This window comes from Argopecten irradians, chromosome 8 (assembly GCF_041381155.1).
Source record: "Argopecten irradians isolate NY chromosome 8, Ai_NY, whole genome shotgun sequence".
Taxonomy (NCBI): Eukaryota; Metazoa; Mollusca; class Bivalvia; order Pectinida; family Pectinidae; genus Argopecten; species Argopecten irradians.
Genome location: NC_091141.1, coordinates 1,105,573 through 1,177,087, shown reverse-complemented (window position 1 = coordinate 1,177,087; position 71,515 = coordinate 1,105,573). Strand labels below are relative to the sequence as shown.

The 71,515-nt window shown below is 33.2% G+C and overlaps 3 protein-coding genes across 4 annotated transcripts; all 3 read right to left on the bottom strand.

Moving 5' to 3' along the window:
• Positions 1-3,152: 3,152 nt before the first annotated feature.
• On the bottom strand, positions 3,153-4,894 carry LOC138328875 (putative per-hexamer repeat protein 5). The gene is made up of 2 exons (XM_069275594.1): positions 4,890-4,894; positions 3,153-4,080 (listed from the first exon to the last, which is right to left on the bottom strand). Exons 1-2 carry the CDS (start codon positions 4,892-4,894, stop codon positions 3,153-3,155), a joined length of 933 nt encoding a protein of 310 aa, XP_069131695.1.
• Positions 4,895-11,042: 6,148 nt separating this feature from the next.
• Positions 11,043-49,204, bottom strand: LOC138329053 (uncharacterized). 2 transcript variants are annotated; one of them, XM_069275771.1, is made up of 8 exons: positions 48,760-49,204; positions 35,094-35,139; positions 31,170-31,344; positions 22,609-22,650; positions 17,027-17,239; positions 14,901-15,206; positions 14,566-14,764; positions 11,043-13,525 (listed from the first exon to the last, which is right to left on the bottom strand). In XM_069275771.1, exons 1-8 carry the CDS (start codon positions 48,825-48,827, stop codon positions 13,414-13,416), a joined length of 1,161 nt encoding a protein of 386 aa, XP_069131872.1. In that variant the 5' UTR covers positions 48,828-49,204; the 3' UTR covers positions 11,043-13,413. The 2 variants fall into 2 exon arrangements, with proteins under 2 accessions (XP_069131872.1, XP_069131873.1); XM_069275772.1 differs by lacking the exon at positions 22,609-22,650 and having other exon boundaries at positions 48,760-49,202.
• An 8,108-nt stretch (positions 49,205-57,312) lies between these two features.
• LOC138329056 (ETS-related transcription factor Elf-5-like) lies at positions 57,313-63,144 on the bottom strand. Its single transcript, XM_069275778.1, has 10 exons — positions 62,984-63,144; positions 61,962-62,040; positions 61,567-61,741; positions 61,068-61,328; positions 60,690-60,821; positions 60,335-60,475; positions 59,993-60,181; positions 59,675-59,870; positions 59,174-59,297; positions 57,313-58,552 (listed from the first exon to the last, which is right to left on the bottom strand). The coding sequence occupies exons 2-9, from the start codon at positions 61,986-61,988 to the stop codon at positions 59,189-59,191; spliced, it is 1,230 nt and encodes a 409-aa protein (XP_069131879.1). The 5' UTR covers positions 61,989-62,040; positions 62,984-63,144; the 3' UTR covers positions 57,313-58,552; positions 59,174-59,188.
• Positions 63,145-71,515: the final 8,371 nt, after the last annotated feature.

The following is a 71,515-nucleotide window of genomic DNA, read 5'->3' as shown; positions in this document are numbered from 1 at the left end:
TTTGTTTTGTTCACAAAATAGTAACGTTGCAATCGATACCTACTCACAAATGCGGACAAGTATGAGATATGCAAGGACGGAAAATTCAAGACAGGAAATAACAAGTATTTTATGACATGGCATGGATACTTACAACATTCATATACATGTACATAGTACCATCATAGAGCCAATGTATATTTAAATATACAAGGGTGAACAATCATAATTCAGTCTAAATGGAAAATGGAAAAATGGAAACTGTGGCATGTTTACTGGATACGGAAAACTATGGGTAAAAAGGCCAAATGTGAAACTTTGACCAATAATTACAAAATATACCAATACCTCTGTCAAATCGTCGGTCAATCATTGATTACATTAGTCCTATCAGTCCTGTAAAGTTTTTCCTAAAGTATACGAGTACGCATTAGTCCCTCAATAAAAGTTTTCTTTGCGCTAAAAAAAAATAAAAAAAAATGACAAATAAAAACACCGGCATACATAGATTTCAAGGACTTACTGTTTCTATATGAGGAAGATGGCAAACAGTTCCAACATGTTGGAAAAAACATGTGAATTATTAGTTTGTTTTTTTTTTGTTTTTTTTGTTTGTTTTTTTTTGTCGTAAATTCTTTAAACCCTTTTGTCGTAAATATTCAATTCAACAGCGAATAGAGAGAAGGAGCATTTTCTAAAAAAACAAAACAAAAAACAAAAACAAAAACGTCATATAACTTGTTTGTATCACTACTCTGGGTAATTGTTTTCCAATTTGACGGATTCAGTCTCTTATGGGTATTTTAACTGAGGAGGAAGCCGAGCACAGAGGCTGGTATAGATCGGTGGTGATATCAGGCATTCCAGTACTGGTACATACAAATGACTTCTACCGGAAATTACTGATCAGTTCCTGCACTCACCACTGTTCCAATACATACTGTTTTTAACTCTAGCTTCAAAGCGGGGTAACTCGTACTTAAAACAATCAATTATGGTAGCATTTCTTCTGTATGTATTCATTGACGAAATTAAACATTTCGAAACACATAATAGCTTATGTCATAACGTTTCAGATAAAAGGCTCCCTAAAAAAATTGGGATTTTGTAGAATTCATGTTCCAGTTTTGCAGCATCGTGTATATTTGTTTACTTCAGATATTCTATGCGATTGAATTGTAACACTAAACCAGACACTGATTTTTGTATTATATAAACTAAGAAAAATATAAGTTCATCTATTAGGCTATGGAAATACAACAGAAGTACGTGATACAATATGAGCGTTTTGCTTGATAAATCATCTGACACGTGGGTAATGCGTTAGATCTGTACCTACTTTCACAATCGCAAGAAAGTCAAGGCGACTAATATCTCAGGTGGACTTCGTCACCCTTTACACTAGGCCAGCAGTCGGTGTGTTTCGGCCTGGAGACTAAACCCAGTACCTCCGTCAGAGGGATAAAATTTCAACTCAATTCTACAGTAAAATATTTAATCGAAAACATAAACATAATCTGCACACGCCAGCACTTCCTTAAACGGCGCTCTCAGACATTTGTATTGAAATAAACGTTATGTATTCATAACATATAAACCAATTATGGTAAGTAACAAAATAACAGAAACACATTGTAGTACTGAATAGTAACACCAAGAGGGGTGTTCATTGAAAAATGGCAAACCATGTTAAATTTGAGATTATTTGTGAATGAGTTGTTTCGTAGGTTGTTTCATCATTCTTGCTATCCTTGTCAATATACAATTAAGTTCCTTAAGGGATGTATGACTGTTGATCACATAGTTCTAAAAATACATTTCATATTTTTAGTGCAGCAGTTCTTGTACTTGCACGTCGTATATGTTTGTAAATAGACCTTGAAATACACTACACCGGAGAAAATAACAAAATCGAACAATAGGTAAAATCAAATGTTGTTTTACACACTATTTGAAAGTTATATGTGCCATTATTTTTATATTCACGAATCAAAAAGAGGTTTTAATATGTTATAATCCACCAAATAACACCAACATTTTGAAAATTAATAACAATATTTTCAATGTATAGCTTTTATTTTACAAGTATGTACAAATAAGAACTGTACAGCCAAAAATCATAATTAATTCTAAGCTTACTGTACACATGTGAGAACACAAAGTTCGACTCTATATAGAGTGTTTAATTCAGTGATGTATACGTAACACATGTTTACAAGGCATCAAACATGTTAATATGTGCCTTTAAGTGATTTTCAAAGATTAATTCATCAGATCTAATGGTTTTGAATAGTATCTGACGAAAAAATAACGTAATATTTCGCCCACTTATGGCACATATAGCTTTAAGTTATGTTCATTTTATCGTTAAGTTTTCTGACATCATGAATGAATAAGATACATGTTCCTTCTAGAACAGTTTTACCTTTTGATAATTCATTATCATTAATTGGATTATTTGCCTATCATGGAAATATTTAACAAATCAAATTTTGTCCCCTGAAAACCAGGATATTATTTTCTTAACAATGAAATAAAAAAGGTGATTGGTAGTATTGTTATATGCATTTTATACCTCGATCGCCTGGATCTGATCAGTCCTTTTTTATTAACCGAAATCCCTTAGCCTTAGGCTTATAGCTACAAGATATGTATATATGTTCACAACTACATTTGTTAACATATTTACCATGTGCTTTAGACATTGGAGAATGATATCAAATGCAAAATTCAAAATTCACTATACAATGAAATGTGGATATTATTTCAACTTTGACATACATATGATGTATACAGATGTAAGTTTGACAAGATAAAAAACGTTCGATCAACATATCTTTAAAGCTAATAATATTAAAATCAAAGCGTGACAAAAAATGACAAGAAAAAGTTATCGGATATGTTTATGAACATTGATATAAATTTTGTCTCAATCTAAGGAAGAACATGTTTCAGGATTTCTTCTCCTCAGCTTCCTTATGTATCACACATCGGATGCACCCACGTAAACAAACGGAATCAGACAACGAGGATGCGTAGGAAGACTAACGCACTTTTGTTTTTAATAAGTATACAAATCTAACAATTCGTATTTTCGTCTATTCGCCGCAAACGATGGAAATAATAAACGTTAGAGGTTAAAAGATGGAAACACTATATTTTAATTTGCGTGTTCAGGTTATCTTAATATTAAAGTTGTCAATGCAAGATATGTTACATTTTGTATTGATCCGGTATAAGGTTGTGCCATGATTGGTTTCCCTTCCAGTCCCTAGGATCAAGCCCGTGTCACTAGGGAAGCCATGATTGGTTTCCCTTCCAGTCCCTAGGATCAAGCCCGTGTCCCTAGGGAAGCCATGATTGGTTTCCCTTCCAGTCCCTAGGATCAAGCCCGTGTCCCTAGGGAAGCCATGATTGGTTTCCCTTCCAGTCCCTAGGATCAAGCCCGTGTCCCTAGGGAAGCCATGATTGGTTTCCCTTCCAGTCCCTAGGATCAAGCCCGTGTCACTAGGGAAGCCATGATTGGTTTCCCTTCCAGTCCCTAGGATCAAGCCCGTGTCCCTAGGGAAGCCATGATTGGTTTCCCTTCCAGTCCCTAGGATCAAGCCCGTGTCACTAGGGAAGCCATGATTGGTTTCCCTTCCAGTCCCTAGGATCAAGCCCGTGTCCCTAGGGAAGCCATGATTGGTTTCCCTTCCAGTCCCTAGGATCAAGCCCGTGTCCCTAGGGAAGCCATGATTGGTTTCCCTTCCAGTCCCTAGGATCAAGCCCGTGTCACTAGGGAAGCCATGATTGGTTTCCCTTCCAGTCCCTAGGATCAAGCCCGTGTCCCTAGGGAAGCCATGATTGGTTTCCCTTCCAGTCCCTAGGATCAAGCCCGTGTCCCTAGGGAAGCCATGATTGGTTTCCCTTCCAGTCCCTAGGATCAAGCCCGTGTCCCTAGGGAAGCCATGATTGGTTTCCCTTCCAGTCCCTAGGATCAAGCCCGTGTCACTAGGGAAGCCATGATTGGTTTCCCTTCCAGTCCCTAGGATCAAGCCCGTGTCCCTAGGGAAGCCATGATTGGTTTCCCTTCCAGTCCCTAGGATCAAGCCCGCTAACCTTTTGAACAATAGGCGCAGTTGACGTCATCAATACATGCTGCAAAACAAAGATTACATTTTTGATAACTTTATCAATTTTGACGAATAATCTATGAATCTCTCATCCGGTTGCTGTAAAAATGTTTAAAAACGACAAATATTTCATTTTTGAAGTTTGTTGGAAAACGTTATATTGGGTTTGGAAAGAAGTGGAAAGAACCTAAACTCTCATAGTAGTAAGCAGTCAGCAAGCCCAGCAGCAATTTACCGCGCGGATAGAGGTATTCCTATCTATGTAGGGAAATACGAAAAATGCTATGTTTTACGGTGAACATAAAGCCAAATATACTTAAAGGTCCACTACCTTTCCGGAGGAAAACATAAAGGTTTCTTAAAAATATTAATAACATCAGAAAATATATACCAATGGCCTAAGATGAGGTTACAACACCAAACATATGCAAGATTTCCTGCGTAATGTTTGATAACAGTAGAGAGTTATTTCGCTGTTTTGCCGTCTGGCGCAGTGATAGTCAACTACCGCGCGGTATTTAGGACGACGGCGGGAACATAAGACGACCCGCGTTATGAAAATTAACATTTTATTTATTTTAATCAAATTGTTCAGAATGTGATGACACGTGTAGTATTAACGGTAAGTTAATAACTTTAGAGACTATACAAAAATATCGATCTCGTTTTACTTTCCCATTTTAAAAATTAAAAGCCGTTTCGGAAAGGTAGTGGGCCTTTAACTCTTGATATTTTCACTCACTTTTGACTGATCGGAATGCAGTATTGACAGTGAAAATTTTGATTGTTACGTACCTCATCAGTTTGTGTGCGAAAATGACGTCACATTTTTATGACGTCATATTTTCGTGTAGAAATATGAAGTTATGCTCACAAAAAAGGCCTAATAATCAAAAGGGCAAATAACGCTGTAATTTTACAATGACGGAATAACTTTTGGCGGAACTAGTAGTGATGGTCTTATATAAATAGAAGAGAGAAAAGTTTGTTATACATTTCTTGATAAATACCAGTAATATTGTATCTAGTGCGTTGGTAATTTTGATATTTTTTGCACTCGTGAAAAATATCAGTTTCCATCTCACTCGATGTAAGTGATATTCATTAAGAAACACCGAAAATCCTCTATGTATTTCATAGACCCATAAAATATGAAATAGAAGTAGATTTTTCTCAGTTACTTCCCTTTGATCAATTTGGCTTTTGAAGTGGTAGCCGATTTAAAACTCGAAAAGATTTCGTCGTCTTCCGTCTCCAGTGCTAGGTTCCAGACATTACTAATGAGGCTTAGACTAAAATGGCAGCTTTGTGGTGTATTCACAAAACAATAAAGATCAATGTTACTTATTCATTTATGTTTAAATTTGTATTTTTTTTTTTTTAGTTTTTGGCAGATATTTCTCACCATAAGCATTGCTCAAAAGAATAAGTCCTTTTTTCAATCTCACTAAAATACATATCTTCGTCAGTTTATGATACGTATACGTAGTAAATTGAATTAGATCTGACCGGGATGAATAACAGGTCATTTTTACTATTTAGAAGTACTCCTTTCTTCCTTGGTTGATTAATGTGATTTCATTGAAGGTTATATAAATTACGTATTTTTTTGTTATTGTCCATATTAGCATTACAACGTATGTGCAAGTTTAATTTATACGACTATCTAACATTTTGCCGGGGGCGTTTACTAGAACTTAAATTGTTTTACACGGGTGGCTATCGACGATATCTTTATCTATTTGAATCTTTTCAGCTGATCATTTGTGCTTCTCTCTGATAGATACTAAGCAGGTATTTATTCATACAATGCGTGCAGTGTGTTGTTAAAGTTTAGTCACTTCCTGGTAAAATCCAAAAACTTCTGGCTTTATACACATGCTTGTTTGATATTTTAAACCTCTTTTGTCAACAGAATGTGTGTATATGTGTGATTAATGTTACATGTTTATTTAAGTGTGTTTTGTTAAGTGCAGTATCATGCTGTTCTCATCCAATCGAATCACCTGTATTCTTATACATATATAAATGCAAAACTGGAGATACCTATTTACAATATCACCCCTTTAGGCCGGGATCTAGCGGGGGTCTACGTGCACCCCCCCCACAACTTAACGAACCAAGGTTTTTCTGAAGCCTTATGACCCACTGATAACGAAATCGAGAGGTAACATTGTATAAACTGGGATGAACTTCCGGTTATGACGTCATCAAGATGGCCGCCATCTCGTATTTCACTAAAGATTGAAAAATAGTCATAACATTGACATTTTTCAACCGAAGAAGACAAATGAGGCATCAAAATGACCACAATAGAACAACAAATACATATCAGGACCATATATTCCAATATATGTAGTTATTTCTACGCAGGAAATGAAAAAATCGGATTTTAAGCTCAAAAATGGTAATTTTTTAGCAAATTTTTCATATTTGGCTTGACGCAGCAAAAATGTTTGTCAACAGCAAACTATTATTTCTAATCAGTTATTTGACCTCTTATCAATCAGTAAAAACAACACCAACAAAAAAACAATGTTAACATTGTATAAGCTCCGGTTATGACGTCATCAAGATGGCCGCCATCTCGAATTTCACTAACAATTGAAAAATAGTCATAGCATTAACATTTTTCAACCGAAGTAGACAAATGAGGTATCAAAATGATCATGATAGAACATCAAATTCATATCGGGACCATATAATCCAATATATGTAGTGATTTCTACGCAGGAAATGAAAAAATAGGATTTTAAGCTCAAAAATGATAATTTTTTAGCAAATTTTTCATATTTGGCTTTACGCAGCTATAATTGTTTCCCAACAAGAAACTATTATTCGTAAACAGTTATTTGACCTCTAATCACTCAGTAAAACAATAAAATATATAGAGATACAAAAAAGAATTATTGTTATACCATCATTAAGTTTACAAAACATCACCGGGTGCGTATACTGGGTATATGCTATTTTTCTAACTCCAAACCGCTGACACTACAGTTTCCTGGTGTATTACAAGTTCCTTAAATAAGTTTGACTATTGACGATTTATAAGTAGGAAACATGAATGTAAAGTTGACAGAATATCTAGCCTCGGGTAGGACAAGTCACAGTTTCGTTTATTTCCTATGCATATTATTAGCAAAATGTCAGATTGTTACCACAATGTCACATATTTCTTTCACTGGTTCTCAATTATAACCATTATCATTGTGCATGCTTTCCCACCTCACTGCACTATCCTCTGACGTGACTCGGCATGTCTGGTAGCTGGTACATGCAGTCCAAATCAGAGTAATCGAGATATCAGTATCTAATTCGTCGAAAGCCAGAGCGTCGTCTTCGATGTCGATGAGATGATGTGACACTACATTACCAGTGGTGTTCTAGCCTGTCATCTTTCATGGCCCATCCATGGCCAGAGTTTATATCAGGAACAACAGGTTCAGGGATGTGGGATCTCCTTCAGATTCTAACATATCGTATATGCTGTTTCAGACTTCTCAGGAAATTACACCAGATCCAGATTCTTCGAATGGTGGAATGATTCAAGCACCATTCATCAACCTTGTGGACACTCGTGCGACTATAGATGGCACAGTTGATATCCTCGAGGTCTTTAATGAGGTCATTAATGTTAAATGTTTTTCATTGGTCAGACTTCCCCATGTCCCTTGAAGGTATTGGTTGTGTCGCATCTGGTGTATGCGTGGATACACCATTGAAAACTCTCCAGAAAAAGTTTTCTACAGTGCTCTCCAGACTTGGCAAAGAGAGGAACTTCACTGTAGACCTCATTTATGACCTCAAATAATTCACCTGTGTCATCTATGGTCACTGAGGGTTCACAAGAATGAGGAATTGTGCTTCATACGAATTAAGGAGATGCAACTCAACCCTTCGCAGAATGTGGCTCTGGTGTCTTTTCCATCCTACCGGAGAGGTCTGGAACATCATATACGATATGTGAATCACTAGGTTGAAAACAGGATGAGCTCCAACATCCGCGAACCCGATGTTCTTGATGTTACCTCTGGCCATGGACGGTTGAGAAGTTAGAACCACGATGGTAAACCGGTAATGTAATGTCACATCAGCTCATCAGCTCATCGACACTCTGGCGAGAAAGCACGCACAAAGATAATGCTTATCATTAAGAACTATTGAAAGAAATATGTGATACTGCAGTAACCATCTGACATTTCCTTACGTTACACACAGACAAATAAAGTTAACAGTGGATGCGCTATTTCTAAAAGAAACAAATTTCGGAAAGTGTCGTGGTATTAACGGAAACAAATGCTTTCTTCAGTTTTAATTTGATACCCTATTAGTTGGCGTTGTGCAGTAAAAATTCATTTTGAGACGCTACTAGTCTACAAACTTTCGAACACGAAAATGGATTTTGTTAGGAAATTGTCAAGTCCCACTTAGATATTAAGCCACCTTAAAATTCAAATGTGTTAAGATATGGATCGTCAATTGCCAATGTTATCTTCAGGAAGTTCTAAGACATCCGGAAACTGTAGTGTCAGCGGTTTGGAAAAAACAGCAATCATGTACCCTGTATACGCACCCGGTGATGTTTTGTAAACCAAATGATGGTATAACAATCATTCTCTTTTGAATTTCTATATATTTTTGTTGTTGTTGTTTTTACTAATTGATAAGAGGTCAAATAACTGATTACGAATAATAGTTTCTTGTTGGGAAACAATTACAGCTGCGTAAAGCCAAATATGAAAAATTTGCTAAAAAATTATCATTTTTGAGCTTAAAATCCTATTTTTTCATTTCCTGCGTAGAAATCACTACATATATTGGATTATATGGTCCCGATATGAATTTGATGTTCTATTATGATCATTTTGATACCTCATTTGTCTACTTCGGTTGAAAAATGTTAATGTTATGACTATTTTTCAATTGTTAGTGAAATTCGAGATGGCGGCCATCTTGATGACGTCATAACCGGAGCTTATACAATGTTAACATTGTTTTTTTTGTTGGTGTTGTTTTTACTGATTGATAAGAGGTCAAATAACTGATTAGAAATAATAGTTTGCTGTTGACAAACATTTTTGCTGCGTCAAGCCAAATATGAAAAATTTGCTAAAAAATTACCATTTTTGAGCTTAAAATCCGATTTTTTCATTTCCTGCGTAGAAATAACTACATATATTGGAATATATGGTCCTGATATGTATTTGTTGTTCTATTGTGGTCATTTTGATGCCTCATTTGTCTTCTTCGGTTGAAAAATGTCAATGTTATGACTATTTTTCAATCTTTAGTGAAATACGAGATGGCGGCCATCTTGATGACGTCATAACCGGAAGTTCATCCCAGTTTATACAATGTTACCTCTCGATTTCGTTATCAGTGGGTCATAAGGCTTCAGAAAAACCTTGGTTCGTTAAGTTGTGGGGGGGGGTGCACGTAGACCCCCCCTAGATCCCGGCCTACTTGATTGTCTCGGCTAAACAGCTAAACTCATATCCAATCATAAAATAACACACCTATACAGATCACATGTCTTGATTGTATTCCATTATATCTGCCTTTTTCCACCCCTACGCATGCTCAATGCCCTTTCGAACATTGTTTGTATTAATCACGACATTACTTTCTTGTATTTAAGAAAGATCCTTACAATACGGCGTTTCTATTTCCTTGTTGTGTTACATTTAAAGGGAAGTAATTCGTCTATGAATAAATTTTAATTTCGGATGGAATTTTAACGTCAATGATGCTATGAAAAAATCCATACATATGCATGTCTTTTTAACACCCATAAACTTATTTTCGCTCTGGTACTTTTAGTGATTAGTATAGTGACTGTGTGACTGATATTTAGTAAGAACACCCTTCACTGCTTTTATATATATATATATATATATATAAAATTATTTTACTTTTCAATGGTAATTAAAGTGCACACCGTATGTAGCTTTTATTGAGGTAAAAATGTCTGCTTCTTGTTATAATTGACAAAGTTTTTATTTATCGGCGATGTAAGCGTAAAACCCAAAAGAAAACTCCCCTCGCGTTAATGTTCACGTTTACTTTAATATCTTGTAGAAAGACCATGAAATATACAAGGATTAACAAACCATTTTTTTCCAAAGGCTTTTTTTATATGAATTTAAAAAAAAATTCTATGACCTATTTTCCCATAAAAAATAGCCCGTTTTGCTTTTACAAACTAACTCTCTATTTAAACATCGATTTTGACCAACTTTAGTTTCTTTCCTTTCATGTTAATATTATGATTTGGATATATCTAGGTACGCGAAACAGCTACTGCAATTTATCATTGACAAGTGAAAAGGCAAAATAAGAAAGCAGATACGACGTTACACAGCAGAACCCGATTATACTAAAATCCTCCTTTAGGAATTGAGAAATCGTCAATTATACAGGCTCCATGATTATGACTTACTCAATTAAAGTTACATGACATATATACTGTACCGTCATCTTTGATTAGTTAGTCTAAAGATCAGAGTGTAATAGGTTTCAAACTTTTTTATATCCTGGGGCCAAATTTCAATTACGCATTAAAAAACATTATAAATACCTACGGACTGGATTCATCCATCCAAGCGAATACACAGGTAATTTGATTTTTCGATGTACACCAAAGGAACTAAATAACGGTACACTGTGTCGACTGTGTTGGTTTAAAGTTGGGCGTCGCTCTCTCTGTAATCTCTAAAGAAAGTTTCTGCAGGCCTCTGATTGGTCAATTTTTCTCCTGAACTGCCTCCAGTTTTACTATGAGATAGTCCAGGAATGGACATAATATCAGTGATAGTAACCAATAGAGTATCGAGAATGGGATTCATCTTCATATTGCTACAGAGCAGGATTTCAATATACATGTAGCCGTGTTCAAATGAAATGGACTCACGTTATACTATCCAACAGAATGCAACACTGTAGCAGTATTGTTAAAGAATATTTATTATTAAGAGAACGAGCAGCCAATGGAAATTAAAAAAAGACAAATATTTGATTGATTTCAATAAAATTGAAGCTCTTTAATTATTAAAATTCTTAGTTCAAATAATATGTACAGAGCTCATTTCTAACAAATAAAACTGTATTTTTTTCATTAAAATATAAGTCACATTTTTAATACTATGGTATCATAAGAATAATGTAACAAGTAAATTTAAAACTTACAAATATATTATTGGTTTTATTTGAAAATATTTACAACATAGTATATACACATTGTCTATATTGTCCTATTGTTCTTTACATAGAGACTTCCTTTCGTGTTAAGATATTGGAACTCTCCTATCACTGATGCTGGACCGGGTACCACGGCGCCACCTGGACAGGAACGAGAACTCACTATTTTCGACGAGAAGTAACTCTGATAGATCATAATACGGTTTTTGGTATCTACAAATCAATTTTTTAATATTGTAATATTGCCAGACAATATCTACAGGGAAATATGAATTATACTACGTATGTAATAAAGTAATATCTACAGGGAATATGTAAATATTGTTGGACAAAACATACACATAACAGAAATATAACTTTATAGATTACTTTGTATTTAACCATTTCAGCGTTTTGATATCATGGAACATTGGCGTAGTACAAAAATGGCACTTCCACTATTTGAGAAAACATACTCATTTTTAATATTAGATTTCATTTCGTCATTCTAAATAGTTGCAAACGCACTGATACCTATGTCAACATATTAGTCTTACACGGGTGCGACTACAAAAAGGTGTTTTTGGCCCTAGACATATGTGTGCTATTTGCTTTGTTCGTAAGATTTTTGTCATAGAAACCTTTATGAATTTGGATTGAGTTTAATACTAGTTGATACTGGTCATTCCTTTCCTATTGTAATATAGAAATAGGTATTATTGCAACACATGTTACTATATAACAGTTTTACATATCATCATTTTATTGATTATTCCATCATTTTCTGTTTAATTCAAGACAACTTGTTGAAGACGATCCCATACCACAAAAGAAAAACTGTCATAAATATAACAACGTTACACGTGTCAAAAGACTATATAGAAACATCACTGTGAATAAAATATTGTACAACACCAAGTATACTTTTTTTGTTCGTGGTTTGGGTTTTACAGTTACTGTCGTGAGTTGTAATATTCATAATTTGAAGATGGCACAATGATAACAATAACATTTAAAACAAACTACATGTAAGTGTTTTGATATATGAATTCGATAGTGACCACAAAAAACATTAAATGTTTCTACACAAGGGACATTTCATGTTATACAGTATGAGAAAATAATAAATGAAATTCATAAATTCAAGGCCTCTTACAGAAGGGGGGAATGTAACTTCCAATGGCAAGATGTCTTTGATATGAGACATTTTTATGAAAATACAATTGACCTTTATGATACGTAACACAGGATTTAGATTCAAAAATAAATGACATTCAACTACACAACTCAATCAGATTACAAAAAGGCAATCATTCTCTCATTTTGATTTTATTTCAGTAGCACTCGACCATTGACTTACGTATTGCATCACAAATATTGTGTTCTGAACATACTCTCTTACACTCACAAAACATGCTGCCACAGTCATCAATAGTTTGTGGGAATTACCCCTTATTCTCCGACAGATGCATCCATTCTGGAAACTATGGAGTTATTTCGAACTCAAAGTAACGATTATTCCAGCCAATTTCATATCGTTTTACCTTTCACTTCTGGAGAAGGTACGTAACAATCAATCAACAATTGTTTTAAACAAAAATCCTATTTCGCTTCTGGTTTTTCGTCTTACATGTCATATCGGTTTCAAATCAAGATAACGCACTGTATCTGATAACAGATGACGATTAAATGGAAGTTGGATCGATGTGTCTTGTACATATGTTGGAAATGTAACGAAACATGTTACGCCAATGATTGGTGTATTGTTGTCAAGAAAACGGAATTCCATGACATCATTCCTTATACAGATATCAGTACAGCATCTGCATATCATCTGACATGCTATGTATCATAAGGCACGGACACACAAAAAATAATAACGTCAGTACATTAAACTGCATTAGAATGTTGATTCCGATTAACGTATCTGTAGCTGAACTTGACGATTTTCTGGATCAGATATTGGAATGGCACCGCAAGTTTACAGTATTTCCATACGCCCAAATACGTTTTAAACCGCGACATGGAAGACAACGACTATGTAGGGATGGAATATCTCTTCATAAAATTTAACAAAAATTAAACCCCACTTCATATTTCAGTGATAAAGGTTTTTGCGGCAAAATGGAGCTCACACCCTTCACGTGCCGCGCCTCCAACCATGGGACTTTGGACCGAACTTAAAACACAACTTCTTTGGTAGTCCTCTGTCTTTTGGAATGTCGTCAAAATATCCTTCCTTTCGAGAATATCTAAAGCAGAAACAACGATGCAGTTAAAATAATAACTATTCATTCCCAATGTATTGTTGGTGCTTTACATATCAAAATCAAATACATTTTTAAGTTTACATTTCTAGAAAAATGCAATGAATTCGATATTGAATATTGTGTTATATTTTAATCAACCGTGATGCATCTCTGCTGTCACAGATATATTCTATAAAAATATTTCAATCACTCGATGTGTACGACTTTACGTTCAGAAACACTATGCTTAATGATATACCGAAAAAGGAAACTATTATTTAATGAGGATTTTCATATTTTTAATTTCAATTTAATGATATTCGAAGATTTATTTCCTAATTAGTTTTTGAGGAATATTTCTTATGTAACCTATTTTCCCAAACCTTAAAGTCTTTAGCGGGTTTTTATTTTATCATATTTAACAAAACACTGTTAACATTTTAGAAGGTGATCTGTAGAGATTCGATTTCAATATATCTTTATACTTAAATGCATCAAATACAAGGTATAAGATTAACAATATTTCAATTCAATTTCAATATAAACAAATATTATGAGATAATGACAGATTTTGTTTTACTATCATGTTAATTAAATAGTTTGACTACGATAGGCATTAGGTGGTAGTAATACGGTATTTTTATACAATACAATAACGGTATTATATCTAAATCTCAATATAGATATGATAGTGCATTGTTTACTAGAAACATGAATCAAATGTCATTTCAGTGTAATAAATATTAAGATGTTTACGTAGGCAAGTCAACCAGGAAGTAAACCGCGATAACATGTCACATGACATTTACAAAGGTGTACAAACTACATCGTGGACAAGCACACGTGTACACGGAAACCATATACGAGGCCACATGGCATGTGTATACATTACATAATTCAGAAATTGAATACAAAATAAAAGATATCTTGAAGTTTTCGGATAAAACAGTGAACAAAATACAAATAATTTTGCAAAACGTTTAAATACATCATTTTATCAGCAAACCAGTTGAAAAAATAATTTAAGATAATATTTCAATTACCTTAAAGATCTACTGAGCTTTTCATATGTCATTTCTGTCTTATTCTTTTTCATTGAGCCCCATTCTTTGGCCACTTCTGTAGATTTCAGAACACGGAAAATTCCTTCCTCCTCGTCTTCCCATTTTATAATCTTTGGACAGTGTTGAGGGTTCCGTAGGAGGTCCCGAATGAATTCCCATAAATGATAAACACTGGATGCTAAAAAGAAGCAGTTGAAATGATTACAAACAAAGGAAAACAATGCATAGTTATAATCGTTAAATAGTTTTTAAAATAACATAAACAAATATTCTGTGATTTAAAAAAAATATGTTACTGTAGTAAATTAACTTACTCTGTCCTTTCTTCCTTCCTGGTCGCTTTCGCTTTTGTTTATCCACAGATTTATCGGAACTGTCGCTGTTTGAGTCCTCCTCCTCATACGTGTCTGCTAAATCCATCACTTCGCGTTTAATGTCGTTTTCATCATATCCGTTGCTGCAGTAGTAGGGCTTGAACACGGAATCGTCCGGAAGGTTCTGTGGTTCAATTTTCACCTTTGGAGTGGTAGTGTCGGACACATGTGAACAAACGTTCACTTTTTCTAGTTCTATCATTGTCTGCTGTGTGCAAGGTTCAAGTCCGGGTTCCACGCTGCAGTCTGCAAGTATAGTGACTGTGAATGTCTGTGTTTATCTCAATAAAGTGGTGATTTACTCATTTTTACTTCCTGCTTGTGTCACGAAATACGCTCAAGGGTTCATAGACAATTACTCATGTTCACTAGCGGCAAACGTATCGCTGATCACATGTAATTATTACAAAAGAAACTTTTCTTATAAATTGACTGTGCATTTAAGGCAAAATGAATAAAAATATGAGTAATTATATATTTTGTTTGTTATCTCTGCCCCGCTGAGGGCCTCACAATGACGACATATATGTATCGGCCAGTAAAACACCTGGCCTTTTATATATGTTTCCTGGATAACGGTATCAATCGATAGAACAGATGGCGTTAGTTAGGTAGCCGTGGTAACCCTTAGAAACATATTCAGGATATTTCACACTGATATATTCCGTAGATTGTAGATTTTTGGCAATTAAACTAAAATTAATTAGGACTATTCATACATTTTCTTTTTCTTCAATAAACATTTTCCAAGAATGTATGTAAAGTATCAAAATCATGTTTTATATCATGAGATCACAAAAGGTGTACACATATGAAATATTAAGACTTTCAAACTAAAATACCCATGTATATAGACATATCTTTTAAAATTTAAAATGTCTGTTAGTGTTACATAATGAGTTGCACGTTTCTTCACTTTAAAAGAGTGGGTAAGTTGAGATGATATTAGCAATACTATCAAAATGTGATACATTTGATTAAATGTTTGCATATTTCCCTATTCTTGTTTTTTTTTTCTTTTTTTTTTTTCTTCATTTTTGTTGCATTGTATATATGCTGATATTTTTAAACCTAACTACAGGTATTTTATTCTGAGCGGTGACCCGATTTAAAAGCTTTAAACATATTTCACAAATTTTCTTTTTATCGTTGTTATATAATATTTTGAAAAATATAACCAATGAAACTTTAATTCCCGGAAGACAAATACCTTTATACTCAATGTGCAAAAGCGTTTGTTTGTAGTTGCCAATAGTCCTTATCGGAGCGCCCATGGGCATAACCAAGATACGAATCATTGTAGTGCAAATGATTGACAGAGTCTATCGCGGACGTCAGGTATTTTGTCTCATAGTGTGTAGGCATTTAAACTGATAGTTCAAAACAGCTAATGCACATATCTGAACCAATATATTGTTGATAAAAAAGAATAAAACAAAGGAACGGAGGTTCACATTTGGCTTGGCTTTATATGTGTAAAATTAAGTGTTTTAGATATTGTATTATAAAGTTCACTATTCAATTAACATTAAAATAATTTCTTTTCTGATTTTTCTTTTTACTGGAAGATCTTTTCAAAATCAAAAATAAACTTGTGCATGTATTTGGACGATGGCATATTATGTACAAATGATATCCATGTATTTACAGATCATTAGATGTCGTATTTTTAAAACAATAGCGGAAACTCTGCCCTATACATGTATGGAATGAAGTACTAATTGCGCATGTCTAAGAGCAAAATAAAATAAATAATTTACATGTATTTTTGTGTTAATTAGACACCATCAGTTATTTATTGTTCAGTCATAACTGGTGTAAATTATCAATTACTTTGAAAGGGTTATGTTGAATTTGATTACACTTTATACCTACCAGAGAGAAAGAGAGAGAGAGAGAGAGAGGGAGAGAGAGAGAGAAAGATATATATATATATATATAAATTTGTTGACGACTGATCTGGGCTAAAGTATGAGTGTGACAGGTCCCCGACTGACTCCGGGCTGTGGAGATAATATGGAGAGAGATAGGAGGGAGAGAGTTACATATATATGTTGACGACTTACCTGAACTATAATCTGACAGGTCCCCGACTGACCCCGGGCTGTGGGGATAACAGGGAGGTTCCGTATTATCTACTGATGCCATGATCTCGTACTCCACAAGGCCCACTTCACAGGTATCGTCGTACTTGTCCACTTCTTCCCCCTCCGACCACATCGGTAGTGGGATTAACAAATCTCCAGGTGACGACAGTTCCTGGATATCAGTTTCATTTTCTGGTAAGAACAAAGGTAATCTTTAAATAAAAAAAGAAACTTCCGTAAAAACCTTTCTAAAGAAAATAATTTAAAAAGATATATACGATTATGGTCTACTTCCCTCTTTCCCACTTTAGATTTATATCGCAACTTGTTTCCTGTTAGTTTTTTGTTTGTTTTTTTGTGTTTTTTTTTATTTTTTTTTTTATTTTTCAAGCTTTTTATTAAACAACATAAAGTTAGACAATGTAAACATAACTTAAATACAATCTTTTAAAAACGATTACATGTATGTAATTATTATAGGTACATATAAACAGTTCTGTTTGAATATTACATGTATATAAGGATAATAGGTACATATAAACAGTTCTGTTTGAATATTACATATTTGTAAGGATAATAGGTACATATTTGTAAGGATAATAGGTACATATAAACAGTTCTGTTTGAATATTACATGTATGTAAGCATTATAGGTACATATAAACAGTTCTGTTTGAATATTACATGTATATAAGGATAATAGGTACATATAAACAGTTCTGTTTGAATATTACATATTTGTAAGGATAATAGGTACATATTTGTAAGGATAATAGGTACATATAAACAGTTCTGTTTGAATATTACATATTTGTAAGGATAATAGGTACATATAAACAGTTCTGTTTGAATATTACATATTTGTAAGGATAATAGGTACATATAAACAGTTCTGTTTGAATATTACATATTTGTAAGGATAATAGGTACATATAAACAGTTCTGTTTGAATATTACATATTTGTAAGGATAATAGGTACATATAAACGTTTCTGTTTGAATATTACATGTATGTAAGGATAATAGGTACATCTAAACATTTCTGTTTGAATATTACATATTTGTAAGGATAATAGGTACATATAAACAGTTCTGTTTGAATATTACATGTATGTAAGCATTATAGGTACATATAAACAGTTCTGTTTGAATATTACATGTATGTAAGGATAATAGGTACATATAAACAGCTCTGTTTGAATATTACATATTTGTAAGGATAATAGGTACATATTTGTAAGGATAATAGGTACATATAAACAGTTCTGTTTGAATATTACATATTTGTAAGGATAATAGGTACATATAAACAGTTCTGTTTGAATATTACATATTTGTAAGGATAATAGGTACATATAAACAGTTCTGTTTGAATATTACATATTTGTAAGGATAATAGGTACATATAAACAGTTCTGTTTGAATATTACATATTTGTAAGGATAATAGGTACATATAAACAGTTCTATTTGAATATTACATATTTGTAAGGATAATAGGTACATATTTGTAAGGATAATAGGTACATATAAACAGTTCTGTTTGAATATTACATGTATGTAAGCATTATAGGTACATATAAACAGTTCTGTTTGAATATTACATGTTTGTAAGGATAATAGGTACATATAAACAGTTCTGTTTGAATATTACATATTTGTAAGGGTAATAGGTACATCTAAACGTTTCTGTTTGAATATTACATGTATGTAAGGATAATAGGTACATCTAAACGTTTCTGTTTGGATATAACATTAAATTTCTGTTTAGTGACTAGTAAATATAAAACAATTTAACAATATTTGGAATCAATTATAGCTTTCAAATTTCAATTTCTTCTTGTGTTCTTACTCTTATTTCATATTACGAGTAAAAACATCCTACTGTCTAAATGTCAATATTTAGGTTCCAAATGCAGTTATAGGTAATGAAAATATCGACACTCAACATTTCGGAAATTTTGAACACTTTCATAAGAACCACTAAATTTTTCTTCAGATTAAAAAATGAATAATTTTTAAACTGAATTGCTTGACTAGTGTGAGGATTTACAAATTTCAACTTTCCATATCAGGATAGTAACATCCCTATACTCTAAACTTTGGATGTTTATGTTGGTATTTTCAACATAGTCAATAGATAAGAAACTCGTATTTATTCCCTAAGTGAACATCAAGTAAACAAAAAGTTTTATTTTTTTAAATCATAATTTAATGTAATGTAACTACAGTCAAACCTGTCTGTAAAGACCATCCTAAGGACAAAGGGAAAATAGTCTTTACAGCCAGGTGGTCATTATACACAGGTTTAGCTATGTTCAAGAGGTGGTCGCTAAGGCATATTTCCTTGTACTTAACAAATATTGTAATATTAACATATTTTTTAAATAATGTTTAGTCGACAATGTAGTGCAATGCCATGTAAACTAACTGAATACTACATCAATATAGCAATGGTATATTTGGTAGGTTTATCTTTGTATTATATTTAAAAACTACCAAAAAGAAATGATATACATTACAAATTATGTGTCATAAGAAATGAAAGTATACATTACCAATAATGTATCATAAGAAATGGAATTATACATTACCAATTATGTATCATAAGAAATGAAATTATACAATATCAATAATGTATCATATGAAATTAAATTATACAATACATGTACATGTTCCAATAATGTATCATAAGAAATGAAATTATACAATACATGTACATGTACCAATAATGTATCATAAGAAATGAAATTATACAATACATGTACATGTACCAATAATGTATCATAAAGAAATGAAATTATACAATACATGTACATGTTCCAATAATGTATCATAAGAAATGAAATTATACAATACATGTACATGTACCAATAATGTATCATAAGAAATGAAATTATACAATACATGTACATGTACCAATAATGTATCATAAGAAATGAAATTATACAATACATGTACATGTACCAATAATGTATCATAAGAAATGAAATTATACAATACATGTACATGTACCAATAATGTATCATAAGAAATGAAATTATACAATACATGTACATGTACCAATAATGTATCATAAGAAATGAAATTATACAATACATGTACATGTACCAATAATGTATCATAAGAAATGAAATTATACAATACATGTACATGCACCAATAATATATCATAAGAAATGAAGTATGTGATACATGTACCAATAATGTATCATACGAAATGAAATTATACAATACCAATGATGTATCTTAAGAAATTTAATTATACAATACCAATACGCTATCATAACTATAAAATTATACCATACAAATAATGTATCATGAGTATTGAAATTTTACAATACCAATTATGTATCTTAAGAAATGAAATTGAACAATACTAATTATGTATCTTAAGAAATGAAATTATACAATACCAATAATGTATTATAAGAAATAAAATTGAACAATACTAATTATGTATCTTAAGAAATGAAATTATACAATACCAATAATGTATCTTTAGAAATGAAATTATACAATACCAATAATGTATCATAAGAAATTAAATAATTCAATACCAATAATGTATCATAAGAAATTAAATGATACAATACCAATAATGTATCATGAGAATTGAAATTATACAATACCAATGATGTATCATAAGAAATGAAATTATACAAACAAATAATGTATCATAAGAAATGAAATTATACAGTACCAATAATGTATACCAATAATGTATCATAAGAAATTAAATGATACAATACCAATAATGTATCATGAGAATTGAAATTATACAATACCAATGATGTATCATAAGAAATGAAATTATACAATACAAATAATGTATCATAAGAAATGAAATTATACAGTACCAATAATGTATACCAATAATGTATCATAAGAAATGAAATATTAGCCAACACAATAATGATTCAATGTAATGTAATATTATTTCCAGCAATGGAAAACGTCATAAGCAGAAAGCAGGAAACTATATTGGAATCGAGAATATAAGAAAAGGAAAGATCGTATTTACATATCATCATAACCTGATTAATTAACATCAAATACTTTGATACATAAAATGATAGTCACTATGTGTAGTTTTACCTTTACTACAGACCAAGGGGAGCTACTCGGTAGAGAAATCACATTTTACCTCGCTGTATTGATTCGCACTTCCCTGCTGCTACTACATTTTTGACACTGAAACTATCAACCAATTTTATTTAACAAATGTTTAAGTAAACACATGATTCTGTTTTTGAATGCTATATATTAGATATTATTTGAAAAAAAACTTGTAAGGTTGGTGTAAACTTATAAAAATATCTACGTTTGAATTACTGTAAATATTGATTTGAACCAAATATAATGTGAAACATTGAATAAGCGAATCACCATAACTTTATATAACCACATAATTATATACATGTACCTTCGATACAGAACAAACCATGTTAAACATGATACAGATATTTTTATATCTAAAAATATATATTTAACACTTATTCTGACCTATTTGTTAGCATATCAATACAATAAGTTAATTGATAACAAATATCAACAAATTGGTCTATATATATATATATATTTATGCACACTCCACATACAGAAAAAAAGAGTTAAATGAATTGAAAATGGCCACCGTAAGGTGACATATTTATTATAAAAATATTATAAAATTCATATAAAAGAAATATAACAAATACTATGGAAAAAATTGACACATTATTCAGTTTCATAGAATTATGTAAAAAGAATTTGAAATATAACATAATCTAGAACATCGCAATATTGATATTAAGGTGGGGGTTCGATATATCAACATGATTTGTATACAATTATAACTACACACACTTTGTGTTGATTTTATGGAAATAAACAAAGCAAGAAAATAACTATAAAATATTGGAATACTTCGATGTTGGATATGGTTATACAACATTATATATAAAAAAAATACCACGAGGAATTGGTACGACAATAAGCTTTACGAGTGATACTTTGTATTATGTTTTAGCTGTTCTTGTTCTACCTGATATAAGGTTGTCAGTAAAACCAGTACCAACAACGTTCATTGGTTGATATACAACAAATAAGACACATTAGTAATTGTGAAAACTTAAATGTTTTCTTTGTGAAAGTAAGATAATATTACAAATTGCTTATCATTTTTAAAAACTGAATGATCCATTTAAACATTTGTTAAGAAATATATTTCAACTTCATTGATATTTATGTATCAGGGGAGACAATCTGTATTAAATCTCTCGATCAATAAAATAGCCTCAGTTAACTAGGTTTCTGTCTACAGAAATGCAAAACGAACTCAATAACAAAACTCCAATAACATTTTGGATATAATCATATCGATCTATCGTACCTTCCTTTGGCCTAACCGTTTGAAATGGGCGACTACCAAAATCGAAAGTAGAAATCACACGGTATGAAAATACGGTTAGTTAAGTGATGTTCTGTTTGCTATCCTACAGATGATATGATTATGGCGTATACGTTGAGTAAATAAAACAAGAACTATATGTATGAAATCAATTAGCATGTATTAACATACCTGAATATGAAGGAGACATTATGACAGAAAATGTCCTTATTACTGAAAGTAAGCATACAAAATTTGTGTTAAGGTAATAAATGGTAATTGTATGTAAATAAAACAAATCTTTTAGGGTTATATATTGCATATATATGCATTGAATGTTGATCATTTTCAAATAATAAGTTATCGTTTTTCATTTTATCAATAGGGTAAATCCTTGATCGTAGAAATGAACGAGTCCGGGCAGGTTACCCCAATAGATTATTTATCTCCCTCGATTCTCGGAACTAGACAGATAGAGTTCGGAGAAGTCCAGTGTTGTCGTCAGCCTGAATATGTTTGCACAATTCGCTGCACAAACACATAAAGTTAAGCGGGTACCCTCATTGATTCATGGAACTCGATAACTCACAACAGACGATATGCACGCGAGATCCAATTTAATTTCTTAACGGGGTATGAAGTACAACAGTGTCCTAAGCTAAACACATATGTCAAATATAAATGTACAACAATAATCATACCTTATTGTAATACACAACTAGTGCAATGGTACTTAGTCCAAAAACGACAGTAATTCCATAATACATGCATACAAATGACAGTGTATTACTCGAACATTTTAAATAAAATGGTATGCTAACTAATCTATTCAACTCAGATATTTTTATATAGTGATAGTGGTAAGGATATATTCAACGTAGATAAGGGATTCACCATGATTGAGAAGGTTATTATTTTCTGCTGTAGTCTGAAACTGTTATTCTGTGCTCCCAAAATTCATATAAAATTTGATGTTGAATAATTGTGCATTGTTATTAATACAGGTACGATAAAATATACGATATCAACGGGAGTGAACCTTCAGTAATTAATTCATCTAAACAATGAATCCAACTATAGCCTACATTAACGTGCTTAAGTGCACCCTAGGGTAATACGATTTACATCCAGCCAATTGTAAGAGACAAACTGCACAACGACATTACATATACTGTTGTTATATATATCTTAATCCAATTGAAACTGTACACAAACTACTGGCTGTTAATAGGACGTAAAAATAAACAAACCAAAAAAAAAAAAAACCAAGTACACAAACTAGGTCACTCAACAAGGAAGGTCAACAATGAGTTTGGTTGGAAATACTTTTAAGCTATAAACAGAAATCAGTCAGACGGAACGACGCACTCGGTAAACAAATACTTGTTATTTTTATTAACGTCCACTGTATATACTTGTATAAAGCACAACAGCTAAAACTTACTGACATTTATAGCATTGTGATCGATTAAACGATGTTCATTTTATACAATGTATAACAAAGAGTAAAAGGCACAATGAAATAAAATGTAAATTGATTTGATGAGTCTTATTTCATATAGTTATAAATATAATTCTGCATCACAGATATATCGATTATTGATTATTAAAGTTCATCTCATAATAAATCAATCGGTTAATATCACTGTAAATTTCTATTTCCCATGCAGATCACATACGCAATTTAAATGCAATTCTTTCACGTTTTTAGGTTTTTTCGTTTTCCTTGCATTTTTACGATTTTCGTTTAAAATACAAGCAAAGTATCTTCATGACGAGTATTTTGTTTTGATTAAATCCATAACTGTTAACAGTAATGCGTTAAAACGCACTTACAATACTAAAGGAAGCCTTGTTGCAGTGTGACAATGAATGCATTTACTACCTGTAGGTAAACAATGAAAACGTATTGAGTTACCAGGTCCTACAATCTAGTGAATACACACGATTAACATTGTCATGTTAGGTAAACAGAGCACTGAAAGTATCCTTCTGTATATATGTGTATATTATAAACACCTACTGTAAATTTACAACTTAATAAATGCAAGGATTATTATTGTTCACACTTTCTTCAAACGCGCGTATCGTGTAGCACAATTAATGAATAATATGAGAAATCTCATTGACTACATAAAGAAATAGTGAAATTAATCAATCTTCATAATATTCTACTGTTGTCTACTAGCAATGACTGAGGTAGAGATGTGTTTATTGTGACAATTCTTTAGTTTAACGTATGAACAAGGAACACTTGTACAAAACAGCAGCCGGGAGATTGGAAATTATATTTATATATCCTGCAAAACTCATGATGTGTCAATTTTGTAATTTTGATGAAGATGATTGGTATTACAATGACGATGATTGTGATGCCACCATAGTAGTCTTTGTTGATCTAGCCTGGATTTTAATAGTTGTAGGCAACAAGATTACCTACTTTATCTCTTCTTTTTAAAAAAAAAAGATAAATAATGAGAAGATAACTTAAAAATTGATATTGCGTTTTGATACATTCCGTTTATCATTTTACCCTTTTTCTTTATCAAAATGTAAATAAAACTGTTACATAATTAACAACTGCCATCAACGGTATATTGATAACACCAGTGGATAGTTTATAAAATGCAAGCTAGTGTTTTACGATATCTGATCTAGTTGTGATGAGATATGTTCTGAGTTTGCATTATCTATATTACAAACCCTATTTGTTTCTACAAAGAAATAATAAATACAATAAAATTGATTAAACTGGTTAATAAAGGAATGAACTAAATATCATATATCATAAATGACACAAAATTTAGTACTCGATTTATCGGTTATATATTGGCATCTTTATTAGATATAATATAATTGGTATTTCCCATGTAAAAGTAAATGTAATATATAGAGATTGAACAGTGTTTTGATTGCGTTAAAGGTGGTATGAACGCAATGGGATACAGACATATTCAATGTAGTGCGTTAGCGCTACATGTAGAATATGTCTGTATCCCATTGCATTCATACCACCTTTAACGTAATCAAAGCACTGTTCAATCTTTATATTTTCATAAATAAGTCTACTTTTATGTCAAATTTAAAACGGTGATGGTTGCTAAGTTGGGTAACTACGGTAGTCAGGACGACCGAAGATATAGTTCCGATTGTTGAATGTTATAGCTGCAGCTGATTTGAAATATAACAATGACACTTTTAAATTATTTTTAGATTATGTTTTTCTTTTCAATTTGATAATATATCAATGCCCATTTCGAATAAAAAAATTAAGATAAGCGAAGCGGAACGACTACCGGTATGTATCGTTGTCAGGGTAGTGATGCGGTCCGAAGTGAAGCGGTCCGCCATATTTGATTTTCAACCGAGGAAAGTAACGGTGATATAGTCTATTGATGGTATGACCATTGGGCTGCTGAATGTTTGTTATGTATGTGTCGCTCTACGAAAATAATTTAGACTAAATTCTTTATAGTCATGACTTTTATTTATTGTATGGTGGATAGACAAGTAATTGCATGGTGTGTGTAGGCCTATTTAGAATGCAAAGACGGGGGTAAAGCTGATGATACTGTGTCGGATGGGTATTACCTGTAATGTTTATTTTTCTTCTGGAAACCTGTACATGACCTGTTAACCTATCGTTCCCTTAGACGATCCAAGAATTGTTCTCCAACAATCAGATGTTCTGTACACACATACTGACGTAACTACTGTATTGCATTTCCCCGAACATTCCCGAGGAAAGCCCCTCGCGATCGGTTGTAGCCCCGATCAGCGATTCATTTGGTTGTTTATTACCGTTAAAATGCTTGAACACATCTTTTGTTTTGATGTCAAATACATATATTTAATTGGATCTAATAGAAACTCTTCTCTTTATTGTTATTTTGAAATCCGTCAAGACTGAACTTATGACGCAAAATCTTTTCGAAGCGTGAACTAGAAGTAGTCCGAACCTACACTGCGTTTGTATTCATACGTCATTGCGATTACGCTAATTTGAACGCAACTCCCCTCACATTGACTAATTAGGGACATATGTAAATATAAGTATAATATGTGCTGATACATTTTGTGTAAATATATTTTTTTATAAATAAAACACATACAAAAACAAATAAACATGATTGAAAGTGTACCTCTCGTAGTAAATTATTTTCAGTGATGGGCCTTGGTCATGTTATATCGCCCTAGTATCATTATATTATGGTGCAGCAAAGCGACCCCGTATTAGCAACTGAAGGTAAGAACATATCTCACATAATTCATTTTCATGATCTATATACATTATGAGCAAAATAAACAATCAAAATAAGGATTCAAAAGGTTAAGTGAAAATAATTGAATGATTAAGAAGAAGCTCCATCAAACTTCAAATGTGAAAATGTATTTATGATAGCTACTTCACAAAGACGTAGCCTGCTATCCAATACTATTTTATGACCACCTTCTGTGAAATGACATTCATTTTGAACATTGACTAGATGAGGCCTGACATCTCAAGAAACCAAAATGGAAATAATTCCAATTAAGAAAAATAAAGGAATTGGTAGAGTTTTTCACACATATGCCTTTCGTTTTGCTGATCGTGCATCTACTATTTCGTTGATTATTGATTATTTTATATTTCTTTATTTCTTTGCCTTAAATATTTGTTTAATATATGTGAACCGCATGTTTGTCTTCAGTCATTGGTTATCGATTAAACGAAATTTTGTATTCATTTATTTTATTTATTCAGTAATAAAATATCTTGGTAATGGGGAAATAATTGAATAATGACTATCAGAAATGTTGAGTATTATTTGCAGTTATTTTTTTTTCTTTTGCTGCAAGTACATAGTTCTGTTTTGTAGATAATGATACTTTTTTTAAACTGTCTATGGTATACTGTGATAGAAGTTATTTAATCTAAGAACTTTGTTATCTTTCTGTCATAACAATTATCCAGTAAAACTCTTTCGATGTGAGAGTCACGAGCCGTGAATGGTTTAGTATTACATTTTGGATCAGAATATCTTGTATGTTTGAGAAATATATGAAAAGTGAAAAATTACAGCATCGGTCATTTCCTCTGATCGAGATCTATCAAGTTTTAACTAATTTAGACAATTTATCTATAAAGTATGTTAGAAAATTAATGGTTAGTTCATCAACTAAGTTTCAGTTTTTTATTCGAACATTTTATATTTGAGTCCATGTTGTTTTGTTTTGTAAATTTTGATCTAAATGATATCATATCACATGTGTTCGTATTAGATATGCACTGCTTTCCCACTATTCACATTGGCTAATGCATGATTCGATATATAGCATTTTTTAGTTCAGTTTTAGGACCATTGAGTCAATATTCCTTCTTTGACGTCAATAGCAAAAACGTTGAATTCTTCAGGGTAACGTTCTATGGTCTTGTAATAAAAATATGAAAATATTATTCTGTGGACATTTGGAAAGTTACTACATATCTAATACAAATCTTACAGACCTTTGATTCGATCCATATGGTGAGCGTCAACAAAGGACAATAATTGATAAATATCCGCATCAAGTATGTTAATATAGTTCACACATTCTTGTTGTTTGTGATAATATTCTTATTTGACGTTTAACACATATCTGTTGCATGTGGGTATAACAGACAAAGACAGACTAAAGCTATTAGGATACATGGTATCATTCCGAGATTAAAAGTACAAATGTATTATGTATACCAGTGATAGATAAAGTTTCACACAGAAGTGCACTAGTTTACAAGACATCATATATAATGTTATTATCATACTGAATGTTATAGTTACATTATATCATACAGAATGTTATAGTTACATCACATCATACAGAATGTTATAGTTACAACACATCATACAGAATGTTATAGTTACATTATATCATACAGCATGCTATAGTTACATTATATCACACAGAATGTTATAGTTACAACACATCATACAGAATGTTATAGTTACATCACATCATACAGAATGTTATAGTTACATTATATCATACAGCATGTTATAGTTACATCACATCATACAGAATGTTATAGTTACAACACATCATACAGAATGTTATAGTTACATTATATCACACAGAATGTTATAGTTACAACACATCATACAGAATGTTATAGTTACATTATATCATACAGAATTTTATAGTTACATTATATCATACAGAATGTTATAGTTACATCACATCATACAGAATGTTATAGTTACAACACATCATACAGAATGTTATAGTTACATTATATCATACAGCATGCTATAGTTACATTATATCACACAGAATGTTATAGTTACAACACATCATACAGAATGTTATAGTTACATTATATCATACAGAATGTTATAGTTACATTATATCATACAGAATGTTATAGTTACATTATATCATACAGAATGTTATAGTTACATTATATCATACAGAATGTTATAGTTACATCACATCATACAGAATGTTATAGTTACATTATATCATACAGCATGTTATAGTTAAATGACATCATACAGAATGTTATAGCTACATCACATCATACACAATGTTATAGTTACATCACATCATACAGAATGTTATAGTTACAACACATCATACAGAATGTTATAGTTACAACACATCATACAGAATGTTATAGTTACATTATATCATACAGAATTTTATAGTAACATGACATCATACAGAATGTTATATTTACAACACATCATACAGAATGTTATAGTTACATTATATCATACAGAATGTTATAGTTACATTTCAATATAAAGAATGTTATATTGACATCATATCATACAGAAGTTATAGTTACAATATATCATACAGAATGTTATAGTTACAACACATCATACATAATGTTACAGTTACATTATATCATACAGAATGTTATAGTTACATTATATCATACAGAATGTTATAGTTACAATATATCATACAGAATGTTATAGTAACATTTCAATATAAAGAATGTTATATTGACATCATATCATACAGAAGTTATAGTTACAATATATCATACGGAATGTTATAGTTACAACACATCATACATAATGTTACAGTTACATGACATCATACATAATGTTATAGTTACATTATATCATACAGAATGTTATAGTTACAATATATCATACAGAATGTTAAAGTTACATTTCAATATAAAGAATGTTATATTGGCATCATATCATACAGAAGTTATAGTAACAATATATCATACAGAATGTTATAGGTAAATTATATCATGCAGAATGTTATAGTTACATTTCAATATAAAGAATGTTATATTTACATCATATCATACAAAATGTTATAGTTACATCATATCATTCAGAATGTTATAGTTACATTATATCATACAGAATGTTATAGTTACATTATATCATACAGAATGTTATAGTTACATTATATCATACAGAATGTTATAGTTACATTATATCATACAGAATGTTATAGTTACAATATATCATACAGAATGTTAAAGTTACAATATATCATACAGAATGTTATAGTTACATTATATCATACAAAATGTTATAGTTACATTTCAATATAAAGAATGTTATAGTTTCATTTCAATATATACAGAATGTTATAGTTACATTACAACGTACAAAATGTTATAATCAAATCACATCATACGGAATGTTATAGTTATATGACATCATACAGAATGTTATAGCTACAAGAAATTATACAAAATATTATAGTTATTAGACATCACACAGAATATTATAGCTACAAGACATTATAGAAAATATTATAGTTATATAACATAATACAAAATATTATAGTTACAAGACATCATACAGAATATTATAGCTCTATGACATCATACAAAATATCATAGTTGCATGACATCATACAGAATATCATAATTATATGATATCATACAGAATATTATAGTTATATCACATCATACAGAATATCATAATTATATAATATAACACAGAATATTATAATTATATGACATCATACAGAATATCATAATTATATGATATCATACAGAATTTTATATGTATATGATATAATACATAATGTCATATTTACATCACATCATACATAATGCTATAGTTACAACACATGATAAAGAATGTTTCATTGATACATGTAGTTACATAAAATCATAAAAAATATTATAGATACAATGTACATGTACATGACATCACATTATAGTTACAATTATCATCGTATTGATAAATACAACCAAACACACGTAGGTAATAATATTGTTGTTAGTAAGTGTTAAATGTTTAAGATATGGAATAACAAAAACAAAACGATCCATTAACTAGGTATAGTATTCTATCGAGAAAAAAATTGAATGGTAAAAATATCATTTCCATGACCTTATAACCGGAAGATTATATAAAATGATACAAAAAGTGAAAAAGTAAGATATTAGTATACTTAAAATGTATTAAAAATTGTATTAAATATTTACATCTCGAAAACAGCTTTGAAAAAATTCTGATTCATTGTTTTTATTATATGTATAATTCATTGTTTTTGTTTTATGTATAATTCATTGTTTTTATTATATGTATATCTATACAATTATATAAACAAATCAGTAAAGCTTAAAACTTAGATACAAATTATTAAGCTTTCTTTGGAGAAAATAATATCGACATCGCTGTCATTCTCCATTCTGTATATAAAAACTACATGTAATAGGATACCCTTTCTACTTTCGCTTTAACAAGGAAGGAAAACACCTCTAAAACAAATGATAACAATAAAAATAAAAATCTCATGATTACCTGTACTTAAGGCACTCTGTTCAATTTCCATCGCATTTGGGTTGAGGAAGTCTTCCACAGCTAGCCCCCTAGGATACATATCCGACACTGTTTCCTCCATAGTGTTTCGTAGGGACAGGTCTAGTGGCTCGAAGTCGTCTGTTCCTTCCAGGGGCTCCGTCAATACGTCGGCCAACTGTGTATTTACAAACAGACCAGGAAGTTTAAATCGGGTATACCTTGGCCAGGTAGGTTTTACTGGGCCTGGTAAACTAAACGTATATAACTCGGGTCACAATGATACAGAAATAGTGTACCCGGAACGCTATTGTTTGACATGACGGTATATAAATATATATATATATATATATATACGCACAAATAGTCGCCTTTATTGGTAGTCCAAATGCACGACATGCAATCGGCTACCAATTTTGTTATTAACGACAAATGATATAGTTTGTATTGATTAGAAGTATGTCGGCACTAATAGGTGTAACAGTTATAACAAAATAGTCACCAAACTTATTCATAACGGAATTATTTATAACATATTTGAGGTCTGCACATGGACGTAAATAGTTATTGTTTTAAGCAAATAATTGTAAACATGCATGTTTTTAAAAGAACAACAGCAAGATAATTATGTCGGGATTTGTGTTGCCCGGATTGCAGTATCACTAAACCATTTCCGTTTATATTTATCATCTCGAATGTCTTTAATCAGCTTAAAGGTGCTACAACGCCGACGAATTATAATCTTATCTATTTAAAACAGAAGAAGGAGAATAGGTATAGTTTAAGTTACAATATTATTACCACAATTGAAAAAATATGATCTTCTTATTTTACTTTAGAATAAAATTATTTGAAAATAATAAAAACAGTAAAATAAATGAATATTTTCTATGGTAATGATTCCTATAAGGAATGAGGAACTGATTGAGCAGACAATAAAATCAAAACAGCTTATTGTATAAGTTTAATTAAATACAATTAAATAATAATTAAAATACATATTTTATACACACAATTAGATATAAATCATTAACCAACAATAAATTTTGTTTATGCTCTGACGATGGTGAACACCTTTTAGTACTTTCATTGTAAATAAGGAAATCTTCTATTGGGATTTACATAGATATTATATTTTTAACGAGTAAATGCATAAGAGAAATTTAGACATAATTATTTTCATTCATCTGCTCTCGACTGTAAATTTTGATGGCGGTACAAACTCTTACCTGGTGTTATCATGTGTAAAATTCAATCTGCAATAATGTATATCAGACAAAGTGGACCCTTTCCACCAACAAAAAAAACGTTAAGAACGTGTAATGTATTGCATGTTTTCATGTATACAATTCTAATTACTAACCTTGCTTATGGATCATAAGAATATCATTGAAATTACAAAAACGGGCGACTAAACTGTGTTTACAGTCAACATAATCTTACATAAGTTATTCTAAACAATACGCTGTCTTTATAGGTTTGTTTTCCACTCAAAATATTACATAATCGCAATTTTATCAAAATGCGTTTCAATTTTCGGTTGCACATCAACAAAAACAAATCATCTTAATCATTTGTGTATTGTTAAGTCCTCAATGAGATTGAATTAAAAAGTTTTGTAATTACAAACGTTGGGAGCAAATTCAAAGCTTGGAACAAAGTTTAATATAAACTTCGAAAATATTTGATTAGTCATTTTTTAAAGGCCGGAATTTTGATAGAGTATAAGGTTAAAGTATGATAAGAAATATTAAACGGGGAACAGCCATTTTGCTTCGCCTTATCATTTATCCTAATTTCAAAAAATGAAGGAAAAAACCCAGAAAATTATTTGTCAAACAGGCCAATAATGCCATAAATTAGTACATGTATATAAAAGCTAAATTTCAGGAAAACTAAACATTCTTGTGATTTATTGTACCATTATATAGCATGAGAGGGTGGTGAAAGTAACATAATTTGACGATTATCGTGATTTCCTCAACCTACATTTACTTTACACGTGTACATTTTATGACATTTAGGGTAACGAACGTGGGAATACTTTATATTGAAGTATAAACCTCGTCTAAATCAAGGAAGTCATTTATAATTGGACTTTCCCTATACCCTAAAATTTAGTTACACTACATATAAAGCTAGGGTTTACCTGGTGGGGAACTACCTGACGTAGTGTATTTTGGCAACAGTAACAGTATAATATATGACTCCATTATGTTATTACAAAGGCAACTACAAAGTCATAAATCACAATATCTCAATAGGTATCAAACAATGAAAACCCTTATTTATTTTTAATGTTCTTTACATTTCAACATACAGATTCATTTTTTCCTGAAAAAAAGTAAAACACGATTGCAACAAGGTATCATCTCAAAACAGGTACCTAGTGATTTGTTACCGATTGTGTTGATATATCTTCTTTTTTTTTTGGGGGGGGGTCTTCTGTCAGATATATCTGTTCTGGAAATATCCTCGTTATATTTTGTCGGGTGTTTTCGTGTTAAAATCGGTGTTTGAAATATAGCCCAAGTAGTGAACTAGATAAAACGTAAACATACTTGTTTGATAAGCTTACTGTCGAGTTAAAAAATAAAGTGTATGAAATTTTATCACCTCTCCAGGAGATCACAATCCCTGTAAGTTCATGACTTGTATATATTAACAACAAATTTATAACCTTCAAATAAAATGATTCGATAAAATGTCTATTGCACCTGACGAGGGATATCTCAACACTCTAGTCACGTCTGCCGTATTTGTCCCTTGTTTTACCGGGTAGAGATGTAGGAATGTCTACTATGTTATAGACATAACTACAGATATGGCTTATACAAACTTGATACGATATCGAAGTACTAACGCGGTATGTTCTCAATAAGAATAGCCGAACGGATCCCACCATGATATGGTGAATAGATATTGAAAAGAAAAACAGGTTTGGTTTAAATGCGAATCGATTACGTAACTAAAATATGGTTGCGACCTGTTAAATCACAACACCATGTTGTCAGATTCATTTCATCGTGTTTTCTAGGAAATGCATTTGAAATCATTGAATAGGATTATTTGCTTTAATTACTGGTCAATGATATTTGTACGACTGCATTCCGATATACTTTTTAGCTTCAAAGAAACTTTAAATATTTCAATCAATGGTAATTGTTTCAATTTTTCTTGCCCTAGGATCATGAAACAATCTTAAAATTAATTTTAGATTTATCTGTTAGTGATTGGCTAAGCCTAAACTGCATACAGTTTTGGACTTAAAATTCTGAGGCCTGAGTTTTCATTGAAATAGATATTTAAAGATGCCTCTGATAACTTCGTGATTTGAATTTTCAATTTTCTAACTGTTTTGTAATTAATCGCATAAGGAAATTAAAATAGCATAACAAGTTATTAGAAGTCCTCTCTGGTTTATGTTTTCTAAATTGTGATCAATATCTTTTTTAAATTGTCGTTTCAATGGTATTAAGGTTCCTCTTGACACAAAAACAAGGTTATAATATTATTTGCGTAAGTTTACATGTATTCTCAGAAAATAAAGATAATTAAACACAATGTAGATTGAAAAATCATATGTTATATTTTATGGATTAGGCGATATCTCATTGACACTGTCCACGCCCTAGCGTCCATTTAAACTCAACTGTGATGAACATATCATTGTGAGATGTAGATGTACGTGTGAAAGACATCATGTTAAACTACGATGTACGCTGAGATATATATATTTCGTATGGAATCTATGGTCCATATAAATACCAGAGCCTTGAAGACAGTCTTCATAATGCGCCCGCTAACGCATTATAATACGATTGTCTGCAAAAGGGTTTTTTTCTAAGATTTTCGCATAACAATCTACAAGAAGTTAGTTGGAAACTTTTCTTGGAATGTCTATTAAAATGAAAACAGTCAACTTACCGATGGAAATATATGTGCAGCCAGGATGCCATTGAAGATATCTGATCTGAGAAATAAAACATAGTACTATTAGAAAAGTATAAAAGTAGATGATAAGGGAATGTATAATATTTCTGTTTATTTAAATCATATATTTATCAGTATATACATGTAATGCCCTATTGCCTTTTAAGATATTTTTTTCTAATGCGATTATGATATTAATCTGGTGATCAGTTTTAAAAACTTTATGAAACCATTAATCCGAAGTAACAATAATATGTATGCTTCTGTTAAATGGCTATAAATTTCTCTTTGATATAAAATGATGCCACTACTCGGTATGAGAGACAGCCTGACATTTCAGCTGTACCATGGTGTAACATATAACTCTAAATGATGTCTGATTTAATTAACACAACTGTACCATGGTGTAACATATATCTCTAAATGATGTCTGATTTAATTAACACAGAGGAATTAGCGGCGACTTTCTTAACTTATTCACCCCTGAGTTTTCATAATGTGCTGTCCTAGTTCTTGATGTAGAAGAGTCCAACTGTACCTTCAGGGTCCGTATTCAGGCTTTCTCCAACTTGTGTTAAAAGAGTCTTTTTGACAAAATGTAAAGCAACCTTCAGATAACTTACACAATTGACTTTTCAAATTGGTCCAATACATGAGTATACATGTAAACAAAGGATATTCAAAGAACAACAAAAAAGCTCTGAGTCAAGCTAAGCAACCGTCACTACTGAATTGGCGTAATACAGGTAAAACCCGTAGAGTTTACTGCATACTGTTTGCCACATTTCTCCTCTTTTGGAGGATGGAGAATCACATTTGTATCGGTATAAAATTTGTATAACGTCAAACAAGTTTAGTGAGACATCATGAAATTCACATTTGTTGGGCTAGGACAAATTCATCATTGAAGTCTATAAACACAATTTCTACCTGTCTGCAAAACAAACTTTTTAAAAAATTTCAATTGAAAAGAGATTGAAAAGACGACAAATAGTTGGTGGCGGTGTAGTATTTTACCCTGTAACTTAACTAACTATAAGAAGCTTTAAGAGACTGGTAAATAAGGTTATCGCTGCAATGTGATCTTAGCATGCCTTCTTTCAAACCTACCGTCACATGGTCATATGAGCGTGGGACGATATAAAATTGGCCATATGCAAGTACATCTAAGAACCATCTACATGTAATATGGGTAAATAAATAACATCTAAATCATTAACATTAAAGTGACTTGACTAAAACAAACATCACACACTATAAATTCCATACTAAGTTAATAACATTAATTAATAACAAAATGTATTTGTGTTCATTAATAAACTATGATCAATATCCATGCCATAAATTTATCGTTTGTTAATTTTGAGTTTAAACATAAATTGTAAAAGAGATGGTTTATTATTCAACATTACTAATATTGATATAGTGATCTGGTATATTAGTATATATTGTAATCTTGCATGTAACAAACGTTTTCATTGACCTAAACATTATGTTATCAGCTCATAACGTCGATACCACATGTACAGTGTAATAAGAGCGAAAAAGCGCGTCGAAAATCGAAGCTCTGTTCCAGTTACATGCATGTAAGCAAAAGTACATATTGAGATCAAATACATGCATGCATTGATGGCTAATTTTTTTTCGTACTTCCGGTTTAACCTGTTCCGGTTGCTCCAGTACTGCTCTCCCCACTAAATATATATTTAACTAATGCAAATGCAGAACAGGAGTAATAAACCTTTTTTTATCAATTTCAAATAATAATAATAACACTTTGAAAATTAAAAGCTATGAATGCAGTCAAAATATCCACCAAGCGAAGATGAGCACAAGGAATCATGACGTCACATAACGTCAACAAATGGCGCAAAATCATAGGATTCGCATACGCGGCACTCCAGACCTTGAATGAACATAGAGAAATCCGAATCGTTGAGTTCATATCTTTAAGTTTATGCTAGACAATTATTATATCATATACTTCTATAGTTTAATGTACGTCCTTTTATTTCTTATAATTTTATCTTAGTTTCTAAGAGAAAAGAGTCCGTCAATAACAGTTTACTTACAGGTTAAATATTCAATTATAACGTCATTGTGCCCAAATTGAAATCCTAATCGAGTAAACACCTGAAATGTTGTTTGGGTTTGTTTTTTTTAACAAAGTGTACTTCATTTCTCAGTGATGACACCAATGATGCATTATTTATTGATAAATATGTTTTTTTATGAAAATAACATAAATGGATAAATTTGAAACAAGTGAATTCCTAGAAATGTGTCTGTTTCATGACACCATAAAAGCCTCGTACTATTGTGCTCTGATAAAGTGCAGAAATCCACTCTATAATTAGCGCTTTTATTCTTGTACTGATTCTTACAGAAACTGCAGTATCGTGTTACATCAGTAATCCATAATTGATTTTGTAGTCTTGTTTTCCATTGGAAATTTTACAATCATTTAAAACTATTTTGTTCTGTTCCTATGTAATTATAGCATATTGGCACAATGTTTACAGCCAATATAAACTCCAGGAATGTCACGGACAAACCACATACGTCCTTACGGTACCACAGGTACAGTAGTGAGAACACTATTTTTACTGTAGAATATTATAAATATAGTCAGGATAATTTAATATAATAAGCACAACTGCATTCTTTTTATACAATAGAATCACACGCACTGTATAAATTGTGATATATATTGTTTTTCTTACATTTTTACATTTTTTCTTGGTGGATATCAATTTTGGTACACGCCATATGATAAAACTTTAAGTTAAAACACATGTTATCAATCGTTATATCATTAAACATACGCATTGTCTAAACAAAACAAACAAAAACATAAAAACAAAACACGGCAGTTAGAAATGAAAATCGCCAACAATTATGCTATTACGAAAATATGCGTACAATGGTGCCAATTTGGATACAAAGACGTGAACAATTTATTTGAATACATTTTTATGCTATGGAGATATTTAATGTTTTTCTTGTTTAGGGTAAGGGTTTTGAATGTCTTTGATTTTTCTAAAGATGATATACCTATCATTGTCGACTCTCAATTGCAATCTTCACATCCTAATCTGAAAACAAATAGACCATCTCCCATCTTTAGCAGACACAAGGGTGGCAAAGATGTAAAATAATGTATTCTAAAAGTTCATAAAATTAAGTGGTGGCAGCTTTCATGGGAATGTATGCCGGATTGCGTGAAGTTGTTACTTTAGAATTTGAGTGTGTCACTTCGCGAAAAAAGAGATTTTAATTTTCTCATGGAGGTGTGTGCTTTCAAATAACAAAATTATTTCAAAAAAAATGATAATAGTTAAACAGACATACGTGTACTACTACAGCGAGCAAAACATCAATAGTCGTCCAAATTAGGCATCACTGTTAACACCAGATTATCACAATATCTAATTCTGAGTTAACTGAGGAATGAAGATATTCTTACTTATTATCATTAGTACTTCACGTCAAGTTAGCGAGTTTCTTACTTCATTTTTATTTGCTTTTCTTTCAATACCGTTAGTATGCATTTTCATAGAAATGAACAACAACCTGAAATCAGCCATATTCTCTGATCTACACTATTGTCTACTGACAAATTTACCCACATTACCTTCCTTGATAGTGTAATTTAAAGACATGACAGTCATAATGATTCTATCCTCTTACAATGAAAAGGCCTTGAGCCGATGTGCTTGTTGGTGCGGTTTAGAGGATTGTAGTAATTTTTGTGGAAACATCTTGTTCATTTATGACGTTTTCCACTTAAACACACTCTTACGTGGCTCAATGTACTGATAGCCCATTTATGTTGAGCGGTAAGCAGGGAAATCACTTCCACATTTTCTGACCATACTGACAGAACCTTTAAATACGGTTATTCCTACTATTGCCCGGTCAATAGTTTGACCGTTGACCGGCGGGGAACGTTTGCATGCGCTTTATTGTTGACGTCATATATACTGGATCGCCGGACTCAGTCTGTGTGATGAGTTTAAAATTGCGGTTCAGGTAACAAAACAGTTGTTTCATTACAGCTCGGTGTTGGGACCAACCCTATCAACTGTTTCCATCGGCCTCCGGCCTCGGGAAACAGTTCATCGGGTTGGTCCCAACACCTCGGGAATTAAGTTTTGACTGATGACTGAAAAGGCATGAAAACACCGTATACTATTTTATTATACAATTATACAATGGGGCATCATATTCAATTCTAACATCCTCCATGGCAGAATTCGAAGCAATGAACACAAAAATATCGTTGGGTAACGTTTCATCGTCATCTGTTTTGCTTCAAATTGATATTACTGCATGTCAATTTTCTAACATGGAAAAAGTCATTTCGATTTACATGACTATGGTTACATAATAAATAATGACGAAGTTCAGAGAACATATAGCTGCACAGTATTCCTATCTATGAATAGTAAACTATCTATTTACAACTTCGATATTTAGCCGTGTGTAATAAAAGAATTTTACAACACCACAATGTCCTCGTGTGCGTCTGGTGTCCGTTCTAGGAAATGTTACTTAATATAGTTGTATATGTGTATAAATCAGTACGTAACAGACAATGACACAGACCCATCCTCTTAACGACCGGCCTTAACTGTTACCGGAGCTACACTACTTGGAGGGCCGAGGACATTTTAGTGATAAATAAAGTGGTGGAAGGGGAGGAGTTGTGGGGTCAGAAGGTTAAAAATCGTCTGATGATCTATGGAAGCAAAATATATTGCAAATATATATTATGATATCAAGTAGACCTCCATTTGATACTTGAACCTCCAGATTCGATTTTATAGCTAGTAGGTAAAGGTTTCAATAGGATATTACAAGGTCAATGACAGAATAGGCAGAAAAAGGAATATATTAACAAAACATGGCAGATCGTTACTTTCAGGTAATATGTTGTCACTTTGGAGTGTCAGGTAATATGTCGTCATTATGGAGTGTCAGGTAATATGTCGTCACTTTGGAGTGTCAGGTAATATGTCGTCACTATGGAGTGTCAGGTAATATGTCGTCACTATGGAGTGTCAGGTAATATGTCGTCATTATGGAGTGTCAGGTAATATGTCGTCACTATGGAGTGTCAGGTAATATGCCGTCATTATTGAGTGTCAGGTAATATGTCGTCACTATGGAGTGTCAGGTAATATGTCGTCATTATGGAGTATCAGTTAATATGTCGTCACTATGGAGTGTCAGGTAATATGTCGTCACTATAAAGTGTCAGGTAATATGTCATCACTATGGAGTATCAGGTAATATGTCGTCACTATGGAGTGTCAGGTAATATGTCGTCATTATGGAGTATCAGTTAATATGTCGTCATTATGGAGTGTCAGTTAATATGTCGTCACTATGGAGTGTCAGTTAATATGTCGTCATTATGGAGTGTCAGTTAATATGCCGTCATTATTGAGTGTCAGGTAATATGTCGTCACTATGGAGTGTCAGGTAATATGTCGTCATTATGGAGTGTCAGTTAATATGTCGTCATTATGGAGAGTCAGGTAATATGTCGTCACTAGGGAGTGTCAGGTAATATGTCGTCACTATGGAGTGTCAGGTAATATGTTGTCACTATGGAGTGTCAGGTAATATGTCGTCACTATGGAGTGTCAGGTAATATTTCGTCACTATGGAGTGTCAGATAATATGTCGTCACTATGGAGTGTCAGATAATATGTCGTCACTTTGGAGTGTCAGGTGATATGTCGTCACTATGGAGTGTCAGGTAATATGTCGTCAATATGGAGTGTCAGGTAATATGTCGTCATTATGGAGTGTCAGGTAATATGTCGTCATTATGGAGAGTCAGGTAATATGTCGTCACTATGGAGTGTCAGTTAATATGTCGTCACTATGGAGCGTCAGATAATATGTCGTCACTATGGAGTGTCATGTAATATGTCGTCACTATGGAATGTCAGGTAATATGTCGTCACTATGGAGTGTCAGGTGATATGTCGTCACTATGGAGTGTCAGGTAATATGTCGTCACTATGGAGTGTCAGGTAATATGTCGTCACTATGGAGTGTCAGTTAATATGTCGTCACTATGGAGAGTCAGGTAATATGTCGTCACTATGGAGTGTCAGGTAAGATGTCGTCACTATATGGAGTGTCAGGTAATATGTCGTCACTATGGAGTGTCAGGTAATATGTCGTCACTTTGGAGTGTCAGGTAATATGTCGTCACTATGGAGTGTCAGGTAATATGTCGTCACTATGGAGAGTCAGGTAATATGTCGTCACTATGGAGTGTCAGGTAATATGTCGTCACTATGGAGTGTCAGGTAATATGTCGTCACTATGGAGTGTTAGGTAATAAGTCGTCATTATGGAGGGTCAGGTAATATGTCATCACTATGGAGTGTCAGGTAATATGCAGTCATTATGGAGTATCAGGTAACATGTCGTCACTATGGAGTGTCAGGTAAGATGTCGTCATTATGGAGTGTCAGGTAATATTTCGTCACTACGGAGTGTCAGGTAATATGCCGTCATTATGACGTGTCAGGTAATATCTCGTCACTATGGAGTGTCAGGTAATATGTCGTCACTATGGAGTGTCAGGTAATATGTCGTCACTTTGGAGTGTCAGGTAATATGTCGTCAATTTGGAGTGTCAGGTAATATGTCGTCACTATGGAGCGTCAGATAATATGTCGTCACTATGGAGTGTTAGGTAATAAGTCGTCATTATGGAGTGTCAGGTAATATGTCATCACTATGGAATGTCAGGTAATATGCAGTCATTATGGAGTATCAGGTAACATGTCGTCACTATGGAGTGTCAGGTAATATGTCGTCACTATGGAGTGTCAGGTAATATGTCGTCACTATGGAGTGTCAGGTAATATGTCGTCACTATGGAGTGTCAGGTAATATGCCATCATTATGGAGTGTCAGGTAATATGTCGTCACTATGGAGTGTCAGGTAATATGTCGTCACTTTGGAGTGTCAGGTAAGATGTCGTCACTTTGGAGTGTCAGGTAAGATGTCGTCACTATGGAGTGTCAGGTAATATGTCGTCACTATGGAGTGTCAGGTAATATGTCGTCACTTTGGAGTGTCAGGTAATATGTCGTCACTATGGAGTGTCAGGTAATATGTCGTCACTATGGAGTGTCAGGTAATATGTCGTCACTATGGAGTGTCAGGTAATATGTCGTCACTATGGAGTGTCAGGTAATATGCCATCACTATGGAGTGTCAGGTAATATGTCGTCACTATGGAGGGTCAGGTAATATGTCGTCACTATGGAGTCATATAATATGTCGTCACTACGGTGAGAAAGGTAATATGTCGTCAATATGAAGAGTCATGTTACATGTCGTCACTATGCAAAGTCATATTACATGTCGTCAGTATGGTGAGTAAGGTAATGTGTCGTTACTATGGAAAGTTATGCAATATGTCGTCAACCTGGATTGTCAGGTAATATGTCGTCACTATGGAGTGTCACTATGGAGAAAAAGGTAATATGTCGTTACTATGGAATGTTATGTAATATGTCGTCACCCTGGAATGTCACTATGGTGAGTAAGGTAATATGTCGTTACTATGGAGATTTATGTAATATGTCGTCACCCTAGAGTGTTACTATGGTGAGTAAGGTAATATGTCGTTACTATGGAGAGTTATGTAATATGTCGTCACCCTAGAGTGTCACTATGGTGAGTAAGGTAATATGTCGTTACTATGGAGAGTTATGTAATATGTCGTCTCTATGGAGTGTCACTATGGTGAGTAAGGTAATATGTCGTTACTATGGAGAGTTATGTAATATGTCGACACCCTGGAGTGTCACTATGGTGAGTAAGGTAATATGTCGTTACTGTGGAGACTTATGTAATATGTGTCGTCACCCTGGAGTGTCACTATGGTGAGTAAGGTAATATGTCGTTACTTTGGAGAGTTATGTAATATGTCGTCACCCTGGAGTGTCACTATGGTGAGTAAGGTAATATGTCGTTACTATGGAGAGTTATGTAATATGTGTCGTCACCCTGGAGTGTAACTATGGTGAGTAAGGTAATATGTCGTTACTATGGAGAGTTATGTAATATGTCGTCACCCTAGAGTGTCACTATGGTAAGTAAGGTAATATGTCGTTACTATGGAGAGTTATGTAATATGTCGTCTCTATGGAGTGTCAATATGGTGAGTAAGGTAATATGTCGTTACTTTGGAGAGTTATGTAATATGTCGTCACCCTGGAGTGTCACTATGGTGAGTAAGGTAATATGTCGTTACTATGGAGAGTTATGTAATATGTGTCGTCACCCTGGAGTGTCACTATGGTGAGTAAGGTAATATGTCGCTACTATGGAGAGTTATGTAATATGTGTCGTCACCCTGGAGTGTCACTATGGTGAGTAAGGTAATATGTCGTTACTATGGAGAGTTATGTAATATGTCGTCACTAAGGAGTGTCAGGTGATATGTCGTCACTATGGAGAGTTATGTAATATGTGTCACCTTGGAGTGTCACTATGGTGAGTGAGGTAATATGTCGTCACTATGGAGTGTCAGGTAATATGTCGTCACTATGGAGTGTCAGGTAATAAGTCGTCACTATGGAGTGTCAGGTAATATGTCGTCACTATGGAGTGTCAGGTAATATGTCGTCACTATGAAGTGTCAGGTAATAAGTCGTCACTATGGAGTGCGATGTCACAATATGTGTCACATGGAGTGTCAAGTAATATGTCGTCACTATGGAGTGTCAGGTAATATGTCGTCACTATGGAGTGTCATGTAATATGTTGTCACTATGGAGTGTCAGGTAATATGTCGTCACTATGGAGTGTCAGGTAATATGTCGTCACTATGGAGAGTCAGGTAATATGTCGTCACTATGGAGTGTCAGGTAATATGTCGTCACTATGGAGTGTCAGGTAATATGTCGTCACTATGGAGTGTCAGGTAATATGTCGTCACTTTGGAGTGTCAGGTAATATGTCGTCACTTTGGAGTGTCAGGTAATATGTCGTCACTATGGAGTGTCAGGTAAGATGTCGTCACTATGGAGTGTCAGGTAATATTTCGTCACTATAGAGTATCAGTTAATATGTCGTCACTATGGAGTGTCAGGTGATATGTCGTCACTATGGAGTGTCAGGTGATATGTCGTCACTATGGAGTGTCAGGTAATATGCCATCACTATGGAGTGTCAGGTAATATGTCGTCACTATGGAGGGTCAGGTAATATGTCGTCACTATGGAGTCATATAATATGTCGTCACTACGGTGAGAAAGGTAATATGTCGTCAATATGAAGAGTCATGTTACATGTCGTCACTATGCAAAGTCATATTACATGTCGTCAGTATGGTGAAAAGGTAATGTGTCGTTACTATGGAAAGTTATGCAATATGTCGTCAACCTGGATTGTCAGGTAATATGTCGTCACTATGGAGTGTCACTATGGAGAAAAAGGTAATATGTCGTTACTATGGAATGTTATGTAATATGTCGTCACCCTGGAATGTCACTATGGTGAGTAAGGTAATATGTCGTTACTATGGATATTTATGTAATATGTCGTCACCCTAGAGTGTTACTATGGTGAGTAAGGTAATATGTCGTTACTATGGAGAGTTATGTAATATGTCGTCACCCTAGAGTGTCACTATGGTGAGTAAGGTAATATGTCGTTACTATGGAGAGTTATGTAATATGTCGTCTCTATGGAGTGTCACTATGGTGAGTAAGGTAATATGTCGTTACTATGGAGAGTTATGTAATATGTCGACACCCTGGAGTGTCACTATGGTGAGTAAGGTAATATATCGTTACTATGGAGACTTATGTAATATGTGTCGTCACCCTGGAGTGTCACTATGGTGAGTAAGGTAATATGTCGTTACTATGGAGAGTTATGTAATATGTGTCGTCACCCTGGAGTGTAACTATGGTGAGTAAGGTAATATGTCGTTACTATGGAGAGTTATGTAATATGTCGTCACCCTAGAGTGTCACTATGGTAAGTAAGGTAATATGTCGTTACTATGGAGAGTTATGTAATATGTCGTCTCTATGGAGTGTCAATATGGTGAGTAAGGTAATATGTCGTTACTTTGGAGAGTTATGTAATATGTCGTCACCCTGGAGTGTCACTATGGTGAGTAAGGTAATATGTCGTTACTATGGAGAGTTATGTAATATGTGTCGTCACCCTGGAGTGTCACTATGGTGAGTAAGGTAATATGTCGCTACTATGGAGAGTTATGTAATATGTGTCGTCACCCTGGAGTGTCACTATGGTGAGTAAGGTAATATGTCGTTACTATGGAGAGTTATGTAATATGTCGTCACTAAGGAGTGTCAGGTGATATGTCGTCACTATGGAGAGTTATGTAATATGTGTCACCTTGGAGTGTCACTATGGTGAGTGAGGTAATATGTCGTCACTATGGAGTGTCAGGTAATATGTCGTCACTATGGAGTGTCAGGTAATATGTCGTCATTATATAGTGTCAGGTAATATGTCATCACTATATAGTGTCAGGTAATATGTCGTTACTATGGAGAGTCAGATAATATGTCGTCACTATGGAGTGTCAGATAATAAGTCGTCACTATGGAGTGTCAGGTAATATGTCGTCACTATGGAGTGTCAGGTAATATGTCGTCACTATGGAGTGTCAGGTGATATGTCGTCACTATGAAGTGTCAGGTAATAAGTCGTCACTATGGAGTGTCAGGTAATATGTCGTCACAATGGAGTGTCAAGTAATATGTCGTCACTATGGAGTGTCAGGTAATATGTCGTCACTATGGAGTGTCAGGTAATATGTTGTCACTATGGAGTGTCAGGTAATATGTCGTCACTATGGAGTGTCAGGTAATATGTCGTCACTATGGAGAGTCAGGTAATATGTCGTCACTATGGAGTGTCAGGTAATATGTCGTCACTATGGAGTGTCAGGTAATATGTCGTCACTATGGAGTGTCAGGTAATATGTCGTCACTATGGAGTGTCAGGTAATATGTCGTCACTTTGGAGTGTCAGGTAATATGTCGTCACTATGGAGTGTCAGGTAAGATGTCGTCACTATGGAGTGTCAGGTAATATTTCGTCACTATAGAGTATCAGTTAATATGTCGTCACTATGGAGTGTCAGGTGATATGTCGTCACTATGGAGTGTCAGCTGATATGTCGTCACTATGGAGTGTCAGGTAATATGTCGTCACTATGGAGTGTCAGGTAATATGTCGTCACTATGGAGTGTCAGGTAATATGTCGTCACTATGGAGTGTCAGGTAATATGTCGTCACTATGGAGTGTCAGTTAATATGTCGTCACTATGGAGAGTCAGGTAATATGTCGTCACTATGGAGTGTCAGGTAAGATGTCGTCACTATGGAGTGTCAGGTAATATGTCGTCACTATGGAGTGTCAGGTAATATGTCGTCACTATGGAGTGTCAGGTAATATGTCGTCACTATGGAGTGTCAGGTGATATGTCGTCACTATGGAGTGTCAGGTAATATGTCGTCACTATGGAGTGTCAGGTAATATGTCGTCACTATGGAGTGTCAGGTAATATGTCGTCACTATGGAGTGTCAGGTAATATGTCGTCACTATGGAGTGTCAGGTAATATGTCGTCACTATGGAGTGTCAGGTAATATGTCGTCACTATGGAGTGTCAGGTAATATGTCGTCACTATGGAGTGTCAGGTAATATGTCGTCACTATGGAGTGTCAGGTAATATGTCGTCACTATGGAGTGTCAGGTGATATGTCGTCACTATGGAGTGTCAGGTAATATGTCGTCACTATGGAGTGTCAGGTAATATGTCGTCACTATGGAGTGTCAGGTAATATGTCGTCACTTTGGAGTGTCAGGTAATATGTCGTCACTATGGAGTGTCAGGTGATATGTCGTCACTATGGAGTGTCAGGTAATATGTCGTCACTATGGAGTGTCAGGTAATATGTCGTCACTATGGAGTGTCAGGTGATATGTCGTCACTATGGAGTGTCAGGTAATATGTCGTCACTATGGAGTGTCAGGTAATATTTCGTCACTATGGAGTATCAGTTAATATGTCGTCACTATGGAGTGTCAGGTGATATGTCGTCACTATGGAGTGTCAGCTGATATGTCGTCACTATGGAGTGTCAGGTAATATGTCGTCACTTTGGAGTGTCAGGTAAGATGTCGTCACTATGGAGTGTCAGGTAATATGTCGTCACTATGGAGTGTCAGGTAATATGTCGTCACTATGGAGTGTCAGGTAATATGTCGTCACTTTGGAGTGTCAGGTAAGATGTCGTCACAATGGAGTGTCAGGTAATATGTCGTCACTATGGAGTGTCAGGTAATATGTCGTCACTTTGGAGTGTCAGGTAATATGTCGTCACTATGGAGTGTCAGGTGATATGTCGTCACTATGGAGTGTCAGGTAATATGTCGTCACTATGGAGTGTCAGGTAATATGTCGTCACTTTGGAGTGTCAGGTGATATGTCGTCACTATGGAGTGTCAGGTAATATGTCGTCACTATGGAGTGTCAGGTAATATGTCGTCACTATGGAGTGTCAGGTAATATGTCGTCACTATGGAGTGTCAGGTAATATGTCGTCACTTGGGACTGATATATATTATATCGTCATTATTGATTATTTTGTATTTTGGGGAAAATAATTTAAAATAAAAATATGGTTAAGTTAATAATATTATTTTAGTATGTGAAATATTTTCTGTAGCAAAGTTTTGGTGATAAGGATATGTTTCAGGGTCAAGTAACAGGATGTCGACTGTCGGTATTTACAATAAGGAAGTCATTAAACAATAATTACGGTACAAATGGTCAATGGGTTATCTTTCACCGATACGGCTAGTTTGAGAAGCTAATATTGTGATATCGTATGGGTTTGCTTCAAAAAAGTATGTCGATCATTTTACTCAAGAAAAAAACAAATCCGTTTAAAAAATAGTAGTTGTGTTAGATCTTTACGTTCTCACACTATCGTCTACGTGCCAATGTCTGTGAAGTGAGGTGTTTGTATTTCCAGGTATCATCATCGGATCGATGGGCAGAACAGGTAACTGTCTTACTTAAGTGGTATCTTTTTTACTGATTACATGACAAGCTTTGTACACTAGGGATTCAAAGGTCAGCTTAACCATTACAGTGCATCTCCCATAACGATAACGAAAGGACGCGGAGATAACTAACGAACTGTAATATAAAGTATGGGCAAAACGAAAGTAGCAATATCTCAACATGTCATAACAATGAGTAGTATATATACAGAGATACAAAATCTCACAGTAAGGCGTACTAGAACATAACTTACATGTGATTTTTCACGAAGACAAACCGAAACTAAAAACCAAGTTAAGTCACTTGCATTAATAATGTATAACACCGAATAAAGTCAAAACAAGTCATTCAATTTCCACTTTCACTCCAATCTTAAAACGCATATCTACGCGCTACACAATGTTAAAGCCCTTTGAAGTCCTCAACAAACCCTTATCTCATGAAGCAGTTAGAGCACATACAATTATTACAGGGTGTGAAAAAAATATGTGTACATTTCACAGTAAATTAGTTGTTATCTTTTATAATGATGAACAGACTTAAAGTAAAACCGACTTACCTTCTACTTTTTCGTTTAGAATGTAAATAACTGTAGGTGTTATTATGCATCCTCGCTGTATTAAACATCTTAACAAGCAGAGAATGATGTTTTGTAGATAAGACTTCGCTTAAAAACAAAAGTGCACAAATTTCATTGTGACACAGTCACTAGTTCTAGTACGTATGTGTGTATATCCCGATACATAACCAATGGTACTTATAATGTATTATGGAGATGTAACTCGGACTAGAAGGGAAATCTCCACTTGGGGTGTGTAGTGACTATGTTCTCGGAACATTAAAACACACACTAGTCTGAACGGTGTCCTCACATAATACACAAATCTACAGCGACACTGTCAACCCATAATACATGTTGTATAGATAGAAAAGAAATCAATGTAAGAAACGCGGAAGTTCCCTTGCGTTTATCACTGGATATTTTAATCGGACTGGGTATTTACGTCTGGGCCAGTTGTTTTTTCACTCTCTGCTTATAAATAGGTATATGGCGCATGACTAACTTTACTAGGAAGTGAGTTTTCATTTATTAGATAGAGTTACCCCGATGTGTGCAATGGACCAGTAGCCGTGGTCTGGACCATACGTTATCTGAGGAAACATCTGCACCTCTCACATTACAGTACAACATTAAACAGGATATGCTTTGAAATTGGACAACGCATGTTGTTTTCTTCTTTCTTCCCTACTTATTATTGTTTGGTTGGTTGGTTAATTTGCTAAATGTCCCATTAACAGCGCTAAGGTCATATAAGGACAGCCTCCCTCGGATGTGTTGTCGGTGTGAATGTAATTTGGGAGGCTGCGGTATAATCATGTTGGTTTTGGTAGTCAGGCTTTGGGTTACAGTCTCTGCTTGAGACTTTATCCCATTATATCCTGCTTTCTTAACACGCGTTTGGGACCGGAGTTGCTTAATTGGGCGGAGTTCCTTAATTTCTGCTGAGCTTTCATGCTGAAATGTTGCATTTTTGTCACTATTTCCTCTAGGGATCGAATCTTCTAAAATGTGGTTTAAAATCGTCCCATTCTATCAAAAACGACAATATGAATTACTGAATTAATTCAAATTTCCATTCCTAATTTCTAATAGTACAGTGACAGCAATGGTACAGTTGTACTTAAGTTATAGGACATTTACTGTAGAATGGCATTCAGAATCTGGGACGCGAACGCCTGACAACGGCAGATGGAAGACTAAATATTAAGAAAGAGATCGAAGGAAGAATGAAGACTACTGGGACGAAAAAGAAAATATCTGAAACAATCCTATACATCATAAGGTGGGGTACACATATACAATTATAGTTGATGATCAAAATTTCAATATTTACTTGTTCCGGTTGATCTCCGCTAAACAAAGATAACAGGAAACGCGTTCGGAGATTAGGGCAGACTGTACACTCTATACTTATAGAAGCTTATATCAGGGTAAACTACATATAGTCTAACTCCACTGAAATTACTATGGTACAATAAGAAGTATTGGAGTAACCTGCGACCCTTTTTGGCCCCCAAATATGCCAATTTTTTCAAGCCTGTCTCAAAGACATGACTTCGGTTTTGAAGCCGTGATAATTGTACAATTACATGTTAACTGCATTTGAAACTTGAATTCCTAAATACGTGTATTTCTAACCTTCGACAATTGCTGTTGACAGTATTTTTTTTAACTATTTATATCCTCTTTACCTGAACCTAAATAGTTTAAACTGTTAAGTCACTGTGATTATCATTCTCCTCTAGAGGCCATCCTACTGACTGTAATACAGCGGTAACACGCGCGAAACCGCGAACGTCTTATACCAATTGTTCAATAACACATACATGTAGTATTTGATCTGCTCACCATTGCAATGACTTAGATTTCGTTACCTCTGCCATCCACATAGTCTATTCCTTAGCTGACCGCTGTAAATAACCAGAACATTCTTACAATAAAAGTTTTACTGTCATCATCTAAAGTGTCATAAAACAGCCAAGGTGAAATTCATTATGATTTCAAAATGTTATGATATTAATGTAAAAAATAGTTTCACATATCAAAGTAATGTGACGTGTTATTTGTGTTTGTGAGAGTGCAGCAGTCCGAATGGTTTAGTGGCCTTCTTACTAGCCCAGGGTCATTTAAATTTGACCTCCTATAACCAAACGTTTCCACAAATAAATGAGACATGAACTCAGACAAATAGTGTCTAAGAAGAGAATCAAACGTTTAGTCGCCTTTTACGAACATGCGCATCCTCGACATTTAAGAGATTACTATCACTGTGGGTATATCCATCCTAGGTTATGGCATAGTTAAATTGAATGCTCTGAGCGCGACACCAGTTACAAAAGATAGTTTGGCCCTTGGATGGACATCAAATCAACTGAATAACCGTTTATTGAATTTGGATGTCGTTCTCAAAGGAAGTCTCTGTATGTCTGTGATTGGTTAAGTTGTTTTTATTTTCCTGAAATGTCTTCAGTTTTACTATGACATAGCCCAGGGGTGAATATGGCGACATTGATAGCAATCCCTAGGGTATCGAAGATGGTTACGCGATAAAATTAAACGCTACCAAATATAATGCCGAGCCCAATATGCAATAATGTTTAATTATCAAATAAGTACTTTTGGAGATGAATGAGGAGCATACTTGTATTCTGACTTTCCAAAAAAATATATATATAATCTAAACAAAAGACCAAAGAACACCAGAATCACGTAAATTGAATGGCGCTATCCTAGTTCTCACGGCTTCAATAAGGAGATAGTGTGTACAAATGTGATGACTTGAGTTGGTTAACTTTGATCATCTGGTTCTGCTACGCCAGGACATTACAACACTGAAGACAATCAGGCTAAAGGGGTTCGCGGTGAAGACCAACATATGTTAGCAAGATAGTTAGAAAAGATCCGAGAAAACCTATTCACAACAGGAGAAAGTATTATAGGTTCTGCATAACGCACACCAACTATGATTCTCATTTAATATGTTTTGTTAATAAAATATTTGGAAATTGGAATTGAAAATGAAATGAAACACGTTTTTTAAAATGACAATTATGCAGTGATTTTATGGTGTAACTAACGACGGTATGTATTGTAAAGTAAGTACAATTTTTTTGTTGAATTCTAAAGTTGTGAAGAAATGGATAAGCACGGATACCACCGGCACAATGTGAAATGAACAAGGAAGGTCAATCAAATGATGGAAAATACCAACGTCAACTAAACCGAATAGTCGTTTATAGCATTAAAGGAGTCGAAGCATATAGACAGAATGATAGATGTATATTTAGTGGAGGACAATGCAATGAAAATAGGAAAAAAATGTAAAGGATTGTGACGATAAAAAACAACAAAACTACTATGGCAATATTGTAATGAGAACACATGCAATTAGACATTTACCAAAGAAACAGACACTCTGAAAGATGAGATCATTTATTCTCAGATGCATTGAAAAAAAGAGCCACTGGTAAGACCAATGCAGAGGTACGGTGGTTGTGCAGGAATGAGAGGCGATTCAACACCGAAAGCGGAAATAAGATCAACAATGCACCTGGAATTTATGAACTCTTCGGATGGAAGGGAAGTCAAACAATAACTTAATATATAAGACACACCTAATTTGGAAACAGATGGAAGTAGGAGAGACTTTGTCCAAACGAATGGTCAATTAAATAACTGTGAGGTAGACAGGTTTTAATTGGAGAAGATTAAAGTACATTTTGTAAGTGTCTTGAAACGTCAAGAACAAGCTTTTGATAACAAATATGTCAGCTGAAAGATATTAATAACAAAATTTAAAAAATCCAAAATGATGCACAGCGTTAAGGCTTAGAAACACTGTATTCAACTAACACTTGAGCCCTGCCGCCGTTGTTCCCTATTTGGATTTTGTTATTTCTTGTTATTTTACTTTGTTTTAAATTTTGAGGCTATGATCCCAGTATTTCCTCCTATCTATTTGAGATTTAATTTGTTATTTTACTTTGTTTTAATTTTGAGGCTATGATCCCAGTATTTCCTCCTATCTATTTGTAGATAAACAAGCTTCCTTGTACACAGAGGTACGTACCATATAATACATTACATCCGTTATCATACTGACTGCTAATGCACTTTTACATTTTAAATGATTGTTTATCTTTCACTGACACCATGTTTATTTAACATTTGAACTGAATGTCGAAAACATTCTGTAAGCATGGATGAGTTGTCTCTCGAGTTGTGTACTTAGTAAGTCAGATTTAGGTGAGGGGAGATAACCCAGATTGTATCCCTTCTTGAAGTTATTATTTATACATCTTTTTTTATTATTATTATATAACAGATACATATTTATTAATAGCTACTTTGGTACTTCTGCTCGACTTAATTTATCGAATATAATTAACTCATAACTTATACAACTCAAGAGCATACTCATGAAATAAAACATGATTTTTTTATTTAGCAGAAAAGTGTTCTAGGCTCGGTTATAACCGGAACAAGGACGTTAAGCCCCATCAATCAATCAATTTAGCGAAAAAAATAGCGACAATACACGGGAACATAACATGCATATGAATGCTTCAAATTTCACGTTTATTATGATTCGCATTGTATATAATAGAGTTTCAAATTAGTACAACAACATGGACTTGGGGATTAGTTACAGTTACATATATTTGGAACTATAACTTAAATGTTCATAGATCAGGAACATGTTTCAGCAACATTTAACTTAAAATTCTTTATAGGGATGCTTTACGTATACAGGTTTGCGTTTCACTAAACTGACTCTTTAACTTAGTCCCGACTAATAAGTTAGTAACTGACTTTGGCCGCTTAGTGAAACGGGGCCTAAAAGTTAAAGATGCTCCACCGCTTTTAAATGGTATTTTTTCTGTCATAAACATGAGCAGAGTACAACAGACAATTTAGTATTTTTCTTCAGTTACAAAAGTTACTTAATTAACCCCATTACCACAATTGAAAAGTTTGACCTTCTAACTTCACTACTTCAAAACAAAATTATTAAAAATAATTGATTGCATCCCGAAAAAATTCCATGGCACTATGTCCTATATGGAATGAGGTATTGATTGCACACGCGCCAAAAGCAAAGTAAATTATTTACAATATTTATTTGTGTTAATTAGACAAATCTTTACACGATTAAACACCAATCCTAGTTAAATTGATGAGTATCGTTTGTGCTCTTTCGGCGGTGGAGCATCTATAACTACTTAACTTAAAAGTGTTTTTACTATTCAAGGGAGACAACCAAGTTTATCTTTAAACCCATGATACTTGAACCATATTTTTGACCTAATTGTACACTTTATGATGGATTGAAGTACGATGTTAAGTACTCGTATTGTTACTATGGCGTAATGCAGGCTACATTGTACTTGAGAACGAGACCCAAACCAGATCTTGTTGTTGACGGCCATAGCGGCCATTTATTCAAAATGACCACCGTAGAATATTTAAAGTCTAATAAACTTATTGATGTAGAATCCTTATGTCTGTATCTTATATTTTCGGGGTAACGGGGGACGTAGAAAGGTTTAAATTCTTATATCTTAAAACTAATTGAGTTAGAACATATAATTGTTAATAAATGAAAATAACATGATATTGGCATTAATTTTATTTCCGAAATAGGATAGTATTTGTAGTGTTTTACGAAGCTTATAAGAGTTGCTTCCCTTTAATCGTATCTTAGCAAAATACGATTTTAATGGATTCTTCACTTTTTACATATATGTGCAAATATAAAATCAAGTGGAATTTGGGGTCAAGATATTGCTATATATATCCAGAAGCATAAATCATATTTTTATATACATCAGCTTGAAGTATATGTACGTGTACCTCGGCCTGCACCATGGCCTGCACTAGTGTTTGTGATCGGGTCGTACTTCACTCCTTTATTTGAGTATAATATATAAATTATAAGTCGTTCAACTTGTCAAGTATATGCATGCCCAAGTGGATATCTGTTTTCAATTTAACTGAGATAAATAGCAGAATTAAATATAGGTTTCATTTCACAATTAATTTGGACGATTTTAATGATAATTCAAAAAACTTTGTTATCAGATTAATTAGTTATGCAAAACAAATCAAGGATTCAATTGCAAAACAAATCAAGGATTCAATTTATATATTTTTTTTTTTTTGCGTTTTTTTTTTTTTTTTTTGCGTTTTCTCAAGTTTAACAGGAGAATTTTATATGGAATTTAGCTGAGAACCTTAAGCGTAATACAAAGCACTGTATATCAAGTATTTATCATAAATATAGTAGATCTTCAACATGTAAACATAACGGTCAGCTAAGTATTTGTGATTAAAGTTTCATGTTACTTTCAAAAAGTAACAAAAAAGTATGGATTAACGTGTGGTAATTTTCAAGTTTAGATTTTGTCGTGGATAATGAAGTGCTTTTATCAAAGGTAAATATTTGAGATGACTGTGAACTATTTGAACACTAGCAGTCATTGTGTATGTATGTTTGATTTTTTTTGTCTATATTTAAATAGATTAAAACCTACTGTCACAGCACAACTTAGACAAGAAAATGCTTTGAGCATATTTGACGGTTTTCTTTCCGATAATGCATGTGCTGTAAATAGAACTCGAGAAGTTTTGTGTTTACACAGTTTTAGTTCTCCACACACTAATTACGTTTTCAGGTAAAAACTGAAGTATTTAAGTTTATTTTGATATTGAAATAGCTTATACATAATGTATAATATATATTTACATATGATATAATATTTATTGATTTAATGAAAAATAACATGTTTACAAATACATTTATATAGGAAGCAGAAAACTAGTTGGTAATATCAACAACAAAGCTTTGTATTCAATTCATAAAGAATTATTTTTATTCCAAGCCACCATGTCAATTAAACCGTTCTCTAGTTTAAAAGTTTGCTTTCACAAAATAGATTAAAAAGAAAATTAAAAAAAAAAAAAAAAAAAAAACACGAACACAGAGAGCAACATTATGTAATTTTCTTTTGCGATGACACATACTGACAACTTTGTTAAAATTTTAACCTGTCAATAAATTGCTTTAAACTGCCACTAAATACAGATAAATATGCTACATCATGTCTCATAGAATAAATTGAATATCTATAAAATAATCCTAAACATATATGGACAATTATTGTCTTATATTTACTAGATATCCGTTTGAACAAATCTCTTTCTATATGTAATGACTTGTTACGGTTAATGCGTAATTTAATAAGGCATACAAAATGTACTGGTGTAAGGTATACAGACCAAATTTAGAATAAAAAAATTTCAGCAACGTAGGAGGCTGTGAAAGCTCATATAAGATATCAATAGCTGCATATATCAAGCTCATATGCTCGTTTTCTTGCAGAAACATGACTTTCCTTTAGAATCAATGGTTATATAATGCTGCTAACCAGCTTGGGCATGTAAAGTAAAGCTTCCCTCCAGATCGTTCCCACGGACATTGGCTGTTCAAGCTGAGATTTAGTGAGGATCTTAGTTTGAATATTTAAAGTGTGATGTTAAAACATATTCATTGAAATACTCAAACTGGCCTCAGGTGCTGTCCTGATTTCTGCCCTGCTGTGATAAAAAGTCTCAACATGCATGTGATATACGTGTTTTCTTGGTCGGTTTTAATTTATAACGTCCTCAAAATGTTTTACATTTTTGAGTGTTTTATTGTACACACATCAATCAATGCTTTTTCTATCTTTGATTTCCCCTTTTTTATTTTAAATATAGTATACATATATTATGACGATAACCCTTGATAGCATTCCAGAAAACAGCATACTTGATAAAAGAACCTGAAATATCACGTTTATCTGAGCAAAGTCCATGCACAGGATAATGCATCATCGCGGTTGTCACAAGTTCTCGCCAAGCCATATCGCCTCAGTCGCCATGGTTACCGAACGGAGGAACCTTTTGGGTGAGATGTTGCTATGACAACAACTATTGCCAAACACTGTTCCCGAACCTCAATGATGATGACGTGTCTTCACAGCTTACTCATGACAATGAACTGTTGCCATGGCGACTGTTACCTAGCCTGTCTTGTCTCATGTTGCCATAACAACGAGTGTCTAGCCCGGATGATGACGTGTAGCCATACAGTTGGTTACCCGGCATACGACCAAATGGGAGTATTCGTTGCCAGTTCTCGGTACAGTATTGGGTATGTGGTTAACCATAGACCCTAAGCCAAACACTCCTACAGGTATGATCTCATAAACATCACCCATATGATCCAACTTTGTTATTCTTACAATATTGCTGGGAATTTTTTTCATAATTAACTTCAGAATTTTCAAGCCAAATTTGATTTTTTTTAAAATATATGTTTATATGTTTTTAATTTTCCCGTGTTTAACCGCTTTTGACCAAACGTAGATTGTGTAACTCATTAAAATCGATATCATCAGAATTAGAATTTGTTTTACAATGTAACAAACGACGGACGATAATACTAAAACTTGAAAATGATATTGACTTCAACCACTCACTTTCACATTAAAACGATAAACGGTAAAGTTAGGTTTTTCATATTTATTTATTTCTATAAACTTACAAAAATATAATATTCAATATAGATTATTTTAACAACATTTAACAATTCACAAATAAATTAATAAAGGAGATTGAACAACATTATAACACGTTTTCACATGCACATTTTAAATATATACCATGTATCATTGTTCAGTGTTGGGACTAAATCTTAGAACTGAAAGACTTTGCCCTCCTATAGTTGTATATATTTCTGTTGTACAGACTAATACTGATAAATGATTGTAGCATGGTGCGATGAATTTTCTTGGATTTATCAACACTTGTAAATAAAGCAGAAATCAATTTCTGATATAAATGAACAAATTGGAATTAATCTCCACTTATAAAGTAGAATTCAGTCTCTTTTAGAGATACACACTAACAACCCTAACGGGTCATCTAGGAACTCTAAGTTACACTGTAAAGCTAATTATGCTATCTTTGTACGGAGCGCTATTTGAACACATTTTATATTAACGTAGATCTATGATTCCTATGAAGACCCTACATCACACAATCTTACAGCAAATATACTCTGCTGGGTAGAACTTGTTCATTAATAGGTAAAACGTGTTAGAGTTCGTTAGGCCAGTACTTGGCAAGTTCTTTAACAGGTAAAACGTTTTAGAGTTCGTTAGACCAGTACTTTGCGAGTTCTTTAACAGGTAAAACGTTTTAGAGTTCGTTAGGCCAGTACTTGGCGAGTTTATGATAATCACTGATGATAATAAGGATGATGATGATGATGATGATGATGATGATAAGTATGTCCTTTATCACAGGTATGCTTGTCAACCACAATAGTAATATCAGTTCTCCATTGGATGGCGGTAACACCAATATCTCCGATTGTCGGTAATATTTTCTGGAATTGCGATGAAATTGCACGTTTGCATTGTTTGTTGCAGTCAGTCTAGAAATAATCCTTCGGAAAAATTCTTAAACTGTTTCAAGCGAGTGGCTTCAAAAGCCAAACATGAATGTCCAGTCAATAAAAATCCTTGTTTCATGAACTTCAGGGCGATCTAGGGGAGATTCATTGGCCACCATGAAATATGGCGGGGTCCATGAGCGTGGGGATTCGTCTGGTACTGGGGTAGTACACCGGACCTGATTCGCTCATGCATGACCTCAGTCCTTCCAACCATGGGAATTGGATCCGAACTTGTAGACGAGTCTCCGTCCGTCAACGCGGTCAAGAATGCCTCGCTTATAATAGTATCTGGAAACACAGAATTAAAGTAAACATTATTGCAAGCGTTCATTTTATTAGTTTTGTCGATTATTTCATTCACAACATTATTTTTCCCATCACAAAGCTAGCATGCAGCGTTTAGTAAATACATTAAATTATCGCTTGAATTAATTTTGATATTGTTTTCAAAACAAAATAAGTTTCATGATTTTTCAATAGATTTCTTCTTTAAAGTTTTTTTTAAAGTTATTGTTACAAAATAATGTCTTTCTCTTTTTTTATCTTTGTAATTTCAAAAACGATATTTTTTTTTTATTTCAAACAAAATTAAGAAAATGGTAAGAGAAATATTAAATAGGGAAAGAATAAATTAAAGAAAAGGTCAAGAAATGAGCAATAAAAGAAACAGATTTTAAAAGTGTTAAAATAAAGAAAAATATATATTAATTGCGATAATTTAAGAAAAGTATTAAATGTTAGAAATTAGAGTTAGTAAGAGGTTAGTAAAAGGAGGTAAGTAAGACTTTAAGAAAAACAAAAACATCAAGGACTCAAGAAAAACAGCAAACAGTAGTTCATATTTAAAGCCGTGAAGCTGATAAGGAAGGAAAAGAGAAAAAGAAGACAAATATGTGGAATTGTATTAACCTAAGCGATTCCAGTCTACACTGCTTTCCAACCGAAAGCTTTGGGGCCGAACCGGAAACACAATTTCTTCGGGAATTTCCCATTTTTGGGTACACCAGCAAAATAATCTGCAGATCTGCAAAACCTGTTGTACAAAAATAATGGCTCTGTTAGAATGATATCAAGTGCCCATTTACCAAACATTGCGGTTACTAGCCTGTCGTTTTCTACAGTACACATTTACAAGTATAGATAAACACCACCTTGACATATATATTTTACACTTTAACTATTTATCGCATGCATAATATAGCGTGTTCAACCTGTCACCAATGTTCTACATATAACACATGTATGCTCTAATGGAAACCTTTCACCACTAAAAGTATTTATGCTATGCCTCTATGATATCGAACGACAACACAACACATTTGCTGCACATGCATGCAAAACAATGATTCCAGTAAACAAGAGGTACTGAAAAAGAAAATTAAGCGACGTATTTATACAACATAAACCTACCTCATTGCTCGGCTCAGCTTCTCGTATGTCATTCCGGGGTTGCTTTTCTTCCTTCCCCACATCTGTGCTACAGCTTCGGATTGTACAAATCGGAAAACACCAGCTTCTTTATCCTCCCACTTTAGAAGGCTTGGGTTTAGCTGGGGATCTTTCAGTAAGTCACGGATGAATTCCCACAGATGGTTTCCTTTTGAACCTAAGACAAATAATCAAAATATAGTTAATGAAACTGAAAATATCCGTGGTGAATGCGATGAATGTCCTAATTGCAGAATTTCATATTAACTATTTTTTTATTAGTTTTTTTTATTAACTTACATTGTCCGTGTTTTCTGCCTCTGTTGGATTTTCCATCCTCACTCTCAAATCCACCATCACTAGATGATGTGCTGCCATGGGATCGGCGGGAGGTGGCTTTCTTCTTAGGCTCTTTTTTCACTACAACATCAGCCTCCTCGTCAGAAAACAGCTGGGATGGCAGGCGGGAGTCGCATTCACTTTCGGCTTCTGGAGAGTAAAAAAAAATACATGTTGAGATATCCAATGGGTATCAAATGCTTTGATTGATTTTGTTTTTATTTGATATAGTAAAAGTATCATAATATCTTGACATTTTTTATTAATACGGAAAAAAATTGCAATTTTATATGAACAACCTACCTCCACTGATATAGCCTTGGTCAGTTCTGTCCATCTGGATGTCCATATCATCATCAAAGTCATACCAAGCACCTGCAATGTTTACTTTTGGGACGCCATCTTGGATTTCGAGCATTGTGTCGAGGTTGTTGTCAAGCATTTCTGTTAAAACAAATTATTATTATTTAGTTAATTTACGGATTTATTCATTCTTTCGTCTTGTTTGATTGACAGTTTAATTGCTTCCAAAACATTAATATTTTGATCAATAGAAAAGTTTTTGATTCTATCTTTAATGTTGTTATGCAATAATCACTATTTTATTTTTACTCAAGGCGTTCATATTTCGGTATATTTTTGCACCGTGTAAACCTACCACTAGTCTGAGCGTCGTTAACTTCTATGTCGGGTATGGTTTGTGGTAGAGAGAACAGTTCCCTGGGGAAATTCAGACTTGTACTATCACTGGCTACAGCAGAGTCGATACAGGCCGGAGGCGTGAATTTAGCTGTAAATCAAACCAGAAGGTGTAAGTTAAACACAGATCAACCAGATAATATTTATACCTGAATTTTATTCCTTATTTTACATGACTAGTTTTAAGACAAGATTATTTCACAGAAATTCAAAATTATGTTTTTGATATATTTGATTAAATAGATATGTTACTATTTTTATGAAGACAATGCTTACCTTCATTGATATTTTTTATTATACATATATTATTTATTATTTTTTATTAGCCAACGCTTACCTTCATTGAATATTTGTCGGAATAAATCGTAGTAATAGGCGCCGTATTCAGGATCCCTCTCCATAAAGTCCTGTTGCGACATTTGACAAAGTTGTTGTCCTGTGATTGTCTGGAAGTTTTCTCCACGGAGCCTGGCGACATCTAGATGGTTGTCCTGAGCTACAAAATAAATCCAGTCCAGCACCTCAATATTACTCCAATGTTCCGGGTGCTTCTCAGTCCAGCTCTTCAGGTTTTTGTCCTCAAATGCATCGATATATTCTACAAACATCAAACCAATAAAATTAAACCTTAGCAGGTTGTGCAGATATACTTAAATATATACGTTTCTATTTAACGTTCATGATGTACATGTAATAAAATTGTGTTCATTAATATGTATATTAACATAATTTTATCTTTCATTGGTAGAATTTACTTTTTGAATAATTAGTGAACCATGTAAACTGATTATGTTAATTATAGTTTTAATGCGTTGATGAAGCCTTATTAGTAGTACCTTGCTTGAAGCCTTCAAAAGACTCTGTTAAATCCATGAATGTTTTGTTGCTAATACTGGAAATATCGCATTCACCCATCACATAGTCTGACACCTTTTCAGGTTTAATATCACATGGTTCATACAGGGAAATATTATCCATGTCAAATTCAGGAGCAGTAAAATTTTCCGTCAACTGAAATAGAAATAATAAAATTATCATTAAAGTATTATTTTTTATAAGTTTTGATGAAGTCATTTAAGAACTTATAAATGTCTATTTATAAGATTAAAAATAATTACCATTCATTGTAAAAATATAAAGATAATATTGGTAAAATAAAATAAGAATATAGTAATACAAATTATTGCGATATAAAATTTATTATTTTATTATAGAATACAATGTTACTCACAGCTTGTGGTGGGCAGGAGACAGCCATTTGTACTAAACTATTCTGTATCCAAGAATACTGAACTGTGTTGCTCGGGTATCTGTAATAGTTAACAGCAGACTGATAGAACTGACACTGTTGTGAATACATCCTTATATACTGTAAATCTCCTTATTCTAACAAGTGGAGATGGTTTCACTCTTAAGTCACTTAGCCAAATGATGCAGAGGTCAAGTGCTAGGGCGCTTTTATACCTAGTGTGTAGGAGGCGGTGAAAAAGACTAAGTGCACATTGACCCAAGGGTATTAGTGACTCGTGAGTGGTCAAGACTTTCGTCAACACCCCTTTTAAATTCATTCGGTATACCGAGAAAGCATGGTAGATCCCGGGGCTAATTAATTCCAATGCATAGTGGAACCTGTCATCGCTGTCGATCACTAAGGTGATGGATGGAATGGCAAAGCTATGGACCAGTGAGTACCTTGTAGGTCTAACCTCTACCTGGCGAAGGCGACGCAACGCTAACATAATACGATGTTAACATAGGCCCCGAAGACAAGAATTTGATAGTATCAAACATTATACCGACTAGGCGACAATTTGTTTAGATAATGGTAGGCATTTATGGAACTTGTATCACTTAGAACAATATCAAAATCCATCAAGCTAAATAAACTTTAGGGTGTCATAACTAAATATTACTAATGGCAGAACAAGCATATTACAATAATTTGACACTAAGAAACTATAATGCATCAATGCTATAACTGTCAATGCACCCATTTCCTATCACTATCAAACCACATTTCATCGCAGAAGTAGTACAATATTTTTTGCGTGTTATATGACGTTGAATCACCATTTCATATTCCATAATCAAAGCATATTTTATCTTAAATAATAATTATTTCATAATACATTATCACAACTTATCAATTGAACAAACTAAAAAAATAAAACAAAATATAAATTTAAAAAAAAAATTAATGTCAATAAAATAATGAGCATTAAATGAAATATTACAACGTAGATAGACACTTACCGATTCAGGAGCTGCAGTTTGCACAACTACTTGTTGTACTTATGATATTCTTCAATACACTAATACATAGATACACAGACTGTCACTCCAGTCGCTCTCATACAATGTTATGGTTAACTTGTGGCCCCGTACCTGATTAAATACACAGATATATCACGTGGCGCGGGAATAAAAATCTAATGGCTTCAACGAGTCGTACACTGGAGAAATCGGGGGTTCCCCTATTCTGCAGACTTAGCCGTGATTGGCTCTTAGCACAGTGACGTTTATGCGAACTCATTTCATCCCATATCTGGGTCATTGATTAAAGTGTGTTTGTCTGATGGAGAACCATGCCCTATTGTTTTATAAACATACATATTTTGATAAAGGGGTAAACACTGCGTATTCCAAATCTGTCATATCAGTTAATAGCAATCGGAATGTATTATTGTAGCTGTTCTATGATACTATGGTATTAGTATACCGGCTAACAATACGCATATGTGTATTGCATGTACATGTGTGTACATAGATACACGCGGGGTTCGTTGTCACATTATGAGTAGCGTTAGAATCATATTGAGCATGGCAAACGCATTAAATTTGGCATCGACTTTAATATTACGTCTTAAATCATTCTACATCTGTATTTTTTAATCGATGTCGGCAAGCTGGATTGTTTGGACGCTTTGTAAGCAATCATTCCATAGTACGGATTCACGCACCATCACGTACTAGTATCATTACAGCATATTCCCTTTAGTGTATGCATGCATTTCATCGTTAGCCTTTAAAGCTGACCTCCGTTAATCCGGACTCAGATTGCCCTGAAAACTCGCGATCCGGACAAAATTTCATAATTTACCGTAATGTTATATATTGACTAGGAAAACGGAATTCGGCAGTCAGGAAAATTCGTAATTCGGAAGGTTTAGGTCCGGATTATGGAGGGTTCATGGTCTTTGGTTTCTTTATTGTCTAATATTTATACGATATGTTTTATAATATAGTGTATAAGTAAATCCAGGAATATATATCAACATGGCTTAATACATACATATATATGTATATAAATATATAATATACCTGCATATTTATATGCAACATTTCATTGTTAATATGATAATTATACTTCACATTAAAGTATATAACAGCTAATGGAAATTACCTCATCTTTTCATATGGAAGCATCAAAGGTTTGCCTATAAAAATAAGCAAATGCAAATATTTAAATGACAAAGCAAACATTCTATCACAATACAATCCGATTTACACACCTGCCAGGAGAGTTGAAATAAAGTTTATTGCACTATGAAAGTTTTTGTAAGAACAAGAGTCAGAGATTTATTACTTTGATGTTTTTTGAAAATGCTCACTCTGGTATACCATATAAACCTACAATATATAATAGAAGAATTTAGACAGTCTGTGCACAGAACAAAAATATTTTTAATGCAATCCTGTTTTGTTAACCACGTTGACAATTTTGTGCCGCTGGCATTAGCTACAACTAAGTTGCTAAATCTACATTTGATATTGACATTTGTTCCAGTTTCATGATTGGTTTTAAGGAATTTCTAATCTAAAGACTTATCATGTGTTTTTGTGAAGTACTGCCAGAGTCCTCACAAACTCTTCGAAAATGGCTGATAGCTAGCATACGTAGGAATTATTATCGAAACATGAATGCAATAGACAAATGGAGCTGGACTAACAGACGCTTTCAGTAATATATCCGCCATTTTAACATCTATTATATGATGTCATAAATATTATACTTGTTCCAAATTCCAGAAATGAAAAAATCAATAATATGTGAAATTATTTTTAATGTGAAAATTCACCTCCCTTGCACCGATGAATGTGATAACTATTTTAAGGCAAGTATTTCAAATGTGTCAAAATATTTATTTATATTTCACTATTTAATAATATGCATTAACAAATCTAAATATATTTATTGACTTCCATGGGCCGAGTAATATTAAGTTTGAATTTTATATTTAATACCAATTAATATTATATATTTGCGATTATTCTTTTGATATTTTGATGCATGATAACAGTGATGCATAACGTGCCATTGATGTTGATGTATATGTTGATTATATGAATGCGTTGTTTCATCTAACCATTAAGAATATGGTAACCTTGTAGCACTAAACCATCATTGAAGTTGCAACCAATAAGGAAATATTTCATCAGTTACCTTGGAAAGTGCCCAGTTTTTAAAGATTAATGACACAGGTTGCTGGTATTTCCATTTCCATATAATTCTAACCCTCGCCAAGAAAAAGGACAATATCAAGATTAACCTTGGAATGGAGGTCAATCAAAGATTTGTGCTTTAAACTTTTCCATGAGATATTTGGAAAATCCTGACTATAGAACCAATGTTATAAATGTTAATGGAGGTCTACTATTTAACAAATAATCTGTAAACATCACAGGTATTGTCACGAAGGTATGGACAAAAATAGACGGGTATTTCCCTCAGATTTTGTGCTTGTCACGTAGCCAAGCATTCAGCAATAAAACTTGCCGGGGTATTAAATTACCTGTCAGGGTAGAAAGCATAAAGCCATTTATAACGCGGCTGTCCTACATTCAATAACACACCGCCTGCTATCAGTGCGGATCACTTACCTATTTTCTTTTTCACACGTTTACAGCAAAGGGAATTTAAAATGCCAACAAGAACAATCAAAACAGCGGATATGAAACAGATAAATATGCTTAATACGCAACAATTGCATTTTGAGTTGTTAAATGATCATTTTAAATGTACAATATATACCAAATATAACTTTAACTCATTGTAAAATTAACTGCAAACGGACACATGTTTTGTACGTTCGATACGTAATTTATTCTGCAAATAATTTTATTTGTGAGGTTAACCCCAATGTAGCATTACCAAGGATAGATATAAATGTTTTATTCAATGGAAACAGGAAATCAGCTTTTAGACACAATAGTTTTGAATTATTACTGTGATATCAGCAGGATGCTGTAAAACAAATGTTTTTTTTTTGTAAACTGCAAGGGTATTCTAGGAATATAATTGTCAAGAATACAGAACTTCCCTTCTACAAATCATAGTATCGTGTAGGATATTGATATTGTGCTAAAATGAAATATTCAACATATGATAATGAAAAGTGAAAATGTATGCTATCTACACCTTGTTATAACCTTTATAAATATTTTATGTTTAAACTTCTCGTGCGGCTATCACGAACGGTTGGTTTGAATATTGCTCCTTATATTTTGTTGTAGATCTAAGATGTAATTTCGGGATGACTTTAACGAATGGTCCATGTAATACTATTAGTATATTGTTTACATTTGTCAAAATATAGGTCCACATTAGTTGTCATAGACATAATTTAATAGTTCGCAATATAAAATCAAAAAATAAACTTTAAACAAAATCAAATGCAAATTCCCATTATTTTATATTTTATCTTTTAATTTCTAAATTCTCTTTTATTGTTTTTATTTGATAATCAACAAGGTATGCTACACATTTCCAACGCACTGTTCTAAGTACAAAGTGATTACGATAATCATTTCCTGACGAAAATTTCCATCATGGACCTAGAGATATTTGCACAGCAATATTTGTCTGTTTGTATAATGATTGTTTTGTTCCGCCTTTACTGGAAGTATACTGCTAAGTGTTTCTGCTAACAGAATCAACTTCCATGATAAACAATGTTTCACCCAACAAAAAAATAATATAATCTGTAACCCCATTATGTCATTACAAAGGCTTTAATTTACAAACATGAAGATGGAAGTCATACACATATATCCATATCTGTACGCGTGAGGAATATTTCATGATTTATTACTAATAAATTTCATTTCATTTTCCATGGTTATATTGTATGTCATCAGTTTTATTTCAAATTCCGGATTCGTTTTTCACATTTTTCGTGTCCCTCTTCTTCTTAAAGTATACATACAACGTGGATTATGATAAGGTTATCAAGAAAAGAGCTAACTTCTATCTGCCTTATGTGTATACCTGTATATGGGGTTTGACGGGTGTTAACAGAATTAAGTACAATACAGTTTCTTTCTACTTTTCTCTTTTTCAGGACGCACAATAACCACAGATGATGCATTGCTAACAAATTAGGAGGGTGTAATTATTCGAAATAATCATCATTGCTAATAGAATTATTCGTCTTTCGACGTTTATATCAAGTTTGTATATACTGATCGTATAAGCCTGTTTTAATATCCTATCAATTAAGGTCCATTTTTCTGACATTTATGTCATATTTTACTCATTCTAGCCCTACTACATGTTTTTATCATATCGAAATAATGTTTTACTGTCTTAACAAACTAAGTTGAAACAAATGTACTTGAATAATAAACCCTGGGAGAAAAGAACTCTGATGACAATGGATGACACTGCAGAATCTGTTTCTCTGTAATAACATATCCTATTGTTCTTTATCAGTTGTCAGTATTGATGAATTACTCTAAGTATTTAAAACCATAGGTATTGGTGATAATAACATTTACACTCTCACACAGTACAGGTATATCATTCTAAATTTGGAAGAAAGCTTATAAAAACAGCCTTAGGGATAGCGAAGACATAAAAACTCGTAGTTTGCCTTCAGGTAAAAATTAAAGTATACACACTGTAGAGTATGGTTATCTAGAATATATCTTACATCTATCTGACTTATATGTATCTGGGCCGTGACACTTGGACAGGTGTTGGCAGAATTATGTGCAATAAAGTACCCGTATCGATTTCAATATCTTATGATTATGGTCGATAAGTAAACATTAACCTCAAATCGATATGGTGTCATTTTTATATTGCAATTTGAAGAGATATTTCCTGCAATTTTCCATATCTACAAAAAATCATCAAGTTCGGAATTATGAATGTTAATTTTGTATCGATATGTTATTGATTTTAAGGTTTTAATTCTTGTATTTGTTTTGTGTTGTTCAAATATTTAATCATTTTTTCAAAATTGTATCATTTGTATTGCTGCAAAACAATGCTTAAGCATCTTATCAGTTTCTTTTATTTTTTAATTAGAAACAAATGCTTTGGTTTACATACACAATGACATCCGAAACCAAAATGACCTATTTTCTTGTTTACATCTGTAGCGGTGTTGTTATTTTTCTTACATACATATAATAGAGTTGTTTTTAATCTCCAGTTGTGCGTCGTGTATCTTATGATATCTTTTCGTGTGTAATCAGCAACTACTTGTGTCTCCTGTAATGAATTTCGTATTCTTCCATTCATTCACTGCATATTGCAAGTTTTCGTTTTTCAGTTAACAAAATGATTGCTTTAAAATGATAAATAAATGAGACAAACGGAATTAAATGTGGAGCTCTGCAAAAAAAATATCCACTTATAAGTCATAATTAACAATTTCTTCTCTCTTTATTTGCGTTTTACTTTACAGCATATATGGAGTAATATAAGGTTGACCAAATAAATTAATTTATGATGATGCACCTAAAGAATCTACTATTGAAAATTTTCACATTAAATTTAGGGATGGACTGATCTCGCTACTAGTAACAGCAGTCTGAAGCATTCTTTCTATTGCTATTTGAATACCAATGATAAATAGGGAAATGCGACCAACAAAAGCATTCCAGCTAAAGTATTGAAATCCTAAATAACTAGTTCATGTTTCGAAGTACATTATTGTTGTATATTTCCTATTTCGTCGAAATCAGATTTGGAATACGTTTCAGAGTTTTCCATTTAAAATGCATTAAATCAACAGAAATGGGTCATTCGATCCTTAAACCTTATAACCTGGTCAACTTTCCCATATCAATGATTCACAGAAGCTATTCGGCTTCCGAGAATTCCGTTCAATAAACGTCAAGCTGGGTGTATATACCCTTTGTACAAGCAGACCCGCCTAATCGCATTATCGCGCTATATATAGATATTTGTGTCTTGGAGCTCGGCCAAGAAAATTTACAAAATTCCCCTTTCCAATACGTACTTGAGTTTATTTATTTACTCATGCAAAGTATGTCTAGTGTGGCGTGTCGCACCATTCAACAAAATCTAGTGATTGTCGGCAAGATTACCTAACAAGAAACACTAGCCCTTTCCAGGAGGTATCTAAACACATGTGTTCAAGTGAATACACACACACATACACAGGCCTGAAGAGCAACGCATATCAGTCTGCGTAACAGGGGGGATTTGTTTAACAAAATATACAATAACGATAGGAAAGGTTTCATATAGAAATTATTATTGATAAATACACTTATGCAAGAAGGTGATTATTTAAACTGAGTAATATTGTTTATATTTGAACAATCGTTACAAAACGTATACGAATATATTTTGTTCTCCTTAATAGGCCTCAAGATAGGGTCACATTCCAAGGACATCCATTGTGCTGACGAGCAATTTGATTGGCTAAATGGTTAGCCAATGAAAATACAGGTGCCCAGTAATTATTGATTTGTGTTGCCTAGAATAGACTTGTGAGTACACCAGGGCGTAGCGGAGGGTAACGGCGGTATAAACTATAATAAAAACAGTTATTTATATATATGTGTATAATCTGGTGACAAAGCTAAAGTGTCACATGCGGCTGGTGTGTTAATACATACGGGAGAGAGATCTGATACGGATGCTCACTCTTACCACGACGATAACGCCACTACAATGGTGTTATCATACTGTTTCATGAATTGAAGTAATGAATTTTCAATATTGCAATAAAGCTTTAGAGATATGTAATAGCTGATCATCCCGGTTTTATAAATAGAAGGTTTTATCCTAGCACTCACTAGAACGTCATTGCTTCATTTATTGATAAAATCAACGAAGCATTTAATAACTGCCGGAACAGCAACCGATGCTGTACAATTTAGAATTTGTTTCAATGGACAATAGTAAAATAAAACATAAGATTCATGCTGTATAAAGCTGATAGACATAGTATTCGTACATGCTTCTCTACATACAGTCCTTTGTTCTCCAAGAAACATGAGTGCGCATCAAAATGACAATAATAGCATTAATGTTTTGCATCGACGTATATATGTATACATGTACATAAATCTTTATCAATGAAGAGGTGTGCGTATCATTGAGGTCACAATCTACTGAAGAAGCAAATTTACAACAGCTGATTAGGGAAAGTATATGCATATATGTATATTGGTCCTACGAAATGTAAACGTACTTCTTTTGACGCAAAATGAATTAATTCGAGCTAGCCTTCGAAATGAAACATTATCAACATTAAGCACCAAATGTCATGAACTGATCTAACGGAAATGCCTTTTGAATATATTGTTAGACTTAAGATGAAATCTCTGGCAAATACAAACATAACAAACGGTAATAAACTCCAAATCGATCTTATTTAGAATGAACACGAAGAATAGGCTCAGATGTTCCAAAAGAATAAGCCATATCATTGGATAGACAAACATCCCAATGCTTTGTCAAACTGAGTAATGTTACGGTCTGAAATGACAGGTTATATCTTCATGTCTAACTAAATATAGTTATTTATATACGTTTGTGGTAGTTTCGAATGGTACAGAAGTTGTTGAGAATACCTAACCTTATTGCACTTTTAACATTACGGAACTATTAAGTCTTTTATCTTAAGATATAGTGACGGTTGATTACAACGAAGAACTACTGGTGATAATTCTTTTATCGATTTGCTTAAGAAAAGGGCATGCACGATTTATATAAAAATGACCAATGCTTTCATAACATGTATGTACCGATTAGCTGCTAGATACCAGCCGTGGTGCCAGAGATGGTGAGATCAGGTGGCGGCAGAAAACACTTGTGACACAACAAACATATTCAAAATCTGAAAGAGGGAGTACGTATTAACATCGAATGGAAACAATGGTTGTTTACGTGTGATGATGGAGCCAATAGCTATGCCAATATCAGAATGAAGTTGATAAAACAGGTTGACGAAAAATCATTAATGGTAATTAGTTACTAAAACAAAATATGAGATATTGATACAACTTTAGGGATAGCCAGCGTGGGCCGAAGATGCACGATGTTGATAAATACAACTACTGCTACACATATAACAGACTGTAAAAAACAATGCAGGATATTAGTTCAGTACAACTATAGAAAAACCTTTATCTACCTACACAAATGAACATACACAATAAAAGTCAACTTGATTTATATAACAAGATTTGTGAAAATGTAATATATTTATCGTCTCTAAATAATATATTGTTGCATGAAAATTCGTTATGCTGATTCGTTTTGACTGTGTGCTTTCATTGCGAATTTCCCTTTGTTCTGTTTCCGTTATTTATTTTCAGACATTGTCAATGTCTACCAGTAACACACTATAATGTTGTCTTTCTTGTCAATTAGTCTTCCCATATAATTCGCGGGTATTGTTAGTTCGCGGAACCTACCAGATGGAACCCTTTATCTCCATCGGATAAAAAGTGAAATTCAATTCCCTAGGAATCAATGTAACTATACAGTACATTTTTTTCGGTATTTCAAAATAACCA

Excerpts from the sequence above, each read along its gene's own strand:
- LOC138329053 (XM_069275771.1), bottom strand. The coding sequence starts at position 48,827 with ATGTTTAATACAGCGAGGATGCATAATAACACCTACAGTTATTTACAT. Across the intron at positions 17,240-22,608 it reads AATGTCTCCTTCATATTCAG|AAAATGAAACTGATATCCAG; the intron begins GTATGTTAATAC and ends TGTTCTTACCAG. Across the intron at positions 13,526-14,565 it reads AAGCTCAGTAGATCTTTAAG|ATATTCTCGAAAGGAAGGAT; the intron begins GTAATTGAAATA and ends TTTCTGCTTTAG.
- LOC138329056 (XM_069275778.1), bottom strand. The coding sequence starts at position 61,988 with ATGGCTGTCTCCTGCCCACCACAAGCT. Across the intron at positions 61,742-61,961 it reads TCTCCTGCCCACCACAAGCT|TTGACGGAAAATTTTACTGC; the intron begins GTGAGTAACATT and ends TTTCTATTTCAG. Across the intron at positions 59,298-59,674 it reads AAGCTGAGCCGAGCAATGAG|GTTTTGCAGATCTGCAGATT; the intron begins GTAGGTTTATGT and ends TTTGTACAACAG.